Source organism: Pistacia vera, unplaced genomic scaffold (assembly GCF_008641045.1).
Source record: "Pistacia vera cultivar Batoury unplaced genomic scaffold, PisVer_v2 Contig700, whole genome shotgun sequence".
Lineage (NCBI taxonomy): Eukaryota > Viridiplantae > Streptophyta > Magnoliopsida > Sapindales > Anacardiaceae > Pistacia > Pistacia vera.
This window is the reverse complement of record NW_022196558.1, coordinates 120,194-192,006: the sequence shown is the minus strand read 5'-3', so window position 1 is coordinate 192,006 and position 71,813 is coordinate 120,194. Positions and strand designations below refer to the sequence as shown.

Here is a 71,813-nt window from a genome sequence, read left to right as displayed (position 1 = left end):
TTCAACACTAATTCTTCCATAACTTCACCAAATCACCACATACTCATACACTACTTCTCAAGGTTGGAAATTACACATCATCAACATCAAAAACAGCCAAAAATTCCCACATACAATCACTTAAAAACATTCAAGAATCATTCTACACAATTCTTGCTCAAATCAAGGCTAAAATTAGGTTTACCTACCTTGAATGTGTGATATCACCTCCTTTTGCTAAAAGTCTCTTCCTCTTGGACCTAGATCATATTAAAAACCATACGAATTTAAAACTTTAAAGTTTAATCACACTCCTTGTGCTAGAATCTTACCTTTGGATGCTTTAGGATTGAAAATCTATAAAAATCCAAGCCAAATCCTATGATTTCCCTTTGAAATTTAGTGAAGAAAATTGAGAGAAAATGGGGTGAGGGTGGCGTGTACAAGGGCTGAATATATGTTAGGGTTTCTTCAAATGAAACCTTATATCTAATATTATATGCATGTATTCCCATTTTGCCCTTGCACTTTCTATGAAATTCTATCTATATCCTTTAGTCAATTACCAAAATACCCTCATTTTCATTATCTTCTTCACATTATTTTGCTTCCTTTCACTTCCCACTTTTTCATCTAATTAGGAGTAAAAGACCATTTTATCCCTAATGAAGTTTTAAGGAATTTTCTTCACATTTGTCTAAGGTAACATCAAAGAAATCCTACTTAGAGCATAAATAAAATTATGTACCTTGATGTCGGTGTTACATACTTGACGACAAGGAGGAAGTGGTCAGGAAGCTAAAACTTGTTGCCGTGAAAAGTGATTTTGAGTTAATCACCAAAAAGTCTAATTCATTAATAGTGGATTGGATGTCATGACAAAAATTGCAAGTGGCGGATTTATTGTAGAAGGTATATGGGATCAAAGAAATTTATTATTAGCGCATATACCCGTGAGCACACATGTGGGTTGTGACATATTTCAGGCCATCATCGACAAGCCTTCACTAATGTTATTGGATAATTCATGAAAAGTCAGTTTGTTGATAGGAAAGGTCCATCTCCTAAGGACATTCAGAATTACGTGCACACAAAGTTGGGATGTGATGTCAGTTATTGGAAATGCTAGAAAGGGAGACAATATGCATAGAATTTTGTGAGGAGCGTGCCAGAGCATGGGTACGTAGTACTGGAAGTGGGACAAAAATATAAGGTTCAAATATTTTTTGTTGTTTATGGAGCTGCCATAAGGGGTTTTCAAAACATGGGAAAGGTCTTGGTTGTTGATGGTTGTTTTTTGACGAGAAAGTTTGGAGGTACATTGTTGGTTACCACTGCACAGGACTGCGAGAATCACACATCTCCTGTTGCATGGAGTGTGGTTGACTCTAAGAACGACAAGTCGTGGAATTGGTTTTTTAAGCAATTAGTTAAGATAGTGCCTAACAATGATAAGTTGTGCATAATATCTGATAAGCACAACTCTATAAAGAAGGGGATTGCCACTATTTACCCTCTAGCACATCATGGATTTTGTATGAGGCACCTTGGCTAGAATATAAAACAAAAGTTTAAGTGTGGTGGCCTCCTTCAAACATGTCATATGGCAGCAAAAGCTTATCGAGTTGATGTGTTTGAGGAGCACTTCCGTTAAATCCGAATTTGAGATGATAAGACTGCTAAGTATCTTGAGCATCAAGTTGGTTTCGAGTGATAGAGTAGAGCTTATTTTCCTGGAAGAATGTTCGATGTCATGACCACGAACATAGCGGAGTCCATAAATTCAAAGTTGTTAAGAAAAAAAGATTTTTCAATTATTGCAATACAAAGGATATTGTGACGCTAGTTCCATGAGTATCATATGGAGTCAAATAATTTTACCCCAATCCTAGTTTTGTCGGCTGAAAAATTATAGTGAGAACATATCGAACTTTCAAATGCACTATTTACCTATCCTCTCAATGCTTAAGAGTTCATCGTGCATGGCTATGGTGCAGATGCCCTAGTCAACCTTGTTAGTAAAACTTCTAATTGTAAAGTGCTTAACACTCAACATTTACCGTGTCCTTAAGAAGTAGCAGCACTCAAACAACAACATAAGCTAGATTATGGTTCAAAAATTTATGTGGAACTTTGCTCCTCTCTCTATACGACAAGCTGCTATAGGTTGGCTTATTCAGAAACGATATATCCAGTTCCTCCAGAAGAGAAATGGGTGGTGTCGTGAGTGTTGCTTGATATTATCATTCATCTACCATTTGCGAAGACAGAGAAAGGGAGACAAAGAGGTAAGCGTATTCCATCAGCCTGTGTGGTTCCTCAGAAGAAGAATAAGTGCTCAATTTGCAAGCAACCTGGCCACAAGAAACGCAATTGCAAGAATCGATCAGGTGCAGATCAAGAAAAATAACTTCGAAGAAAGATTTTGCAGATATGCTATATATCGCTTAAGCGACTGCGTAAATGTCTTTTTAAATTAATAAATACTCTGCATTTTCTAGGTTTATTTATTATAAGGCTATTAGAGTGCTTGTAACCTATAGGGAAACACTTGTGATTGTGTAACCTGTGTGACTTTTATCATAAAGCAATAGGTGTTTTTATTATACATTGGCCCTCTCATAGCTTTCTAGGTTGTATGTTTGTGTTTTAGAATCGCTTTATTTTTGCCAAGTATATGGCGATTGCTAAATGTCAAAAAGCATAGGTAATTTACAAAAAGATTTGTAGTAAACTTATTGAACTAAGTACAACACATATTTACAAGATCTCTTAAGCGATGTGAACTTATCACTCAATCGATGTAAGCTTATCTGTAAGCTTGTCTCTTAAATGAAATGTTTACATCGCTTAAGCAATTTTGTATTTGAGAATGATGATTTTGACACAAAGTACAACACAAATTTACCAGATCGGTTAAGCAACGTCGTTTGTCACTTAAGCTATGTAGGTTTATCTATATGCTTATCACTTAAGCGATATGTTTACATCGCTTAAGCAATCTTGTATTTGAGAAGGATGATTTTGACACAAATTTACCGAATTGCTTAAGCGACGTCGTTTATCGCTTAAGCGATGTAGACTTATCGATATGTTTATTGCTTAAGCTATGTAGACTTATCTATATGCTTATCGCTTAAGCAATATGTTTACATTGCTTAAGCGATCTTGTATTTGAGAATGATGATTTTGACACTAAGTACAACACATATTTACAAGATCGCTTAAGCGATGTGAACTTATCGCTTAAGCAATGTAAGCTTATCTCCTAAGCGATATGTTTACATCACTTAAGCGATCTTGTATTTGAGAAGGATTATTCAACAACCTAAGTACAACACATATTTACAAGATCGCTTAAGCAATGTGAAGCGCTTAAGCGATCTTGTATTTGAGAATGATTATTTTGACACAAAGTACAAAACAAATTTATCGGATCGCTAAACCGATGTAGGCTTATCTATATGCTTATTGGTTAAGCAATATGTTTACATCACTTAAGCGATCTTGTATTTGAGAAGGATGATTTTGACACAAAGTACAACCCAAATTTACTAGATCACTTAAGCGGCGTCGTTTATCACTTAAGCGATGTAGACTTATCTATATGCTTATCACTTAAGCGATATGTTTCATATCGCTTAAGCAATCTTGTATTTGAGAAGGATTATTTGACAACTTAAGTACAACACATATTTACAAGATCACTTAAGTGATGTAAGCTTATATGTAAGCTTATCTCTTAAGCGATATGTTTACATCGCGTAAGTGATCTTGTATTTGAAAAGGATTATTTGACAACCTAATTACATCAACACATATTAAGGCAATTTAAGAAGATTAGTAATGTTAATGTTAACATGGGACGTTCTGAACATCATAATAAAACAACTAGGATATGTGACACTAACAACCCTATGATACATGGAGGAATGTCGTAGCACACTAATGTGACACGTTTGTAGGATGTTTATGATTACACAGGTAGCTAACCAACATTACGGAATTCTAGTTTCTCACATAAATCCTTGGAAATTTACAAGATACAGGAGAAAAGAAGCAAATTTATTGGATCGCTTAAGCGACATCATTTATCGCTTAAGCGACATCATTTATCGCTTAAGCGATGTAGGCTTATCTATATTTTTAAGCGATATGTTTACATAGCTTAATCGATATTGTATTTGAGAAGAATTATTTGACAACCTAATTACATCAATACACTTAAGGCAATTTAAGAAGATTACTAACGTTAACGTTAACTTGGGACATTTGTAACATCACAAGATTTAGGAGAAAAGAAGCAAATTTACCATATTTCTTAAGCGACGTTGTTTGTCACTTAAGCGATGTAGGCTTATCTATATGCTTATCGGTTAAGCGATATTGTATTTGAGAAGGATTATTTGACAACCTAATTACATCAACACACATTAAGGCAATTTAAGAAGATTACTACGTTAACTTGGGACATTCATAACATCACAAGATTTAGGAGAAAAGAAGCAAATTTACCAGATCTCTTAAGCGACGTCGTTTGTTGCTTAAGCGATGTAGGCTTATCTATATGCTTATTGGTTAAGCGATATTGTATTTGAGAAGGATTATTTGACAACCTAATTACATCAACACATTTTAAGGCAATTTAAGAAGATTACTAACATTAACGTTAATTTGGAACGTTCAGAACATCACAAGATTTAGGATAAAAGAAGCAAATTTATTGAATCGCTTAAGCGATGTAGGCTTATCTATATGTTTATCGCTTAAGCAATATGTTCAAATCGCTTAAGCGATATTGCATTTGAGAAGGATTATTTGACAACCTAAGTACATTTGCCCTCTTACAATATATCAAGATCTCTTAAGCAATAAGTAAAGAGATGACCAAAATTAAATTCTTTTTTATCTCTTACTGTCAAGCTTGCTTAAGAGATACGAGCAATTTTTTTTTTTTTTTTTGGTGGTCGGGGGGCGTGCATTGTAGCGTCGTGCACACTGCTAGCTTCTCCAGTCCTCTCAAAGGCAAAAACACTCACTCCCTCAATGCCTTCCAAGTGCTCGAAAAAATGCACCAATCACCCAAACTTCTCTGATCAAACCAACACCAAGCCAAAAAGAAACCAAAATAAGAAACAGGCTGCCAATCTGGGGATATAGGCTTGGCGTTTGTTTGATCGAAGAAGTTCAGTTGATTGGTGCATTTTGTATAGCACTTGGAGGGCATTGGGGGAATGGGTGTTTCTGGTTTCAAAAGGACCAGCAAAGCCAAGGCAGGCCCTACAGTGTCTGTTCATGGTAGGTTGGTTGGCTGGAAGTTGGCAGAAGAATGGCATTGCGCACACGGTGTTAGTAAATCGATGAACAGAGGCAGCGAAAAAATAGAAAAATTTGCCTATCGATTACTCTAATTCACCAAGATCAGGGTCTGATGTATATATATTTTACATGCTTAAATTGAAACAATAAAGATCAATACAAGGACTAGAAATCTTACGCACGTTTGGAGCCTCTTTCAAGTGTCTCTGAATTTACTTCGCTATATATTCAATGTAGAATCGCACGAATTGTGATCCACACAAAGACAATCCGAAGAACCAACCCTTGTTTTGCTAGAACAATAGGATGGCTTCAAGAATCAAAGACCTTGAAGAATCAAGAAAAGAAAATTTCTCTTCAATCTTATGCCTTGGACATGAGGGAGAGAGTGGGCAAGGGTGGCTGATTTTCAATTGAAATAACAAAAATAATGAATGTTTTAACTCAAGTTGCACTTATATAGTGCAAGAGTTAAAACCCTATTCTTGTATGGAATAGACATGGGCTTCAACCCTAATCCACCCTTGTAACCAAACACCCTTTAATTGGTATTTTAAATTCTAATTAATTATTATTATAATTAAAATCAATTAATATATATAAAATATATTAACATTTAATTTAATTTAATAATAATAATACATTTAAATATATGCATACATATATTTAAATATAATCTCATTAATTTAATTTTAATATTAAATTAAATACAGGTAGTAACCTTGGCAAATTTAATTGCACTGTGAGATTACCAAAATACCCTTTCATTCTAAAAGACAAAAATACCCCTTGTACAAACTAATTCTTAAATTATCTTCTAAGTGTGTGACTCGTAGGTTCCTCGTATGCTCCTCATCATATCGGCAGTGAGTAGTATCGTGATTAACACCAATTAATCATCTCACTATACACAGACTAAGATTAACCCCTAGCAAGGCATCATGGCCACCGGATGGATTCGGATTCAGCGAAATAGCTACCTATCAACGATATGGTTACCATGCAATCAAATCCTTTCATCATCTGTTATCTCATCAAGACTGAGGTACAGAAATAGTGTCAACCTCAGTTATCCTCGATACCTCTGTATTCAGTTACTAGACCAATGATTGGAATAATAAATTGGATTGAGCAACAACTCAATCCCATTGTAGCCACAGCTTTAGTCTCATTGTCATACACTGAATTGCGCTATAAGATAACTTCTCACATAGCCGGGAGTGTTGAATCCTCTATCGATCCACCATAGTCTTGATACACTCCTTGATGTAGCCAATCACTACCGTATTGATAGCTCTAAATAGAATTACATTAGGCTAGTGTTAAACTTCACCAATTGGTGCACAAGGCTCTCTTGTGATCTCAAGTCTAAGGATCACATGCACCACCATTCGTTAGAGGATTTATTCCATAGACATTGGGGTTACCATCTATATGGAATCCTCTAGTGGGTCAATCTAGTGAACTTGCCTACAACAAGCACCCATGTGTTGCATCAGGTTGTTTGCAAACAACCTTGATAAGTGAGATCAGTCACTAGTCGTTCAACACTAGGATAGCCTTACCGTATTATTTGTGTCCTTGGTCAGAATAATACAGTGGCTACGGACATTTCTAGAATGGCCATCATATGTGATCATTGGATTCTCACTATCAAGATTTGAGACACTTGATATCCTTGTCACGATTCTACCATCCTAAGGACATATATCAATACATACAATTATGAGTTGCATGATATAGTAGAATGAATAAACATTATTACAGAGAGTCAATTCTACAATAATTGATTGGCTCTAGGGCACCTTCTGCAACCCACAGAGCTTGCCTACATTTTGCAAGGCTGCCCACACGCAAGCTTACGCGTGACATTGTGCACGCGAAGCAGTGCGCGTAGGTGCTTGTGCATAGTTACGCACACACATTGTGTCATGCACAGGCTTGCAATGTTGCATGCCTGCACAAACTGCTAGGCGCCTGCGCGCAGGCCTAAGCGTGGGCATGCCCACAAAATGCAAGCAAACCCCTATGCATGATGCCACCCTTTTACCAACTTCCAGCTAACCAACCTACCACGAACAGTATCCTTAGGGTCTGCCTTGGCTTCCTCGGTCCTTTGGAAGCCAAAAACACCCACTCCCCCAATGCCCTCAAAGTGCTTGACAAAATGCACCAATCACCCAAACTTCTTCGATCAGACCAACACCAAGAAAATATCCCTCATATTGGCACCCATAACCAATATCTTCATACAATGCATTATATCAATGAATATGTACCTGTTCTTCCTCTTCTTCCACCTCTTGGTCAGACATTTCATCGACATCGTCATCTTTGGCTACATTCGCAGGCAGGCTTGGTATGTTGTAGTGCCCTATGTCTCTTCCTCTGTCAGCGAGGAGTTTCTCCACTCTTTTTAGTCATCCGAAGTTGCTCCACCGCAACCTTTTCTTCTTCATTTTTGGAAGACCCATTGGCTGTTATTATTTCAAGAGTGGCTGGGTTTTTTGGTTAATCTCAGACATTGCACTAACAGGGGAGTTGCTTTTTAGAGAGAGGGAAGCTTGAGAAAGAGAGTGATGGCTGGAGAAAAAGAGAAAAAAAATTCAATAGATGGCAGAAGGGAAGCGAGAGAGAAAGGGTGTCAATAGGTGGGAGGAAATTGGCAAAAATGCAAGAGAGAAGAAATTTTAGTAATGGTGGAAAAGCAGGAAAAGCAAGAGAGAAGAAATTTTAGTAATGGTGGAAAAGCAGGAAAAGCAAGAGAGAAAGGGGTGTCAATCGGTGGGAGGAAATTGGCAAAAACACAAGAGAGAAGGAATTTCAATAATGGTGGAAAAGCAGGGAGAAAAGCGAGAGAGAAAGGGGGTGTCAATCTGGGTTTTGCAAAAAAGCAACTAGGGAGTTGTTCTTAACTTTTCAAATTTTAAAACCAAGTTTTGTTTATTATACTATAACACCTAAACTTCTAAATCTTAGCACCCTAAACCTTTTTGTTGTTTTAATTCAACTTAAGTATGCCACGTCAGTAATTCTAACTGAAAAAATTCAAAAACAATTTCTTGTCCATATTCTCAATTCCAAACTTGAAATGGCATGGTGGTTAAATTTCCTCATTGAGAAAAGAGATGAGGTCGGCAATGATGGCCAGACCCGCCGACTAGATATAAATGTTATAATTTTCAAAAATTTATTTAAATTTTTTTTTTCAAGTTTTAAAATATTTTAATAATATAGTTGTTCTAATAATCATAATTTTATGTAAATAATTACCGACTAGATATAAATGTTTTAATTTTCAAAAATTTATTTAAAATTTGTTTTTTTTCAAGTTTTAAAATATTTTAATAATATAGTTGTTCTAATAATCATAATTTTATGTAAATAATTAATACACTAAGGCCGAAGTTCACACCAAACATCTTACCAGTCACAATATTAAATTTTATCCAAAATAACTAAGGCAAAAATCCTTGTATAGTTCTTTTCTTTGGGCCTATTCAAGGTTTTTGTTTGGAGAGAAGTCCCTTAGAGCATCTCCAAAAGACTCTTTATATACCCCAAACTCTTTATTATAAAGAGTTTGTCTATAAAACCAAAAGTCCAATAAACTCTTTATTCTTTAAATATAAATTAAAGAGTGAGTTTGACTCTCTACATCTATAGAGTCAAATCTCACTTTCTATCCCAATTTTATTTAATAAATTACAAGTTTCTATGCATTTTATTATTAATTCTCTCTCCTATTAAGTCTCTTTCCTATTTAGAGCATCTTCAAAGGAGCCTTTATATGACCAAACTCTTTATTATAAAGAGTCTATCCATAAAAACAAGAGTCCGACATATTCTTTATCTTTAAAATATAAATTAGAGAGTGGGTTTGGCTATCCACATTTAAAGAGTCAAATTTCACTTTCTATCCTAATTTTAATTAATAAACTACAAGTTCCTATGCATTTTATTTATTAATTCTCTCTCCCATTAAGTCTTTTTCTTAAAAATAAAAAGCATCTTCATTAAATTTAAAGAGTCTATTGGATTTGAATAAAAATTGTGTTCTTTATATTTAAAAATTAATGAAGATGCTCTTTATTTATATGAAAGATGCTCTTTAAAATAAAGAGCACCATTGGAGATGCTCTTATTAAGTCTAATTTAAAGATGTCCATTGAATTTGAATACAAATTTTGTTCTTTATATTTAAAAATTAATAAAGATGCTCTTTATTTATGTGAAATATACTCTTTAAAATAAAAAGCATCACTAGAGATGCTCTTATGTAGGTTGTAGTCTTTTTCTTTTCAATACAATTATCAGGAATATTAAATTTTATACACTCCAATCTTATGCAATACTCTCCAATCCGGTATAAAATAATCAGTCCAGTCTAGTGCAGCATGTCAAACACACCGACAATATAAGGTTTGTCGAGTGGGTTTTTGATCTCTTAGAGTACTTTAAGAATTTGGATCATGACATAAAATGGTGCCAAGGACAAAAGGCAGCAGAGCAAATAAACTGGCCATGTTGGTGTCCAGCTGTATAGTTTAGTAAGCAATATGATGTGTGTTATTCGAATGAATAAAGATAGGTTGACAAACACTTCTCACAAACGCTGACATGGCAGTTCGCAATTGGTTAGTTCGCATTTGGTCAGGCGTGACCCATTGTGAGCTAACCAATTACGAGCTGACACGTCGCGTTTGTGAGAGAAAGTTAGTTATAAGGGTTTGTGAGTGTAATATTATTGTATTTGTATTCTAAGAATTAGTTAAAACTGTGCGTAGCTTTCAATTTAACAAATTAGGGATAAATTATGTTAGTTAATGACAAAAACGTGTTAAATTATATTAGTTAGATGATGAAAATCGTGTTTATTGTAACGTATTAAAGGGAAATATATTGTTTAGATGACAAAAACCATAATGGAGGTTACCACAACCAATGTTCTGAAACTCGAATTGGACCGGTTCAACCATGAATCGACACCCTTTCCGGTCTAAGGACACCTCAAGCTCAGTTTTAACCTTTGAATCGGATTAGATTGGATTTGGACCGGCTGAATAGTGACAAACCATTGATTCAACCGGACCAGTGGCAAAACTAGGTTATTAAAATCCCTAAAATTAAACTCTATTCCAATCCCTATCCATCGGCCGCAAACACACCCAGGCCCCATCCCACGCACCTCCAATACCACAACACCGCACAATAAAATATCAAATATAAAAATAAATTTATAACTGAAACGAATAAAAAAATGATGAAAAACAAAATAAAACCCTAAAATACGATAGAAAGTTAACGAAATTTGGAGATTGTGAGAGAGAATGGCGGCCATTGAAATTGAATACCATTTGAAATGAGAGCAAGATTTTCTTTCTTTAGGAGATTGTGAGAGAGAATGGCGGCCATTGAAACTGAATACCATTTGAAATGAGAGTAAGATATCTTTTTTTTCTTTTTTCTTACTTCCACCTGATTGGATTCACTGCGACAACTTGAAGAAATTGAGCGAGGGCTAAGAGGAGATGAGTTTTCAAAAAGATGAAGAAGGAAATTTTAATTTAATAAATTAAAGAAATTGACACATTAAATGATTAAATCTTGGTCTCTGAGTATAAATAAATAAATATATTATATAGGGGGCGTTTGGTTGGAGGTTATGAAAGATTACTAGGGTTATGTTATCTTACATTACTTGATTACCATGTTTGGTTGTCAAGTAATATAAGATTTCGGTAATCTTGCATTACCAATAGTTGCTACTGTCGGTAATATTAGAGATAATCTGATTACCTTCATTTTCTTAGGTATTGTAAGATTATCTTAGTAATCTTATTTTTGTTACAATTCTATCCCTTATTAATAAAAATTTTGGAAAATAATGCCCCTGTTTTAAAATAAATTTACATTGATATAGCATTTCAATTTTACCCTTGTTTAATCAAGTTTTTTGGACAATAATGCCCTTATATTTAAAACAAATTACAGACCAATATGGCCACCCAAATACCTCCACCGACAGCGGGCCAACCACCACAAACCATTGTCGAAAAGTTGTCGAAGTCCTTAAAAATGATCGAGATTTACTGGGAGGCTTCGGGAGGCTTCACTATGGTTGTTTCCGACCATATTTATGGCTGAAAACGGCCATATTAGGCCAGATCGATGGATCTGGCCATTAACAGCCAGATATGGGCGAGATATGGCCGTTAACAGCCAGGTCCATGGCCGTTAACGGCCATATCTGGCCTGATATGGCCAGAAACGGCCATATCGGAGCCTTGTGGTCACGGTGAGCTACTCGCGGTGACTTTCGGAGACTTCCGACGGTGGTGGCAGGGGGTGGGGGTGATTTTGTCATAAATTAAAGTTTTATATAAGGGAGGGTGTTTTAGTTAAATCTGAAATATTGGGGGTTAAAAAAATAATTCAAAAATTAATAACAAAAATTATATTATATTAATATTTTAAAAGAGGGCAATTTAGTAATTTAAATAACATACTCACCAATTTATTCCTCCTAACCAAACATATTAATATAACATACCTACCAACTAATCAAACACATTTTCCTAAAGATTTCAGTAATCTTCAAGGTAATATAAGATTCCAATAATACAACATTCCCAATAATCTAACATTCCCTGAATCAAACGCCCCCATTATGTTATTGGAATTGGAATTGGAGCGTAATAAATGAGAATATTGTTTAGATTTTACAAAATTGTATGGTTGTATTTTGAAAAATATTTAGAAAATCTCTCTACTTTAACTGTCAAGATTGTGGTTCAAGTATATATTTAAAATAAAGTGATGATGACATCATCAGTCTGACCCATTGATCGGATTGGTCCAACCGCTCGACCCAGAAACTAGGCCCTTAACTGGGTCAAGGCCCAGTCCGAGTTTCATAACATTAGCCACAATAAAAAGAAAAAATTATTATTCAACGATACATCACAATGAAAATTGCAATTAACTTTATTTAAAATATGGCATACAACAAGAGAAAAGAGAAATGTTAGGTGTTATATGTATAAAAATAAAATAAACTAAAATCCCATTTTCTTGTAAACTTTACAAAGAGTTAAAGTTTAGAATATTTACTAACTTACGCATCAATACTCCAGAAGTTGCTTTCTTCAGGTAAACATTAACATTTCTCTTATAAATTCTTATCCTCTCCAATTCTGCCTAGCTCAATGAAGCTTTGTTTTTGGTTACTCTTCTGTTCTTTATAACGTCAGGCCTTTGGTTCAATGGAAACTTATATAATTTATATGAATAACAGGTTAATATTCAGTTCATGTAAGCATTTTTGTAGTTATTATAAGGTGCTTAAGAGATCTTCAATAACTAAACACTTGGTGTTTTCAGAGAACTTGGTAAGCCTGATGATGATGTTGGATAACTTGATGAGCTTGATGCTGCTGTTGGATTGCGAGGTATCTTCTTTGGTTCTAATTTTGATAGAGATTAAGATTGTGATCATTAATCGTTAAGGGATTGTTTATACTTCAAAATTTCTCATACCATTTTGTGTTGCATTGGATAATCTGAGTTTAATTGGCAACTTATTTGCAAGTGTTAATAAAACTTAAAAGTTATTAAGCCAAGTCCAATATTCCTTGCTTAATTTGCTTTTTGAGGTTCCATTCCCACAGTTCAAGTAGAGAATAGTAACGCACTTGACTTGGCTTTTAAGTATTCTAAGTGTTCTTTTGATTTTATTAATTTAAATTATGCACGGATCCAAACCATTAACATAGAACAAATATTATCAAGGATTTGATAAAGATATTGTAATTAGAGAATTACTTTTCAAGTTTTTCATCTATTATTATTCCATGATACGAGAATTTGAATCTACAATTTTTTTAACATGATTTGAATTGGTTTGATTCGGTTTGGCTACTAATTAAACAGGTTGGTCTGGATACCCCTGTATCTATTAGATTGAACTCAAGTTATTAGAATTATTTCTTTTTATTTTTTGAACAATAGACGAAAGTAAACATAATACGTCATTTATTGCATGCATTTTATGAAGAATATTGATACCTTTTCTTTGTGGAAAGAAAAGAAAAGATTATTCTTATCTGTATAAATAAACCTGTACGGGAATACAATCATCTCCCTCTCCTGCCATTTCTCAAAACAAATCTCGGTTTCTCATATGGAAAAATGGTTGTTACTATTACTAAGAATGGTTGTTGGAGTGCTACTTCAGCTTTGGTTTGGTCTGGGTTTGTCTTGTTTTCAATCAACAATTTATTATTTATTTCTCGTATGGAAAATATGGTTGTTACCAAGAATGTTTTGAGGAAAGCTGCTTCAGGTTTGATTTGGTTTTGTTTTGTTTTCTATCAACTTGTTATTCAAATGGACATTCAAGTCAATTTGCTCCGTTACTTCAGGAATAGATCATGTTATGATTCCGCAGCAGCCATCTGGCCAGGAATTAAGCCCTCCATCTCCCGCGGGTGGTCCGCGTACTTTGCATTTTGATGTCCCAGTTCATCAAATTCCTGCACCACCAACACCACCACTGCCGTCATCGCCGCCTCCGCCACCATGGCCTCGACGACCACCCTCATCGCGACTACTACCATCACCACCATTGCCACGACCACCACTGCCACGGCCACCACCACCACCATTACCATCGCCGCCACCACCACCACCTTCGCCATCACCACCACAACATCCACCACCACCGTCGCTGCCACAACCTCCATCTCCACCACCGCCATCGCCACTGCCACCACGACCTCCACCACTACCACCACCATTGCTACCGCCATCGCCGCCACCACCACCACCATTGCCACGACGTCCACCATTGCCGCCACAACGACCACCGTCATTGCCGCCACCACGACCTCCACCACCATCGTCGCCACCACCACGACCTCCACAACTACCACCACCATCACCACCACCACCATCGCCACCACCATCGTCACCACCACCACCACCACCATTGCCACGACGTCCACCGTCGCCGCTACAACGACCACCATCATCGCCACTGCCACGACCTCCACCACCATCACCACCGCCACCACGACCTCCACTACCGCCACCACCATCCACACCACGACCATCGCCGCCACCACCACCACCGCCTCCACCACCTCTACCACTGCCGCCACCACCACCTCCGCCACCACCGTCACTGCCTCTATCACCGCCGCCACCACCTCCTGCTAAAGGTTGTTGGAAAAATTGGTATGCAATAGATTTTTTTTTTTTTTTAAGAATGTCATGCACTAGATTTATATTATTTTGTTTTCTACTTCTTTGATGAACTCACCAAACATTTGTTCCAAAACTGAAAGATGATCATGATCATGACATTCTAAACGAAATCTAGCTTGCAAAACTAAAGTAAGATCATGACTCAATAAACTAAAGTTACAAAATTAACCAAATGTTAAATCACTTTTCTGGAGATAAAAGACAACTTGTGGGACAAATTAACATGGAAAAAGATAGAGAATAAGGGGGAAAAAAGTTGTCCACCATTAGGTTTAAGTAATTTCACACAATTGAAGCTTATATCAGGGCATATTTTTTTTCTTAATTTTTTATCATTAAAATTAATTTTTGTAAATATGTATGTACACACAATTCAATTGCAGCGTTGGAGTTTTGACTTGCGGTGCCGGTATTGGATGTTTGAGGTGCTGTTCCGAAGGTTCCGAGTGTTTCAATAACTGCAATCAATGTTTTGGATGCAATTTGGACTGTTGCACTAACTGCGGTGACTGTTCGGGGGCTTTGGGTATTTTCACTGACTTACTTGATTTTTTCAGTAACCTGTTTAATTTAAATTGATAATTTATTACGTTTTTGCAGAATATCTCGCATGTTACTGATCATATAACCATTTTTTTTTGTAATAAATTGTTAATAGATAGAAATTCAATTTTGTATTTATTTTAATCAATTATTAATAGATAGAAATTCGATTTTGTTGTCTATTATCAGTATGTAGAATTATAAATTTATCAACAGGAAGCCCTTTTTTTTTTGGTAGCAAAGTTTGATTATATTAACTCATGTTACTTCATCATGCCAAACATATCTAGTTTATTGGAATTTTAATAGATTATGATCATTCTAAGGGAAGTGATTTTTCAACCGCACTTATTTTATTAATAGCCTTATGATAAAATTGTAATAAAATAATATAATAAACTTATTTTACTAATAAAAACAAGGAAGTTACCATCAAATGGAACAGATGAGAAAGAGCCAGTTTTATAGTCTTAATCAAACTAACCCATTTAGTCTTGTATTTTCTATAAGTTTTTTATTCTTCTATTTAGAAATCAAATACTTTTAACCCTAGTTAGTAAATACGAGTACGATAAAAAAAAGTACAGGTATGATATAGCAAATGGTGAAAAATACGTTTGTAAAAATTTAGTCATAAAATTCAAATACGGGAAAAATACGATATGAATATATATGGGTTTAATATAACACATTGTCAATAATACATTTTGAAAAATATGACAGTATTAATCCTGGTTTTAGCACTTTTCATGGACTACCTAGTTAAAATCAATATAGTATTACAAATACAAAGTATTTAATTCGCAAATAATACATATGTGCTGATAAAATACAACAATAATATGAATAATTCACGAATAAAACATCTAAAGCATATATTTCACAAATAATGCGGATGTGTTGATAAAATACGAAAACTCACGAATGATACGCGAATTATATGGTTAGGCGTATAATTCACGTTTTATTCCCGAATTTACTAACTACTTTTTCTTTTTTTAACTGCTTTTCGAAAGAAAGAAAAAAATTGTCCTTTCTTTACTTTCAATATTCTTGTTTTAGTTTTAAAACTATAAAAGACTGATATTTTTGTTCCTCTTTTAGTTTTTAAACTCTTAACACTATAAAAGATTACTAGCTTCTTGAACAGGGGCGGGTCCAGCACCTTTGAGTGGGTCTATCCTCAATTTTTTATTTTTTGTTATTATTAATATATAGAACTACAAAAATTGTTGTTAATATATATACCAGGCCCACTCTCGGATTTTTTAAAAATATGAATTATTATACATATATTTAGGCCCACAAAAAAACTTGTTATTAATATATATATTTCAAGCCCACATCATATAAAAAGTTTAAAACTCTTTCCACTCTTCTTCTCGACTCCACCTATTTTTTATTATTTTATTCCTAAAATTCTTTACTCTCTCATTCTCTTCCTCATGCTATTCGATGTTGAAATTTTTGAAAACTGAATTTGCTGAAGCTTTCACTACTTAATATGTCACAATTAGCTCTATTTTCTGTTTTATCAGTTTTAGGTTTGTATATTGCTCATTTTAATTTAGTTTATTTTAGGGTTAAATCATGCTCTTTTTTTTTTTTTTTTTTTTTGAAGGTTTTTTATTCTAATTTGAGGGGAAAAAACATGGATTTGTGAGTTTATTTTATGTTTTGTGTCTAAGAATGAACTTGTTTTCCCAAATAAAAACATTGACTATATTTTAAAGAACGTTATTCTTCACCCACCACTTTCCTATATTTCAAACGTCAACGTTCTGTTACTAAAAATAATTAAAAAAATTTGAGTTACTTTCTATATTTATATCAAAAAAAAATTTTTTTTTTTTTATTAATTCATATTAAAAGTCAACGCAATGTTGACTTGATTTAAGTTTTAGTTGACTTTAACTTAGATCAGATTTGGTTAAAGTAATGAAAATTTATATTATAATCTTTGGAAGCCAAAAATTAAAAGAAGGTTTTACTCAAGGTTTATTTAACACATTTACTCAAAATTTTGTTTCTCATGGATTTATTAAAGTAGGAAAGTATTGCGTTATTGCATTCTTTTCTCTTAGGTTCTTAATATTGTATTATTTTTTTTACTTAAGGTTTGGTGACTTTTTAAAGTTTTTACTAATTGTTTAGCAAACGATAACGGAGCCACGGAGGCCTCAACAAAAATCCTGGATCTACCGCTATTCGTTCATGAACCTTAATATTATTGATGTTACTGGGAATTAGCAACGAATTTTGGATCAGACACTCAAAATATTTATTACAATTCAAGCAACTATTTAACAATCATACAACAACTTCTTTAGCAACTAACTTTTTAAGAATTCTGTCGAACTTTAATTTAGAGGTTTCCGTTTCCAATTTCTTTTTTCAATTTTTTTCAAACTAGGTTGAAAAGGAACATAATTGTTAGGAAGTACCAAACAGAAATTCAGTTTGTACTTTGTACATAGTTTATGTCTCATTTAACACCTTTTCGTCCCCCGGTTCTTCATGATTTCGCAATGGGTTATGTTGAAAGTTGAAACCGTTTCGTGTCGTACCACATTCATGTCGTGTCAAATATTCTCAAACCAGAGTCATCAGTTTATTGGGTTTAATCTGTACTTCATCGTACTAAAAAAATTACATAATTATAATTTTAAACTCTCAATAAAATTAATACAATTGGTTTAATTTTCAATATAATTTAAATAAAAAAGGATTTTCTCCAGAATATCCAAATCATAGGATTGGTAGCTTTATTGACAAATTAGTTTGAATCGAAGTGTAAGCTTATAATTTGACTAAACACAATAGCTTTTAATCTGCAATTGAAGAGAATTTTCCTAAATTAATCTTTTTAGGGTGATTCAAATTGCATGGTAGGAATGAACTTTCATACGTTCTTTAGACAATATTCAATATGAACCTTCTTCAAATACTTGATAGATATAGCTGAGGGTGCGTTTGGATCAGTATTTAAATCTGAGAGTGCATTTGGATAGGGAGCATATAAGATAACATGGATAATCTTCGTTTATTTTTTAAGATTTTGGTGTTTGGTTTGCAAGTAATAAAATATTATAGGAATCTTTTATTACAAATAGTGTTTATTGTTAGTAATGTAGGGGGTAATCTGATACCCTCCCCCACCCTTGGGATTAAAATATTATCGGGTAATCTGATTTTTATACTTATTTTGCCCTTAACTAAAAATCATTTTAGACACAAATGCCTTCAAATGTCTACCAAATAACAATTACCCAGCCCCCCTACATTTGAGAAATTAGCTAAAACACCCCAACCACAAAAAAAGTTTAAAAGTTAACAAAATACCCTTAGTCACCCAAAACCATCGCCGGTCGTTACTCACCACCGTTAGTCGTCAACGTTAGTTGTCACAATGGTGCATGACCAGCAGGATCTAGTCAATCGTGCGTCGGTAAGGGCTTTTCTGGCCAAAGATCTGACCTTTTCATGACCAGATCTGTGACCGTTTCACGGCCACATCTTTGGCCGTGAAATGACCATAGATCTGGCCATGAAATGGCCATAGATCTGGCTGTGAAACGGCCATGGATTTGATATACATGGCTGGAAATGGCTTTTCTGGCTCACGGTCAGCCATATACAGCCAGTCATGCATCATTCCTTCGACTGTCGACGGCGGCCTATGGTGGTGGCTGGCTGGCTGGCTACCGGCAATTGCTTTGGGTGGGTGGGGATGATTTTGTTACAAATTAAAGTTTTATATAGCTGGGGTGTTTCAGCAAAATTTCAAATGGAAGGGATTAAAAGAAATTATTCAAAAAATAATATTATGTTAATATTTAAAAAGAAGGGCAATTTAGTAATCTATATAACATACCCTCCCATTTATCCTCCCAACCAAACATATTATTTGTAATGCCCATATCGAGATACGTAGCTTTACTTATGCCTTAATACCCTTAGTTGAATTTTGTTAAAGTTATCTTGAACAAGTGTGAAAAAATTCCCTAAAATTTCATTAGGGGCAAATGGTCTTTTCACTCATAATTAGTTGAAAAAGTGGGGAATGAAAAGAAGTAGAATAACATGGAGAAGTTAATAAAAATAAGGGCATTATGGTAATTGACTAAGGGACATATATGGAGTTTCATAGAAAGTACAAGGGTAAAATGAGAAACTATAAGTAATATTTTGTTATATTAACAGTTAAAAAATAAAACCCTAGCCATTCTTCCCCTTCCATTCACGCCACCTTCCACCCAAGTTCTCTCAAATTTCTTCAATCATTTTTCAAGGAAATTCATAGATCTTGGTTTATTTGTAGTGGAATTTCAATCACAAGCATCCTTAGGTAAGATCCTTGCACTAAGATATAAGATTAAATTTCTAAAGTGTTGAATTCTTATAGTACCAACATCGTGGTAGCCCTCACTCTGGTCATCTCCTCCTCTCACGTCGTCGGGATTGGGCGTCAAATCGTCCTCCTCCTCTCTCTCGTCGCAAGACTCGCGACTCTTCTCCACCATTGCAGCAGATCCGTGAGTTGGGTTTCAAGATCGTTTTATTGTATCTTCCAGAAAAGATGCAAATTGTTTGATGTTTGGGTTTCAAGATCCGTGAGTTGGGTTTCAAGATCTGCTTTTATTGTATCTTCCAGAAAAGCTGCAGCTTGTTTGATGTTTGGGTTTCAAGATCTGTTTAAATTCGTGAGTTAGGTTTCAAGATTTGTATAGTTTAGCTGATTCGTGAAATCTCTGTCTGTATGAAGTATGAACAGTAAATGATGAGGATTTTTGTGCTTAGAGTTAGTGAATTGCAGATTTGCAAGCACTGTTTTTAGAGTAATAGCTGTCCGACGTCCCTGTAAATGTGGGTTTGAAATGAAGCTGTTTGCCTATTTCACAAAAAGAATTCTAAATGTGTATGCATATGCTACAAAATTGGAGCCATGGTTCAAATTTAGAATTCTGTTTATTCCATGTCCTGTACAATTTTAAAATATAGGAATTTTGGGGGTGTGAACTATTATATTGAAAACTGTTAGGGGTGAAACTATAAAAACTGAAACCTGGAGAGAGAAAAAAGGGCACCCGCAGGTCCACCCCGTACCGTATAGGGTAGGGCACGGGTCCAATATTTTATCATCCACCCATATAGACCCGTACCCGTAATGACCGACCCGTACCAGCCCAGCCGCTCGTTTTGCCAGGTCTAACTGCAATCAATGTTTTGGATGCAATTTGGACTGATGCACAACTGCGATGACTGTTCGGGGGCTTTGAGTATTTTCACTGACTACTTGATTTTTTCAGTAACCTATTTAATTCAAATTGATAATTTATTAGGTTTTGCAGAATACTTGCATGTTTAGATCATATAACCATTTTTTTTATAATAAATGTTAAGATAGAAAATTCAATTTTGTATTTAATCGATTATTAATAGATAGAAATTCGATTTTGTTGTCTATTATCAATTAGAATTATAAATTATTCAACAGGAATAGTTTTTTTTTTTTTTTTTTTTTTTTTTTTAGGAAAGTTTGATTATATTAACTCATGTCACTTCATTATGCCAAACATATCTAGTTATTGGAATTTTAATAGAGTTATGATCATTCTAAGGGAAGTGATTTTTCAACCGCACTTATTTTAATAATAGCCTTATGATAAAATTGTAATAAAATAAATAAAATAGAAGTATGTTTTAAACCTATAATTGTGATCTTGTTTAGTATTGATCTTTCTGTCATAAATAAAACTGCTTGTAATTTAAAATAAATAAATAAGATTGTGAATTACTAATAAAACAAGGAAGTTACCATCAAATGGAACATATGAGAAAGAGCCAGTTTTAGTATTAATCAAACTAACCCATTAGTCTCTATTTTCTATAGTTTTATTTCTTCTGTGTAGAAATCAAATATTTTAACCCTAGGTAGTAGATATTAGTACGGTAAAAAAAGGTATGGTATGATAAGTAAATGGTGAAAAATACGTTTGTAAAAATTTGCATAAAATTCATATACGGAAAAAAATCGGTATGAATATATATAGGTTTAATATGACACATTGTCAATAATACATTTGAAAAATACGATAGTATAATCCTGGTTTTAGCACTTTTATGGTCCACCATCAATATGTGTACAAATACCAAATATTCAATTTGCAAATAAACATATGTGCTGATAAAATACAACAATAATACGAATAATTCTTGAATAAAATGTTTAAAGCATATATTTCGCAAAATGCGGATGTGCTGATAAAATACGAAAACTCGCGAATATACGGAATTATACAGTTGGGCGTATAATTCTGTTTATTCCTGAATTACTAGCTACGCTTTTAACTACTTTTTTTTTTTTTTTTACGGTTTTTGAAAGAAAAAAATTGTTCTTTCTTTACTTTAAATATTCTTTTTAGTTTTAAAACTATAAAAGACTGAATTTTTGTTCTTCTTTAGTTTTAACTCTTAACACTATAAAAGATTAAGCTTCGTGAACAGGGGTGGATCCAGCACCTTTGAGGACACCCTTAAGTTTTTTTTTTTTTTTTTAAATTATTAATATATAAACCCACAAAAATTGCTATTAATATATTTCAAGCCCACATCATATGAAAAGTTTAAAACTCTCTCCACTCTTCTTCTCCAAGGCTCACCAGTTTTTTATGATTTTATCCTCAAAATTCTTTACTTTCTCATTCTCTTCTCATGTATTCGACTTAAACTTTTGAAGACTGAAATTGTTGAAGCTTTCACTACTCAAGGTGTACAATTAGCTCTGTTTTTGTGTTTATCAGTTTTAGGTATGTGTATTGCTCATTTCAATTTAGTTTATTTTAGGGTTCAATCATGCTCTTCTTTTTTTCTTTTTTCTTTTTTTTTTTTTTTTTTTTGAGGTTTTTATTCTAATTTGAAGGGAAAAAACATGGATTTGTGAGTTTATTTTGGTTTTGTGTATAAGAATGAACTTGCTTTCCCAAATTAAAACATTAACTATATTTAAAGTACGTTATTCTCACCCACCACTTTCTACTTTCAAACGTTATATTCTGCTACTCAAAATAATTAAAAAATGTGTACTTTCTATATTTATATAAAGAAAATCCTTTTTTTTTTTTATTAATTATATTAAAGTCAACGCAATGTTGACTTAATTAAGTTTTAGTTTATTTAGCTTAGGTAGCTAGGCTTGGTCAAAGTCATGAAAATTTATATTATAATTTTGGAAGCCAAAATTAAAAGATGTTTTAGTCAAGGTTTATTTAACCATTACTCAAAATTTGTTTCTCGTGGATTTATAATGTAAGAAAGTATTGCGTTATTTCATTCTTTTATTTAAGTTCTTATATTGTATTATTTCTTTATTAAGGTTTGGTGATATTTAAGTTTTTACTAGTGTTTAGCAAACGATAACGGAGCCGCGGAGAGTCCCCCTCGACAAAAATTCTGGATCGCCACTAACTTGAACCTTAAGTATTGATGTTACTAGAAATTAGCAACGAATTTTGGAACAGACACTCAAAATTTATTACAATTCAAGCAACTATTGAACAATTATATAACAACTTCTTAGCAACTAACTTTTTAAGAATTTTGTTGAACTTTAATTTAGAGGTTTCGTTTCCAGTTTCTTTTTTCAAAATTTTAAACTAGGTTGAAAAAGGCATAATTGTTAGGAAGTACCAAACAGAAATTCAGTTTGTACTTTGTACATAGTTTATGTTCATTTAACAATTCTTGTCCCGGTTCTTCATGATTTCACAATGGATTAGGCGAACACCTTACGCATACCCAAGGTTTGGTGAAACGACAAGTTGGTACTCAAAAGGTTTTGAAATGACAAATAGGTACCTTCCGTCATGTTCGTAGTGATTTTGTTTGTAATAGTGAAAAGACTAAAATGCCCTTGCAAGTTTGATATTTAGTTTTTTATAAATTTAAAAATTTCTAAAAAACCCCCTAGGTTTGCTAATTGACTAAAACCCCAATATATAAAAATTTTGTAAAATAACAAAACACCCCCGCACCGCCAGTGCCAAATTCCAGCTACCACGTCGGGATCTGGCCGGGAAAAGGCCGATCGAGCATTACGACACAGATCCGACGGGTCTGTGTCGTAACGCAATTTTTCGGTCAGATTCCGGCTTTGGTGGCCGGAATCTGGCACTACGGGTGGCAGTCAAATTAGCAAACCTATGGGGTTTTTTAGAAATTTTTAAATTATAAAAAACTAAAATATCAAACTTTCAAGGGCATTCTAGTCTTTACTATTATCAAACGAAAATCACTAACAGATATGACGGAATATACCTATTTGTCGTTTCAAAACCTTTTAGGTATAACTTGTTATTCGGCAAACCTTGGTAGTGTAAGTTGTTCTGCCAAAAAAGGATTTTCTCCAGAATATCCAAATCATAGGATTGGTAGCTTTATTGACAAATTAGTTTGAATCGAAGTGTAAGCTTATAATTTGACTTAACACAATAGCTTTTAATCTGCAATTGGAGAGAATTTTCCTAAATTAATCTGTTTAGGGTGATTCAAATTGCATGATAGGAATGAACTTTCATACGTTATTTAGACAATATTCAATATGAACCTTCTTCAAATACTTAATAGATATAGCTAAGGGTGCGTTTGGATCGGGAGCATATAAGATAACGGGGATAATCTTCGTTTATTTTGTAAGATTTCAGTGTTTGGTTTGCAAATAATAAAATATTACAGGAATCTTTTATTACAAATAGTGTTTATTGTTAGTAATGTGGGGGGTAATCTAATACCCTCCACCACCCCTCAGATTAAAACATTATAGGGTAATCTGATTTTTATAACTATTTTGCCCTTAACTAAAAATCATTTCAAACACAATTGCCTTCAAATGTCTACCAAATAACAATTATCCAGCCCCTTACATTTGAGAAATTTGCTAAAACACTCCAGCCACAAAAAAGTTTAAAAGTTCACAAAATACCCTTAGATCATGTTAAGATTCCTTAGCAGCCATCTAGCCAGGAATCAAGCCCTCCATCTCCCGCGGGTGTTCTGCGTACTTTGCAATTTGACGTCCCAGTTCATCAAATTCTTGCACCACCAACACCACCACTGCCGTCATCGCCACCACTGCCACCATGGCCTCCACGACCACCCTCATCGCGACTACTACCACCACTACCATTGCCACAGCCACCACCACCACGGCCTCCTCGACCACCAGTGCCATTGCCACTGCCACCACCATTACCATCGCTGCCACCACCACCTTCGCCATCACCACCACGACATCTGCCACCACCGTCGCCACCACAACCTCCACCACTACCACCATCTCCACCACAACCATCGCCACTGCCACCACCACCATGACTTCCACCACTACCACCACCATCACCACCACCACCACTATTGTCACCGCCATTGCCGCCACCACCACCACCACCATTGCCACAAAGTCCACCACCACCACATCCACTGCCGCCGCCACAACGACCACCATCATCGCCACTACCTCCACCACCATCATCACTGCCACCACGACCTCCACCACTACCACCACCATCACCACCACCACCATCGCCATCGCCATTGCCGCCGCTGCCACCACCACCATTGCCACAACGACGATCGTCATCGCCACCGCCACGACCTCCACCACCATCACCACTGCCACCACCACCATCGCTGCCGCCACCACCACCACCACTGCCACCACCACCACCTCCACCACCACCATCACCACTGCCACCACCACCTCTACCACTGTCGCCACCACCAGCTCTGCCACCACCGTCACCACCTCCTGCTAAAGGCTGTTGGAAAAATTGGTATGCACTAGTTCTTTTTTTTTTTTTTTTTTTTTTTTTTAAAAAGAATGTCATGCACTAGATTTATATTATTTTGTTTTCTACTTCTTTGATGAACTCACCAAACATTTGTTCCAAAACTGAAAGATGATCATTATCATGACATTTTAAACTAAATCTAGCTTGCAAAACTACAGTAAGATCATGACTCAATAAACTAAAGATACAAAATTAACCAAATGTTAAATCACTTTTCTGGAGATAAAAGACAACTTGTGGGACAAATTAACATGGAAAAAGATAGAGAATAAGGGGAAAAAAAGTTGTCAACCATTAGGTTTAAGTAATTTCACACAATTGAAGCTTATATCATGGGATATTTTTTTTCTTAATTTTTTATCATTAAAATTAATTTTTGTAAATATTTATGTACACACAATTCAATTGCAGCGTTGGAGTTTTGACTTGCGGTGCCGGTATTGGATGTTTGAGGTGCTGTTCCGAAGGTTCCGAGTGTTTCAATAACTGCAATTAGACTTGGCAAAACGGGTCCAGACCTGCAGATCGGTCTGTACCCGGGTAGAAAATATAGGGTATGGGTCAAATTTATCAGACCTGTTTTGTTTTTACCCGTACCTGGCCCAACCCGTATAGTTGAGGGGTTATATGGGTAAACCTGCGGGCACCCGCGGGTACCCGGTTTTGCAAATCCCTAAAGTGGCTAAGTCCCTAACTCAGACTTTAAAACAAATCTTCATCTTCAACATAACAATTCTCTCCCGCAGTCCCGCCTCTCGATCTCTCATCACTGCATCACTCATCACTCATTCATCATCAGTATACCTCACGGTCCTCACCTAAACCTTATTTATTCATTCTGTAAACTCTTAATCTCTCATCCAGTCTATGATTCCCATTCCTACCACCATCGCTGTGTAGCCCTCTCACTCTGGTCTCTCCTCTCTCTCCCTCTCACGTCGTCGGGACTTGGGCGTCATAACTCGTCATCTCCTCTCTCTCTCCTCTCTCTCGTCGCAAGACTCGCGACTCTTCTCCCCCACCATTGCAGCAGATCCGTGAGTTGGGTTCAAGATCTTTTTATTGTATCTTCCAGAAAAGATGCAACTTGTTTGATGTTTGGGTTTCAAGATCCGTGAGTTGGGTTTCAAGATCTGTTGTTATTGTATCTCCAGAAAAGCTGCAGCTTGTTTGATGTTGGGTTTCAAGATCTGTTTTAACTTCCTGAGTTAGGTTTACAAGTTGTTATAGTTTAGCTGATTCGTGAAATCTCTGTCTGTATGAAGTATGAACAGTAAATGATGAGGATTTTTGTGCTTAGAGTTAGTGAATTGCAGATTTGCAAGCACTGTTTTTAGAGTATAGCTGTCCGACTGTCCCTGTAAATGTGGTTTGAAATGAAGCTGTTTGCCTATTTTCACAAAATAGAATTCTATAAATGTGTTATGCATATGCTACAAAATTGGAGCCATGGTTCAAATTTAGAATTCTGTAATTATTCCAATGTCCTGTACAATTTTCATAACTATAGGAATTTTGGGGTGTAACTATTATATGTGAAAATGTTAGGGGTGAAACTATAAAAACTGAAACCTGGAGAGAGAAAAAAGGGCACCCGCAGGTCCACCCGTACCCGTATAGGGTAGGGCACGGGTCCAATTTATATTTATACAGACCCTATCCACCCGCCGGCTCGTTTTGCCAGGTCTAACGCAATCAATGTTTTGGATGCAATTGGACTGATGCACTAACTGGCGATGACTGTTCGGGGGCTTTGGTATTTTCACTGACTACTTGATTTTTTCAGTAACCTATTTAATTCAAATTGATAATTTATTAGGTTTTTGCAGAATATCTTGCATGTTACTGATCATATACCATTTTTTTTTTATAATTGTTAATAGATAGAAATTCAATTTTGTATTTATTTTAATCGATATTAATAGATAGAAATTCGATTTTGTTGTCTATTACTCAATATGTAGTTTAAATTTATCAACAGGAAGTAGTTTTTTTTTTTTTTTTTTTTTTTTTTTTTAGGAAAGTTTGATTATATTAACTCTGTCACTTCATATGCCAAACATATCTAGTTTATTGGAATTTTAATAGATTATGATCATTCTAAGGGAAGTGATTTTTCAACCGCACTTATTTTATATAGCCTTATGATAAAATTGTAATAAATAAATAAAATAAGAAGTATGTTTTAAACCTATAATTGTGATCTTGTTTAGTATTGATCTTTCTTGCTCATAAATAAACTGCTTGTAATTTAAAATAAATAAAATAAGATTGTGAATTACTATAAAAACAAGGAAGTTACCTCAAATGGAACATATGAGAAAGAGCCAGTTTTTATAGTCTTAATCAAACTAACCCATTTAGTCTCCTATTTTCTATAAGTTTTATTTCTTCTGTGTAGAAATCAAATACTTTTACCACTAGGAGTAGATATTAGTACGGTAAAAAAAGGTATGGGTATGATAAAGTAAAAGGTGAAAAATACGTTTGTAAAAATTTAGCCTAAAATTCATATACGGAAAAAATACGGTATGAATATATATAGGTTTAATATGACACATTGTCAATAATACATTTTGAAAAATACGTAGTATTAATCCTGGTTTTAGCACTTTTTATGGTCCACCACATCAATATAGTTTACAATACACAAATATTCAATTTGCAAATAATACATATGTGCTGATAAAATACAACAATAATACGAATAATTCTTGAATAAATGTTTAAAGCATATATTTCGCAAATAATGCGGATGTGCTGAAAATACGAAAACTCGCGAATATACGCGAATTATACAGTTGGGCGTATAATCATGTTTATTCCTGAATTTACTATAGCTAGCTTTTAACTACTTTTTTTTTTTTTTTTACTGTTTTGAAAGAAAAAAAATTGTTCTTTCTTTACTTTAAATATTCTTATTTTAGTTTTAAAACTATAAGACTGATATTTTTGTTCTTCTTTAGTTTTTAAACTCTTAACACTATAAAAGATTAATAGCTTCGTGAACAGGGGTGGATCCAGCACCTTTGAGGACCTACCCTTAAGTTTTTTTTTTTTTTTTTAAATTATAATATATAAACCCACAAAAATTGCTATTAATATTTTCAAAGCCCACATCATATGAAAAGTTTAAAACTCTCTCCACTCTTCTCTCCACGGCGCACCAGTTTTTTATGATTTTATCCTCAAAATTCTTTACTTTCTCATTCTCTTTCTCATGTTTTCGACCTTAAACCTTTTGAAGACTGAAATTGTTGAAGCTTTCACTACTCAAGGTGTCAATTAGCTCTGTTTTGTTGGTTTTATCATTTTAGGTATGTATTGCTCATTTCAATAATTTAGTTTATTTTAGGGTTGAATCATTTTTTTTTTTTTGAGGTTTTTTATTCTAATTTGAAGGGAAAAGACATGGATCTTGTGAGTTTATTTTGTGTTTTGTGTATAAGAATGAACTTGCTTTCCCAAATTAAAACATTAACTATATTTTAAAGTACGTTATTCTTCACCCACCACTTTCCTACATTTCAAACGTTACTATTCTGCTACTCAAAATAATTAAAAAAATGTGTACTTTCTATATTTATATAAAGAAAAATCCCTTTTTTTTTTTTTATTAATTCATATTAAAAGTCAACGCAATGTTGACTTAATTTAAGTTTTAGTTTACTTTAGCTTAGGTCAGGCTTGGTCAAAGTCATGAAAATTTATATTATAATTTTTGGAAGCCAAAAATTAAAAGATTGTTTTAGTCAAGGTTTATTTAACATATTTACTCAAAATTTTGCTTCTCGTGGATTTATTAATGTAAGAAAGTATTGCGTTATTGCATTCTTTTATTTTAAGTTCTTAATATTGTATTATTTTCTTTATTTAAGGTTTGGTGAGTATTTTAAGTTTTTACTAGTTGTTTAGCAAACGATAACGGAGCCGCGGAAGTCCCCCCTCGACAAAAATTCTGGATCCGCCACTATTCTTGAACCTTAATGTTATTGATGTTACTAGAAATTAGCAACGAATTTTGGAACAGACACTCAAAATATTTATTACAATTCAAGCAACTATTGAACAATTATATAACAACTTCTTTAGCAACTAACTTTTTAAGAATTTTGTTGAACTTTAATTTAGAGGTTTCGTTTCCAGTTTCTTTTTTCAAAAATTTTCAAACTAGGTTGAAAAAGAGCATAATTGTTAGGAAGTACCAAACAGAAATTCAGTTTGTACTTTGTACATAGTTTATGTCTCATTTAACAACTTCTTGTCCCCGGTTCTTCATGATTTCACAATGGATTAGGCCGAACACCTTACGCATACCCAAGGTTTGGTGAAACGACAAGTTGGTACTCAAAAGGTTTTGAAATGACAAATAGGTACCTTCCGTCATGTTCTGTTAGTGATTTTTGTTTGATAATAGTGAAAAGACTAAAATGCCCTTGCAAGTTTGATATTTTAGTTTTTTATAAATTTAAAAATTTCTAAAAAACCCCCTAGGTTTGCTAATTTGACTAAATACCCCAATATATAAAAATTTTGTAAAATAACAAAACACCCCCGCCACCCGCAGTGCCAAATTCCAGCTACCACCGTCGGGATCTGGCCGGAAAAGGCCAGATCGACGCATTACGACACAGATCCGACGGGTCTGTGTCGTAACGCAATTTTTCGGTCAGATTCCGGCTTTGGTGGCCGGAATCTGGCACTACGGGTGGCAGTCAAATTAGCAAACCTATGGGGTTTTTTAGAAATTTTTAAATTTATAAAAAACTAAAATATCAAACTTTCAAGGGCATTCTAGTCTTTTCACTATTATCAAACGAAAATCACTAACAGAATATGACGGAATATACCTATTTGTCGTTTCAAAACCTTTTAGGTACTAACTTGTTATTTCGGCAAACCTTAGGTATGTGTAAGTTGTTCTGCCCAATGGGTTATGTTGAAAGTTGAAACCGTTTCGTGTCGTACCACATTCATGTCGTGTCAAATATTCTTAAACCAGAGTCATGAGTTTATTGGGTTTAATCTGTACTTCATCATACTAAAAAGGTTACGTAATTATAATTTAAAACTCTTAATAAAATTAAAAAAATTGGTTTAATTTTCAATATAATTTAAATAAAAAAGGATTTTCTCCAGAATATCCAAATCATAGGATTGGTAGCTTTATTGACAAATTAGTTTGAATCGAAGTGTAAGCTTATAATTTGACTAAACACAATAGCTTTTAATCTGCAATTGAAGAGAATTTTCCTAAATTAATCTTTTTAGGGTGATTCAAATTGCATGGTAGGAATGAACTTTCATACGTTCTTTAGACAATATTCAATATGAACCTTCTTCAAATACTTGATAGATATAGCTGAGGGTGCGTTTGGATCAGTATTTAAATCTGAGAGTGCATTTGGATAGGGAGCATATAAGATAACATGGATAATCTTCGTTTATTTTACAAGATTTTGGTGTTTGGTTTGCAAGTAATAAAATATTATAGGAATCTTTTATTACAAATAGTGTTTATTGTTAGTAATGTAGGGGGTAATCTGATACCCTCCCCCACCCTTGGGATTAAAATATTATCGGGTAATCTGATTTTTATACTTATTTTGCCCTTAACTAAAAATCATTTTAGACACAAATGCCTTCAAATGTCTACCAAATAACAATTACCCAGCCCCCCTACATTTGAGAAATTAGCTAAAACACCCCAACCACAAAAAAAGTTTAAAAGTTAACAAAATACCCTTAGTCACCCAAAACCATCGCCGGTCGTTACTCACCACCGTTAGTCGTCAACGTTAGTTGTCACAATGGTGCATGACCAGCAGGATCTAGTCAATCGTGCGTCGGTAAGGGCTTTTCTGGCCAAAGATCTGACCTTTTCATGACCAGATCTGTGACCGTTTCACGGCCACATCTTTGGCCGTGAAATGACCATAGATCTGGCCATGAAATGGCCATAGATCTGGCTGTGAAACGGCCATGGATTTGATATACATGGCTGGAAATGGCTTTTCTGGCTCACGGTCAGCCATATACAGCCAGTCATGCATCATTCCTTCGACTGTCGACGGCGGCCTATGGTGGTGGCTGGCTGGCTGGCTACCGGCAATTGCTTTGGGTGGGTGGGGATGATTTTGTTACAAATTAAAGTTTTATATAGCTGGGGTGTTTCAGCAAAATTTCAAATGGAAGGGATTAAAAGAAATTATTCAAAAAATAATATTATGTTAATATTTAAAAAGAAGGGCAATTTAGTAATCTATATAACATACCCTCCCATTTATCCTCCCAACCAAACATATTATTTGTAATGCCCATATCGAGATACGTAGCTTTACTTATGCCTTAATACCCTTAGTTGAATTTTGTTAAAGTTATCTTGAACAAGTGTGAAAAAATTCCCTAAAATTTCATTAGGGGCAAATGGTCTTTTCACTCATAATTAGTTGAAAAAGTGGGGAATGAAAAGAAGTAGAATAACATGGAGAAGTTAATAAAAATAAGGGCATTATGGTAATTGACTAAGGGACATATATGGAGTTTCATAGAAAGTACAAGGGTAAAATGAGAAACTATAAGTAATATTTTGTTATATTAACAGTTAAAAAATAAAACCCTAGCCATTCTTCCCCTTCCATTCACGCCACCTTCCACCCAAGTTCTCTCAAATTTCTTCAATCATTTTTCAAGGAAATTCATAGATCTTGGTTTATTTGTAGTGGAATTTCAATCACAAGCATCCTTAGGTAAGATCCTTGCACTAAGATATAAGATTAAATTTCTAAAGTGTTGAATTCTTATGATTTGCGTTCATAGGATTTAAGAGAAAAAGAGTTGGATTAAGGAAGACTACTAAAGTGTTGGATTGCTCACATCTAAGGTAAGTAAATTCAACCCTAGTTATGATTGGAGTAAACTTGTGAAGAGAACTTCCTTTATGCATGTATGTGCTTATATATGAAGAATTGTTGATGGAATGGATGTTGAATGATGGTTAGAATTTATCAATGAGAAATAGTGTTTATGTACTTGATGTTTGATGAGAGTTTGGATGAATTATGGAAGAATTGGAGTAGAATTTATGGAGTGTGAATCCTGGACATGTTTGACGTTAATCTTGGTGTATTTTATTCCAAATTTTGGTGGCTTAGAAGAGAGGTAGAAATGTAGCCAAATTAGAGTTGATGTGTGCATATAAATTGTTTGATAAAATGTCAAAGAGAAGTGCATACATGATTATGATTATTTGTTATATTGAGATGAGTTTGTAGATGGTAGAGAATGACATGTTTACATTCCATATTGCATTATTGCATCCAAACATGTGAATTTAGAAAGAATAATAAGCATGAGTCCATCTACATGCATACATACTCATAAGAGCATTAAAGAGCAATAATAAACATTAAAGTTAAAGAACAAATAGAAAGAAATGAGAAATATTAAAGAAGTTCAAATCTGAATTTTTTTTTAAAGAAGTGTAAAAAGATAAAAGAAGAGAAGGTTGTTGCGATGGGGAACCCGTGAGTGACATAGCCCCACATGCACGCCACCTTTAGTTAGCGGCCTCAGAATCAGAAAGGAGAATTGTACAGTCCGTTAGAAATGCATGTGGATGAGGACTGTATCCAGAATTAGAGAATACACTCACACGGTCAGTGTTCCAAATCCATGCCTCAACCAAGTCCGATCGGAATAGAAAGAAAAAACGACTAGAAAAGAAAAGAAAAGAAAGAAATGAAGCATAGAAAGAAATACAGAGAAATGAAACAGAAAACAGAATAAGAAAAATAGAAAAAACAGAAAAGAAAATGCATATCCTATGCATTTGTGCATTTGCATCATACATATGCATGATACCATGCCTACTATCATGAGTAGTGAGAAATTAGAAACAGAGAAAGAACAGTGAAGATTAGAGAAGTGTGATGTAAGGAAAGAAATTCAGAATATAAGCAACGATGAGAGAAGGGTAGTATTGCGGGTTTACTTACTGAGCAATTAGTGTCCATCCCATTGTTTTCAATGTTTTTGCAGGTAGTAGGTGAGATGCGGTCGCTTGGAACGTCAAGAAGCAAAAGGGTTTGGCAACACTGTCGAGTTGTTGTTTTGGAACGTCAAGAAACGGAAGGGTTTGGCAACACTATCGAGTTGTTATTTTGTGACTTTATTATATTATGAAAAGATTTGTATATAAAGAAAAACTAAATATGGGCCCATTATTTTATACTCATCTACATGTATATTTTCTTATACATATTTAGTAAGTTTTACTGTTATTTTACGAGTATACTACTAGAGAGAGAGAAAGCATTATATTATTCATCAATTTATTCGAACAAACCAAACACATTTTCTAAACATTTTCAATAATCTTCAAAGTGATATATCTTTCCGTTAATATAACATCTCTTATAATAAAATATTATATAATTCAAACGCCCCCTGGTAACTAAAGAGTATATTTGTTGAGTTATTAATAATGCATTAACAATAACTTATTCTTTTTTCGTACTATACTTGAGACTGTTGAATGAATGTTTAGGCATCATATTTCGAAGCTTGAAGAAGAAATTTATCAGGTTAATAACTCTTTTTAATCCATACTTGATTGTGTGTAACACCGATTTGACTCAAGAAAATAACCGTTGATATAACAGATTCCTTATCTTCAAATAATGTCAACTTTATGGTCTATCAACGGACAATGATATTGGTGATAAGATGCTCTTTTATGATAAGCTTATGATTACGAGTAAGAGAGTACATTCCGAAAATTTTCATAATTATAATTCTTTATAATTTTTATAAAAATATATAAAAGTTAAATAAAAAATAAAAAATCTTGAACCTAACACCTCTTTTTCATCCCCACCCTACCCTACACGGCCCCAACCTCAAACAAAACCCCCACCCCCACACACCCATCGTTGGCAAGCCTTGCACACCCATCGTTGGCAAGCCTTGCACACCCACCATTGGTGAGTAAAGATAGTAAGGCTTATCCTTGTGCATGTGTGGGCCGAGAGAGTCTCCGACTGACCTGAGTCGAGACGTAGAGCTGAAGGCTGTCGTAATTAGGAATTGCCCACTCTCGTTAGGTGGATGAGTTTGCTACAACGGTTGTGGCCGAAACCGAAATGGGTTTGGATCAGAATATTCAAGGATGAGGGCCTTCCTTCTAACGTCAAAATGTTGATGTGAAAATCTGCATCGACCTAGATGTCAATACAAGAATCCACAACAACTAGAGATACTCAGTTGATCGTATTGAAATCGAGCAAGATGGGTGCGTGACTCTAGGGGGTCAGCAAAGAAGAATGTATTAATGCATAAATATGGATGAGACTGGGACGAATGTCCTCGATGACGATGCAAGAACATGACCCTTTTAAAGTGGTTTGGCTAGAGAAAAACCCAAAGTCTACATACACTGATATTATATCTGGATAGAAACTAAGTCACCATCCTCTCTTTTCTTCTTTCCTTTTTCTTTTTATATGGAGTACCGAGGGTGTCATGATGACAGGCATGTCAACCGGGTCGTCATGGTTTAAACGACGATCGGAGGCCACATGCTTCTCAATGGAAAGGAATCAGGGCCATCTCAAGAACATTTGTGACCCTAGGCAAGAGTTACTTTGGGAGCCTTATAATAATATAAGCATATATTAAAAAAAAAATATTTCAAATTTATTTTCTTGCCTTTTAAGATGCAAAATCACTTAGGAGGGGTGAATGGCGATCGACAGGCTAACTAGGTCAGGTTGGTGGGGGGTTTTGGAGAGCAGATGTTGGAGAAGCAATGGGTGGTGAAATAGGTAATTTCCAATGCCCGGATTGGCCAGAAAAGGCTTGAGAAGTCGCAACCCAAAAGGTAACGGTGGCCTACAATTGGCGGAGTAAACGGATGAGGTATGATACCGATTTTAGTGAGAGGGTTGAGGGGAGGAAGATGGTGGTGTCGAGGAAGGCCAACAACGCCAGGTACATGCTGAAAAGGCCGAAAATGGCTGTCGTGCGCGGTGGGGTTGGGTTATGAGATTCATAAAAAATCGGTCAAATCAAGGGCTATCAAAGTTGGAAAAACGCTTGGGAAATGATAAAGTGATGATTCCCATCAATTTTGGTGAGAAAATTGATCGGAATCAACTCCAAACGGCTAGCAACGGAAGAGGGGGTGGAGATGATTTATGTGAATGTCGAATTTTAGGATGGAATTGGGGTTGAGTAATTTGAGACATATAAATGACTATTTTAGCTTTTTATTGTTAAAAGAAATTCAATGTGATAATTTAGGGGTGAAAATTAGAATATATAAAACTAGAGGTACAAACTTACTATTTCGTCAAACTTTGGGTAGAAATATATGTAAAATGTTTATAATAAAACTAGAGGTACAAACTTATTTTTGTAATATATGAAAAAAAATTATAAAAAATTTGGCCCCTATTTTTTTGGGGCCCTAGGCAGGTGCCTCACCTGCCTACCCCTTGAGCCAGGCCTGTTCCCATCTCTATACTTGTCGATGCTTGATTTTGATACTAATAACCTCGTACATGCAAAGTGTTAAGAGGATCTTAGAAATTACACATGATATGATTATGAGAGTTAAGTATGGTGCAATAATGATATAAGTTTCAATAAACATAAATAAAAGATTGACAAGAGAGATTTTTGTAGTGGTTCGAATGCTTAAAACGAATTCTACATCCATAATTATTTTATTATTCTCTGACTATTTTTCTAATATTGCCTTTAAGGCATACAAAAATAGAGTAATGCGTTGTTTAAAGAGAAAATAATGGTTGAAGCTCGAATGTGTGTCCAACTTTCATATGCCAAGCCTCTCTTTTTCATAAAAAGAGGTGCCCATTTATACCTTTAAGGTCAATGTAATGAGTGTTTTTGCAAGTTCTCTTGACACGTGGAGATCACTCCTTAATTCTTATCTTAAAACGAGATATGATTGATATAAATGCTCTAAAGTCGGTTTGGTCTTGACAGCTAAATTTATTTTATCCTTTAACTCTTGCTAAACTTTGATTGATGGGACTGACAGCTCATTATGATTGGTGGTACTGATGTCAGTGTAATTTTACCCATAAAAGAAGCCCCACAGTTTTTGGAGTGTATAATTGTGCTTCAAAAACTCATGTCTTTGATATGAATGACTGTCGCATTATATGTTGTAGTCTCAAACTAAAGAGCCCAAATTATGCCTGGTGTGACCGGGTGTTGACTAGGACTGCGATTTGAAAGCTTGGAGCGATCTGAAGCTGATCACGATCTGATAACTGACATAAAATATCTAGTAGATGAATTCCTGGAGAGAGCTAAGCGTCAAAAGCCAAAACGCTGGTTCAGATGTCCTAAATGAACATGCCAACTTAAAACAGCCATAACTTTTGATCTAAGAGGAGTTTTAAAGCCCGTAAGATATCAACGGAAAACTCGTTCCAGTTGATGTCATTTTCGAGGCCAAAATCCACCGTTTCGGCATGTTTCAGAGCTGTTTTAAGTTTTCTACACGTTTTTTCTTATGCTAACAATTGATCACGATCTGAGAACGGAGAGCTGAGAATTGAGAACACAATCTGAGGCTTTTTGCAATGTAAAAGCTGAAAGTTGATCGCGATTTGAGAGCTAGGAGTTGATCGTGATCTGATAAGGGCTCTATCTGAGAGCTTAAGGCACGCGATCACAACGATATGAAGCGTGCGATCTCAAGATGAGGAGCTTGATCTAGATCGCGCGATCTGAACGATTTGGGGCATGCGATCTGAACGATCGCGAACTGAACGATCGCGAACTGAACGATTTGAGATACGCGATTTGAATGATCTAAGGCGCGTGATCTGAACGATCCGAGGCATACGATTTGAACGATCTAAGGCGTGCGATCTGAATGATCTGAGGCGCGCGAATTGAACAATCTGAAGTGCGCGATCTCAAGCGAACGAGCGAGCTTATGAGGTCAATCAGAGAGCATAAGAAGCTTGATATGAGATCATAAGGAGCTAGATCTGAGAGCATAGAGCACAAGGACTTCATCAGAAAGCATGAAGCTTGATATGAGAACACAACGAGTTCGATCAGAAAGCTCGAAGCTTGATCTAAGAACACAAACAGTTTGATCAGAAAGCTTGAAGCTTGATATGAGATCACAAGCAATTCGATCAGAAAGCTTTAAGCTTGATCTGAGAATANCAAGAGTAAAAGCGATTCATCACTTTTACTCTTGGTCGCTTAAGCGATTACAGATCGCTTAAGAGATCCTGTACGAGGCAGAATCAACATCTGCCAGATCTAAGATCGCTTAAGCGATCGTTTATATCGCTTAAGCGATTCATCGCTTTTACTCTTAAGCAATCCTAAATAGCTTAAGCGACCAAGAGTAAAAGCCATCAATCGATGATCGCTTAAGCGATCTTAGGTCTCGGCAAGTACAAATACCTTTTCTTTGGTGGCCTCCTCCTCCTCGTCTAAACTCTCGCCGGACTCCTCTTCCTGACCTGAATTCTACATGGCCTCCTCTTCCTCTTTAGAACCGTTTTGCTCCTATTCTCTCTCTTGTTGTGATGTCATCGTCTCCACTGCTGGAACCCCTTCACTGATCGGAGGATCCACCAGAGCAGCCATTGAACTACTTGCGCCGTCGGACTCTACGATTCGAAGAGGCGTTGGGTTTTCCTCCTCATTATGAATGTTAGCCATGGTTTTAAGAAAGGAAGAAGCTTTAGGATTGAATTTGGGTGTGAAAATTTGCCAGAATATGGACTGTTATCGCCGAAAATTGCACAGAATGCATTTAGGGATTAAAGATATTGATTTTTGCCTTAATTGGTTTTGATTAAGCGATTTGAATGGGTGGGGCTCTTTTTCAATTTTCAAATTTTAAAACTTTCATTAATTATGATTTTGTCCTTATATGTTTTAATCTTTTCATTTTAACCCATTTTACATGTTTAATGGATCCTAACTGTGCCACGTCAGCTTCTCTAAATTTAAAAAAAATGAAAAACAGTTTCAAGGCCATTTTCTTAAATCGAAACTTGGGATGACCGGTCAGCTAAATTTTCTCATGTTTATGTGAGAGGGTGCAAAATCTTGGCTTATCTTTTCACTTTATCAATCCTCTAAAATTCGGATCAAATTTGGATTAGGTTTTATCCTGATCCGAATATTTAGATTGGATCAAAAAAGTCTCCAACCGGATCGGATATCTGGTTTTGTACACCCTTAGGCTTCAGTTTTCTAAACTTATGCTGAGAAAGAGAATTAATTGTGAAATATTACAAAAAATAAAACGTGAAATAATTAAGAATCCTATTAGCTGCGGACTAAATTTGCAACGGTTGAATCCTTTTTTGGTTATTCATTAACAAGACCAAGGAACCTATCTTCCATATTTTTCTTAACCAAAGGAATGCTATTAACAACTTCGAAATCTTACAATATCTCATCCTATTCCCATAATCACCGACTGAGGTAATAACAACGAAATAAAACTCGAAATTATTCTTCAATCTTAACCATTTGTTTATGATCTTGAACACCTTAACAAACACTATTTCTATTAAATATGAACTCTTATATTCACCGATTGATCAATGGCTATTGGTTTTGGATAGTCGCATTGTGTTCTTTATTGGAGAAAATTTGGTGGTTTGATCCATATTGGTAGTTTTATTTAGGTTTTGTACAAATGATTTAAGATTGAGGAGGCGGTTGTGGGTAGACCTGGCAAAACGAGTCTAGACCCGCGGGTCGATCCGTACCTGGGTAGAAAATATAGGGTATGGGTCTAATTTATTAGACCCGTTTTGTTTTTACCCGTACCCGACCCAACCCGTATAGTTGAGGGGTTATATGGGTAAACCCGCGGGTACCCATTTTTGCAAATCCCTAAAGTGGCTAAGTCCCTAACTTAGACTTTAAAACAAATCTTCATCTTCAACATAACAATTCTCTCCTGCAGTCCCGCCTCTCGATCTCTCATCACTGCATCACTCATCACTCATTCATCATCAGTATACCTCACGGTCCTCACCTGAACCTTATTTATTCATTCTGTAAACTCTTAATCTCTCATCCAGTCTATGATTCCCATTCCCAATACCACCGTCGCTGGTAGCCCTCACTCTAGTCATCTCCTCTCTCTCATGTCGTCGGGACTTGGGCGTCGGCTCATCATCTCCTCTCTCTCTTCGTCGCAAGACTCGCGACTCTTCTCCCCACCATTGCAGCAGATCCGTGAGTTGGGTTTCAAGATCTGTTTTTATTGTATCTTCCAGAAAAGATGCAGCTTGTTTGATGTTTGGGTTTCAAGATCCGTGAGTTGGGTTTCAAGATCTGCTTTTATTGTATCTTCCAGAAAAGCTGCAGCTTGTTTGATGTTTGGGTTTCAAGATCTGTTTTTAACTTCCGTGAGTTAGGTTTCAAGATTTGTATAGTTTAGCTGATTCGTGAAATCTCTGTCTGTATGAAGTATGAATAGTAAATGATGAGGATTTTTGTGCTTAGAGTTAGTGAATTGCATATTTGCAGGCACTGTTTTTAGAGTAATAGCTGTCCGGCTGTCCCTGTAAATATGGTTTTGAAATGAAGCTGTTTGCCTATTTTCACAAGTATAATTCTATAAATGTGTTATGCATATGCTACAAAATTGGAGCCATGGTTCAAATTTAGAATTCTGTAATGAATTATTTCCAATGTCCTATACAATTTTCATAACTGCAGGAATTTTGGGGGTATAACTGTTATAATTGAAAACTACTAGGGGTGAAACTGTAAAAACTGAAACCTGGAGAGAGAAACAACGGGCACCCGCTGGTCCACCCGTACCCGTATAGGGTAGGGCACGGGTCCAATATTTTAGACCCGTATACATCGACCCGTATTAGACCTGTACCCGTGTGGCCCGTACCCGTAAGGACTCGACCTATAGCCGGCCCACCCGCCCGTTTTGCCAGGTCTAGTTGTGGGTAGTTGAAGTTAGGGGTGTTCGGTTCTGGGTACCCTGCACTTTTTGAAGGAACCGGAGCCGGAACCGGAACCGATGTTTCCTTGAAATTTGGAACCAAAACCGAAACCGACGGTTCCGATTCCTAGGTACCCAGAACCAGAACTTGTAACAACGATTTCGGTTTAGGTTCTGGGTACCCTGTAAAATTATGAACCCCCCAAAAGTTTTTAAAATGGCAAAAAAACCCTTAAAAACTTACAAATACGCCCCTACCTGGCACTTGTTAACAAAAATAAAATTACAAATTATAAATTCAAAATTACAAACTCCATTACTTTATAAAGTTAGATTCTCAGAAGTCAAACCAACTTACTTTAAAAGTTATGAAATATAAATATAAATGTATTTACATTACTTTTTCTACAAAAGTTTTTATTAACCCCCCTAATATTTAATTTTATTTTATATTAGTCTTGGTTCCTGGTTCCTGGTTCTGGTTCCGGTTTCTAACTATAGGAACCGGAACCGGAACCGCACATTAACGATTCCAAAAATTTGGAACCGGAACCGGAACTGCACAGTAACGATTCCAAAAATTTGGAACCGGAACCTACCCATTGACGATTGGTTCTGGGTAGGAACCGGAACCAAACCCAGGGTACCCATCAGTTCCGGTTCCAACCGGTTCTTTTGAACACCCCTAGTTGAAGTATTCTTTGGGTATTTTTAATTAATTATTTTAGTCAATTATGACACACATTAATTTACCAAAACCATAAGGACTAAAATTATTTAACTCTATCTTGTTCAAATTAAGTTTGGGAGAAAGAGATGGTAAATCTTTTTCACCTTACACCATTAATAATCACAATTTAACTGAATAGGGCCATAAAGCTCAAATGGAATTATGCATATAGCAGACAAGTAAGGAAGTTTCATTCTTTTCATAAACCCTACCAAATCTGTTTTCTTTTTAATTTTAGTTATCAATAAACCCACAACCCTTTTGAATAAAGGCTGATCAATCTGAAATTTACATTCTTCAACAGAAACATATCCATATATAAATTTAATTTTCAGGTGAAGTAGCATAGCTTTATCCGTTAAATTTGATAATAATTTAAATTAGAATAGGGTCCATCTGACTAAGATTCTGAGTCATCCTCGTCACTGCCACCGCATAATACTCCCTTCTGTCCCACTTTCGCCCATTCTATATACTACAATATTATTATTATTATTATTATTTTATAAGGTGATTGATCAATTGTTATGTGAATAAAACACAGAAGGCGTCTGATTGGAGGTTATTGGAGATTATTGAGATTAAGTCATCTTATATCTTGATTACCACATTTAGTTATCAAATAATATAAGATACCGATAATCTTCAAATACCACAATAGTGATTACTATTAATAATATTAGAGATAATCTGATTACCTCTATTTTCTTAGATATTCTAAGATTACTAAGATTATCTTTTTTTATTACAATTCTATCTCTTATTAATAAAATTTTAGGACAATAATACTCTGATTTTTGAATTCTTTACATGAATATGGCTTTTACTATTTCACCCAAATTAATTAATTTTTTGGACAAAATTACTCTTGAATTCAAAACAAATTGCAGTCCTCCCAAGCCACCACCCCCACCCACCTGCCGCCAACAACCACCACCGCAGCCAGCCACCGCCGCCTCCGGAACGACGCACGGAAGGCTGAAAATGGTCGTCATACGCCCATATGGCCATTTCCAACCAAATCTAATTTGGTTGTCAAATGCTAGATCTGTCGATCCAGCCGTCAGTGGCCATCGATTTGGCCGTTGACGACCAGATCTGTCATGTTTGGCCATTTCTGGCCAGATCTTTGGCTAGAAATGGTCATACGACACACAGAGGCCATTTTCTGTCTTTCGTGCACCATTAGGTTGTCGGCTACCGACGGCCTGCGATGGTTGCCAGCGGCCGATAATGGCTAGGTTGGTGAGGGTGCTTTGTTAATTTTTTAAACTTTTATTATAAGATTGTTTTTGCTAAGTTTTTAAATGCAGGGGGTTATTATAATTCAAATAACAATTAATATTAAAAAATAATAAATAATAATATTTAATTAGACGATAATTCATAAATTTAAATAACATACCTACCAATTTACTCTTTCTAACCAAACATATTAATATAACATACCTACCAATTTACTCTTTCTAACCAAACATATTAATATAACATACCCACCAATTAACCAAATACATTTTTCTAAAGATTTTCAATAATTTTCAAACTAATCTAACATTCCGCTATAAGGAGGGGCCGAGGAATCATTTTATCAACCCTAAATTATTGCGATAATTAAACAGGACCCAGCTAAAAATCAGTCTTTGCACCATTCTCAATTACCTCAACGTTTGTTGGCTTCATTCACTTTGATTCCAAAATATCCCAACTTTCAATCTCTTCAACTCATCCAAATCCCGGCATAAGCTGGCTGTATTAACCGACAAATTTCGAACCCATATGATAATCACTGTGACACAGAGCAATCCAAGAATGGACTTTGTGGTAAAAGACAAAGAAAATATGCTATTTAACTGCAATTTGCAAGCTACTGTTCAAAGATAACATACTCTTTATCTTGTGAATTCTTGAATAAGATTACAATATCCAATCCAAAAATCAATCAATGAAATTTGGCACGGCTCAATGAATAACAAAAAAAAATATACTTTTGAGCCCTGGTTAGGGAAAATACAATCATAGACATATTATCAATTGCAAACCCAAAAAAAAAAAAAAAAATACCATAATATCACCACGCTTTAAATGCTAGACTAAAGCACCTTTTGCTTCAAGTTCCATTTCCATCTTATTATCTGCTTTGCTCAAAACCCCACATAAATCCATACTTCCTGCAACCAAATCATCCACTCTTTCTTCCTCGGTGGATGGTAATGGTAAGTTTATGGATAACTCCCCAATTGATGCTAGTTTTAGTATCTCTGACTCGTTTAATCCCTTTGCCGCTCCAATACTACATGTCTCAGCCCCAACATGCTTGGCCATTGCATCTTTGAATTTTTTTATCTGCAATAGGAGAAATTTTTGTTTAGAACTATTGATTCATTGTTGTCAAGATGATTAAGGAACAAAATTGATTAATGAAATACTCACAGTTGCATTTGTGCAGCTAAAGCTACACAGATGTCCATCAGCTCCTCTATAGAATCTAAAGAATGGAAGGACATGAATGTGGAGACTTTGACACATAGTTCTGAGTTCTTCATAGTTCACTTTTAGAAAAACTGCATCTGGATGCAGTTCAGCCAGCTGACAGATCTGGTTAAAAACATAGAAACTATTAACATTAAAGGAAAAAAAAAAAAATATATATATATATAATGGATTGATTCAATATCCCAGAAATTGAAGAATTTATACCTTGGGATGTAGAGCCTTGCAACCACCACAGCCAGGAGAATAGAAGTCAACTACAACCAGTCTATCACCAGCATTGAGCAAAGAATCAACAAGTTCTTGAGCTGAATGGATCTCTATCATGTTTGGTTTAAGGGTCTTCTCCCACCATCTAAGAGATCTACTAACACAGACTGATGCTCGTGCCTGAAACCAGATTGGACATAAGATTCAATACAAAATTTTATTAAAAAAAAAAAAAAAAAAAAGTTCTTTCAGAAGCAAAAATGTAGCAAAGAATTTACATACATGAACAGCGAATTTGTTTGTTGCTTTGATGTTCCAAGCTCTTAAACGTTTCTGATCCGAGACAACTAACGGTTGGCCATTGAAATCAATACTTAAACCTGAAAAATTTCTGGTTTGAAAAAAGCCAACAATCCCTTTGGTTTTAGAGCCTGGAATAATAAGAGTCTCATTGGACCCAGAAACGTAGAAACCACTCTTCAATGAACAGGACATTTTTATAAGTAAAATAAAGGCTTTTTTTTCTTTCAAGCTTACAGCATTAAACAAGCAGAACCCACAAAAACCCAGTTCACTTTTTGGATCTAAAGCCAATATCTTGAATACAAACTGTCGGCATTTGAAGATTGGGACAAGGAAAAGAAACTCAAAAAACCCTTTGGAAACAAGAAAATAAAAAACCCAGACCCACTTTCTTTTTTTTCCAATCAGTGCAAGATTTTCACAAAAAGATGTGATCTTTTTTACTAGAACACAGTAGTTTCAATAGAGGAAATGTGAGAGTTTGTTTTATTTGCTCTGGCAAAAGCATGAAAGAAGAAGAAGAACAGGAAGAATTAAACAGGTTGGTTGCGAGGGTATAATATAGGAAGGAGGTAAGTGGGGTCAAATTGATTTGGATTTAAACATTATCCAAAATTTATATTTCATTTATAGTAAATTTTCTTTATTTATCACGATTTGGATAATGGAATCGGTGTCTGATGTGTAAGTTGACTGGTATTGAGGATAATTAGGGCTTGTTTATAGGAAGTGAGTTGGGCATATTTAAAAAGATTCCCTTTATTTCCGGTACAAATAGTTTTGTCATATTACCATGTTGTCCCCTAAAACGCCTAAATTTAGGGTAATTAGATGTGTTTTTATGGCTTTTCAGAAAAACGTGGATAAGGTTGAATTATACTATAGAGAGAAAACAGTATTACCAATACAACAATTCCTCTTGTTTTCTGTTTACTTAGTGGTTCAGGCCTCACTTCCCAAGTACATGGCCATGCTTTTCGTTTCACAGATACACGTTTATAACCTTCATTTCATGACACGACATGAACCCGTTTTACTATTTTTAGTGCAAAAAAAACAAAGTCTATTTTAATTACTTATCCACAACTTTTCTTTTTGTTTCGCAATCGGATTAACTGAAATGTTAACTGTTTTGGTGGTAATTTACAGTCAGATATTTGTCGAGAGGATGATGCCAGTTCATGCTAGATAAAGTTCACTCAGTCTCAGTCTCAATCTCAATTTTTCGTTTCCTTTTATTTTAATGGGATGAGATTGGATATTAAGTTATTGCCCACAGGATTTGGAGGTTTCGGTGACCCACAGAGAGGGAGGGAATCCATTGTATTGGAACTTGGTTTGATAAAACCAAGGGCAGAGGTATCTTCCAGAACAAGTCCATGGATTTTGGATATTTCATTTCCAGAGTGATTTACAATTCAGGATTCAGCCATGCCCACATTTGTCTCAATCTGGACACACTAGTCGATGGAATTTTAATATTTAGAAATCACAACAAATCTTTGTTATAATCCAAATGATGAAAAAGTTTGTATTTCTCTAATCAAATTTGACTCCTAAAATGTGAGCTCATAACATATACAGGTGAAGGGCACTTTGAATTGTCACAATATAACTTGATGAGTTTAATATTCAATATTGCAAGTTGAACATGTAATAAATGAGTGCCCCAATTGCTGGTCTGGGGCACCAACCAGAATCACATAGAAGCCTGTGAATTGTGAATCATTTGGAGAAGGGCACATCTCTAAGTAAATATTTATGAGAGAAAGATGCGGAGCAGTATGGGCAATGGCCTCGGCCTTATATAAAATACTGAAAAGAATCAAAAGATTGGATTGGATTGGATTGGATATTTGAGTGGAGGATTAAAAGTGGTGCAGAAATAGTCCACAAGGCTGCAGCTCCGAAGGTTTTGTGTACTTAAAATTGCTAAATAAAAAAGCAAAGGAAATGAAGGATGGATAACATGTAGAAAGAATCCAAGAATTTGAGATAGAGTTTAATGTATACTTTAAAAGCACATTTGGATAGCTTAAATAATAAACTCTTTCTTGTCCATTACATCTTATCCATAATAGATCAGAAATGGATCAAACATTGTAGTTTATCCATAATATCAACTTTCGTTTTCATGAGATTGACCATGCAATTAATCCATGGGTTTCAAATTGAGCAGTGAGGCTTTTGGAGGCTTTAAATTAGAGTCCAAAAGCTTGTGCTTGTTGCAACCGAAAAAAAATCACACTCCATCTTATAGGCTATAGATGCAACTAATTACAAGAATAATCTTTTTTGGATGACATTAATCACTGCTAGAAGTTCCCCAATCCCCCTAGAAGGCAAATGCAAATTGCAAAATAAAAGGACCAACCATAATTTTAACATTTAAAATTGAAAATGCTTAATTGTCAGAAGTGGGATTTGAACCCACGCCCTCTTTCGAAGACCAGAACTTGAGTCTGGCGCCTTAGACCACTCGGCCATCCTGACATTATCTGGAGATCTTTGATTGTTTTATTAATTAACAATAACTCATCATAGTAATAATACGTCCGCAATCACCCACATAATTTCCGCAAAGTAATAAAAAACAGCTGGTCAGTTTTCATTTTTTTTTTATTTATAATTTCTGGGGCTACATATGATGGATGAGTATTGATGTGTTTTATGGGGATGTTTTCTTGTTGATGGAAGACAGTCTGCTAAAATGAGTTGAGTATTTCATAGAGAGTTAACGACATGTTCCCACCCAAAAAAAGTTTCATTGACATTTTTCCACCCTCAAACTTTTAAAACACCCTCTTACTACCCAAATAATATGTTTCCCTCTGATTTGGGTGGAAAATATAGTGATTTACGAAAAAGCCCTCTTTTTAGCGGATGATGGGTTTAGTAAAGAAATTGAGCAACAGTTAAAAGATAGAAAAGAATCAGAATTCAAATGGGTGAATGGAATCCTGAAATTTAGAGATAGAGTGTATGTTCCTCAGGATATTGAATTGAGAAAGAAGATTTTAGAGGAAGCACATAGTACTCTCTACACTGCTCATCCAAGGAGTGTAAAGATGTAGCAGGATTTGAGAAAGAGCTATTGGTGGCCAGGGTTAAAAAAAGATGTAACTAAGTATGTTACCAGATGCTTGGTGTGCCAGCAGATTAAAGCAGAACATCAGCGCCCTTCATGATTGTTGCAGCCCCTTAGTATTCCTTTGTGGAAATGGGAAGATATTTCTGTGGATTTCATTTTAGGTCTTCCTAGAGTGCAAAGGGGTTATAATACCATTTGGGTGATTGTAGATATATTGACTAAATCTGTTCATTTCATTCCAGTTATAGACAAGATCTCCTCTGATCAGTTGGGCTGATTATATGTCAAAGAAATAGTAAGATTACATGGAGCACCTAGTAGTATTGTCTCAGACAGGGATGTAAAATTTATGTTAGTATTCTGGAGTAGAATGAAGAAGGCATTGGGTACTAGGCTTAATTTCAACACAGCCTATCATCCTCAGACGGATGGACAGACAGAAAGAACGAATCAAATATTGGAGGATATGTTACGGGCTTGATGTATGGATCACAAGTTGAATTGGTGTGACATTCTCCTTCTAGTTGAATTTGCTTATAACAATAGTTATCAAGCAACCATTAAAATGGCACCATATGAAGCCTTGTATTGAAGGAAATGTAGGTCTCTGTTACATTGGGACGAAATAGGAAAAAGGAATGCATTAGCTCAAGCTCTTGGTCCAGAAATGACACAAAAAATGATAAAAAATGTAAAGTTAATCCGACAGAGAATGAAGCAGGCCCAAGACAGACAGAAGAGCTATGCAGACCTGAAAAGACAGGATATAGAGTTCCAAGTAGGAGACAAAGTGTTTGTGAAAATCTCTCCTAATAAGTGGGTGATGAGGTTTGGAAGAAAAGGGAAGCTTGCCCCTAGATATATCGGTCCATATGAGGTATTAGAGAAAGTGGGCAAAGTAGCTTACAGACTTGCCTTACCAGCCAGTATGGACCGGGTCCATAATGTTTTCCATGTTTCCCTGTCGCGAAAGTATGTTAATGATCCTTCACATATACTACAAGCAAATAAAGTGGAGTTAAAGGATGAACTAATTTATGAAGAACGTCCAGTTCAGATTCTGGATAGAAGAATAAAAGAGCTCTGAAATAAGAAAGTACCGCTTGTTAAAATACTGTGGAGGAATCATAATGTAGAAGAAGCGACATGGGAGGTTGAGCAAGATATGAAGGAAAGATATCCAGACCTCTTCAACTAAATTTCGAGGACGAAATTCTTATAAGGGGGGGGGATGATTGTAAACCCTACGTTATTATTCCGATGCCCTAAGGTATGAAATTTACCTTTTCAAGTAATTTTCTTTTTTTGAATAGAAGGGTAAAATGGTCAATTTGCATGCATTTCAAGATGTGGCCATTATAAAGTGTAAGGGGTGATGTCATTGAAGAGAAATGAGGGTAGAATGGTCATAAAGTTGATTGATATGGTTAAATGGCGTAAACGGTAACCAAGGGTATAATGGTCTTTTCATACAAATCCATATGAATTAAGTATCCATAAAAGTGCACCAAGGGTAAATTAGTCATTTACCTAATAGGATTGCTTAATTATTAAGTGTTTAAAAGAAGTCAAATGGCATTAAATGATTGCTAATCATTATGTTGTAGTAGAAATGACCAAAATGCCCTTATATGCAAAATTTATACCAAATGACCCATATCTCTAACTTTTGATGGCCAATCCCATTTGGGAATTAAAAAAAATGAAATATTTATAACATATTTCCTTGGTTAAGTCGGCCAAAACTCTTAGAACATCAAACTCTCTTCTTCAAGTCTCATCTCCCTCCATTAAAGGCTTAAATTCAAGCTCTCTCTCTCAAAATTTTCATAGGATTTCAAGTTTAATTTCAAAGGAGATCACCATCCACACTTAAAGAAATTCAATTTCAAGGTTTAAGGTGAGTTTCAAAACCCTAGTTGTTCTGATTTTTAGTTAAAAGAGAAATTCATAAGTGGTTATGTGTGTAAGGTAGAAATGGTTAACCTTTGGAGCTAATGAGGAGTGTTTTTTTTTTTTTATTTTTATGTTATGTAAAAATCTTTCTTTTTTTTTTTATTGATAACACCTAGGGTTTATGAAACTTACATCTATTTATGTTAATTTGAGTGTGATGCTATGTTTTGGTTATGGATTGTGTAAATGGGTGTGTTGATTGGTGTATGTGTGCATATGGAGGATGATTATGCCAATTAAGAAATTTGTAATTGGATGATGTTTTGGCACTTTTTGGTTCTGTAAAAAGGGAGGTTTTTATGGCCTTTTATACTTAGAATGACATGGAAAATACTATGAATGTGTCGGTGTCTAGCAATCATTTGCTTGTGTAATACACTAGCCATTGAATTCTATCCTCTTCCCGAATGAGAGTTGCGCTGACCGCAAACTAAGAGATGGATAGGCAGAGAAATAGGATTTCCTTGGGAAGGGGCATAGACAGAAGAGGTGGCTTTCCGATGTGCTCTTTTATGCTTAGGAAGGCTCTCTCACACTCTGGAGTCCATTCAAATCTCTTGTTGGCCCTGAATATATTGAAGAACGGCAAACAACGATTTGTTGCTCTCGATATGAAGTGATTGAGAATCGTTATTCTCCAATTCAAGCTCTGAGCTTGCTTTTGATTGGCGGGACTTTTCATATCTTGGAGAGCTTTGATCTTCTCAGGGTTGACTTCAATTTCCCGATGGTTAACCATATACCCTAGGAATTTCCTTAAGGATACTCCGAATGAACACTTAAGAGGATTAAGTTTCATTTTATACCTTCAAAGTATGTCGAACATTTCTGCGAGGTTAGCTATGTTATCTGCAGCGACATGCGACTTAACCAGCATGTTATCAACATAGACCTCCATTGACTTCCTAATCTGCTCGAAAAACATATGGTTAACTAGACACTAGTAGGTCACCCCAACGTTTTTTAGACCAAAGGGCATGACTTTATAACAGTACAATCCTTGATTCATAATAAACGAGGTATGTTCCTCATCGGGCGTGTATATCGAGATCTGATTATACCCTAAGTAGGCATCCATGAAGTTTAATAGCTCATGCCTGGAAGTGGCATCGACGATCTAATCAATTCTAGACAAAGGAAAACTGTCCTTTAGACAAGTTTTGTTGAGATTCGTGAAATCAACACAGGTTCGCCATTTGTCGTTGAGTTTCTTCACCAAAACAGGATTGACGACCCAACTCGGGTAATGAGCCTCCCGAATGAATCCGATTGAGAAAAAGTTTATCCTCCTCAACCTTAAGAGTAGCATAACACTCTGGGTCTATGGCTCTTCTTTTCTGGCGAACCAGCTTGACCTCACTGTTGATGTTGAGTGCATGACATATTACATTCGGGCTGATCCCAATCATGTCAACATAAGTCTATGCAAAAACATCAATATTACTGTCTAAGGAAGCTTGTTAGATCGGTAGCAAGCTGAGGGCTGAGATTGCTTCCGATTCTCAACACACGAGTTAGCTCATTCTGGTCGACTAATATCTCAAATAGAGTCTCAACAGGCCCACCATGGGAATACTCCTTCCTGAACATGAGGATTTATATTGTCTTCCACTGGACCTGGTTATGGTTTGATCCTACTGATCGTCATAGCCTGCTCGAGAACACCCATTGGCTTCTCTTTCCCTTTGCATGTCATCTGCACTGCTCTTACATAGCAGTCGCGAGATTCACACTGATACCCTTTGACCTCCCTACACCCCATCGCGATTGGAAATTTCATCTTCAGATGATAGATGGAGGTGACAACTTTGAAGTTTTGAAGTAGAGGTCATCCTAATATGCCATTGAAAACGGACGGACAATCTACCATTAATAATTATGTCATCTTGGTCACTTCGTGGGTCTCACCCAAAGTGACAGGAAGTGCAATTGTTCCCTTGGGAATTAAATGATCCCCTGTAAAGCCATAAAATGGGATAGAGGCAGGCTTCAGATCTGCCTCTTCCAATTGTATTTCCTCGAATTCTCGCTGAAATATGATATTCATGGCGCTCCCATTATCCACCAACATTCTGTGGACTTTGCACTGACCTATTTCAGCTGCGATGACGAGTGCATCCTCATGAAGGTGATGCAATCGTATCGCGTCTTTCTCTAAGAAGGTAATCTCCTCCTCTTTGCGCACCTTAGCAAGTCGCTGCACCGTGTTTAACAAACTCACGAGGTCATGGCAAGCTTCCCGAGCATACTTCTCCTAAACACCTCGAGAATACCCCGCGAGGTACGGCCCTTAAAATATAATTCCAAAGAAATGGAGGCCTTTGTGACCATGGCGCTTCTTCCCATCGTCCTCTTAATCTTTCTCCTGAATGAGAGTCAGACCATCAACATACTCCTTGAAGTGTCCCCGTTTAATAAGGTCTTCAATAGCCTATTTAAGAGCTCAGCATTTATCGATATGGTGCCTATTATCCCGATGATAACCATAATATTTCTTGCTGTTTCTTATTGAAGAGGGATTTTTCATGGGCTCTGGCTCTCCAAGCAGATTAGCTTCCTTTGATTTATCCAGAATAACTGATACTGATGCATTCAATGAAGTGTATTGATTCTTGTCACCATCGCGATGAGGAACTTGGGCATAAGATTTTTTGAGCTCAAACCATTGCTTCTTTCCTTTCTCTAATCGTCATTAGCCCATTTGCTATCAGACATTCTACTACTCTCTTCCTGGTTTTCCTCCCTCCAATTGGGAGCACTGGTCGAAGGACCGGGGTCGTGGCAATTCAAAGCAGCCATTGAATTTTCGATTCTGAGATATTTCTCAATAAGGTTGTAGAAGCGGGTGAGGGAAATATCGTCCTCGAATTGCAATTTTTTCCATAGGTCGGTTTGCGGGCGAACTCCCGCAATAATAAGAGTTCAAACTGAATCTTCGAGTGTATTAGCCACCTTGTTCAGCTCTCTGTGGAACCTATCAATATAGGACTAGAGGGATTTATTCTTCTCCTGCCGTATGTTGCTCAGATAGATCAACGGCATTAAGAACTTCATATTAGCCTGGAAATGTCTAAAAAATAACTAACTAATCTGTTGCCATAAGTTGATAGATCCTAGCGGAAGCGATCTAAACTAGCGCTTAGCATAAGCAGTCAGAGTCACTACTAAGCAGCGATATTTCGCCAAGTTGGAAACTTGGTGAAGCTCCATGAGGTCGTTAAACTCATAGAGATGATCCTGTGGATCAAAATTCCTATTGAATGCTCGCATATCGGGCATTCTAAATCTTAATGGGAGAGGAGCAGTCAAAACTACTGGAGAAAAGGGAGACGCCTCAGCAACCTGCCCTCGCTCATTCTACTGAGCTTTAAGTTGATCCAGAGCTCGTTGTAACTCCTCAATCGAAGGAAGTAGAGCCACCTGCAGATCACTTTCTACAATGTGGGTTCACTCCCCACAATTACGATTGAGGAAAGACCGCAGATTGGACTTTTCATTGCCTCGGTCGGAGCCTTCGACATACCTTGACACAGCTGGCTAGAGCCATGTGAAGGCACTAAATGGCTTAGGGAGTTATCCTGACCTCCACGATGGTCAAAACTGACCCGCGTGCGGTGGGTATTTCCCTCACGATGATGGTCGAAACCATCATTCTAACGATGGTGGGAATCTCTATGTCGTACACTCCTGTGGGGGTACCCATGCGATATGGTGTAAGACAGCTCATGATGTGACATACCGCCAAGTCGCAAGCCACAAGTATTCTACCTGCCTCACGACCGATATTCACTGGCCCCTTCAAGACTTTTGGCCCATTGTCAGCCACCTGTTTTCCCTTATTTTTACATGCTTTAGTGTGCGTGGTATGAGCTTTCGTCCATTTCCACGCTTTAGCGTGACCCACAGGCGTTTTTGGAGGTGGTATCGCCTTATCAGAATTAGGTGGTACGACCTAATCCAAATTATTTAACCTTCGGTTAACCATTTAGAGAGTATTATTGAACCTCTCTAGGTAATTCATCACAGGTGGATCAAGCTGAGAGGTCAAGGGAATGTCTATCGCGATACCTTGAGGAATTGGAGGCACTTCGGGAGAAGTAACATCCTATACTTGAGGGATTTTCTCATTGTTGGTGCTAGTTCGCTCGATTTCAAAACCACAAGCCATTTGTTCACAAGTAGAACTGATTGATTAGAGATTCTGAATGAAGAGCGGATATAAAATCAAGCCCTCCTTTTAGCGCCAAACTATTGATGCGTGATTTTGACACCAAAGACTCACATGTGCAAAGTGCTAAGGCGTTCTTATAAATTACACGTGAATGATTATAATCAGATACAAAGACTAAAAAATAAATGAGAGATATGATTTTTAAAGTGGTTCATATGCTTAAAGCAAATCCTACGTCCATTATTTCTTTTATATATGTGAGATTACAAGAGGTTCCGTATAGCGAACAGCAAACAGAGATACAACAACTGAGTATTCAGAGAGAATATCAAGTCAATCTCTTTCTCGTAGGTTATCTTTGCTCTGAAAATAAAGATTACAATCAGAATGAGGGTTCGGTATCAGAATTCCGAAAATGAGAGGGGGAGTCCTCTATTTATAGTAAAGGAATTCAAGGTAATTATCACAAATCTGCAAGTGGGTAGGTGTCGTGCAAGTCTTTCCTTGTCTCCCATTGGCTGATAACTTGGGAAATATCCTCAAATTATCTAGGGCTTGGACAGGTTTGCAGTCCTCAGTCACTCATAGACAAATCCTAAATCTGCTAAGTCGGTGACAGCCATATTTTTTCTGTCGTGGGGCAATGTGGCAGCTCCTGGACAGCGCAAAGCCTTCCTGAACTCTAATTAGTGTCCACTGACGTTGGCTAACATTAGCCCTGATTTTTTAGGCATTTCAAAAATTAATTTTAAAGAAAATGAAGAGTATGTTTTTATTGGATTTGAGAATTAAATTCCGTTATGTGTTTGTGTTGGAGATTATTAGTTGAGGAGTGAGGAAAGTAATGCAAAAAATAATTTTCTCAAGTAAATAAATATTTTAATAGCCAACAACATAAGACTTAAGAAGAATAGTATATACAAATTATATGTATGAATGGTTTAGCTAATTAAAACATAGAAAAATAATTACTTCCTCCCAGCTTCTTCCAATTCTTGAAGTCCTCCAACCTTTTGCTCAATCTCCTCAATTAGCTCCTCCCTCCATAACTCTGCTCTTGCTTCTTCTTCTACTTCTTCTTGCTGCTCATCACCATTTAATTATTACAAGTGAGAACATCTTTTTACTTACTTATGCTTTTACAAATTACCAACAATTTTATGTTTTCTTTTTTGGTAACAAATCGAGAATAAATTATATAATCTCTTTAATGAAACAAAAATTTGAGTACCTTCTCATAGAACCAGTGTCCAGTACCATCTCCTCCATCTCCTCTGTACACTTCTGAGTCATAGTATGGATCCTAAACAATATTATGCTCTTCTAAATCAGATACCCAGTTATTCCAAACTAATGAAATTAAGTTTATGTTGTGAATATTAGTGCTTACTTTTGTGGCACTAAAGAACATGCATCCCCAGCAAGTGAACATGATGTAGAAAAGATCTTCACCATAATAACGAAACAAAAAAACAAGTAAATATTACTTAAAATTGAAAGCATAGAAGATAGGTGTATGAAGGGAGTAACCAAATACTTACAGACGTTCTTAATGGCTTGATCACTGAGATGCCAAACGGATTTGTTAGTTATAAGATCTCTTTGCCCTTCTGCATGCTCAACTAGAATGGCCATTAGAGGCCAATCTGGCAATGCATTTGCTTTACTTAAAGAAGCCCTTTTCTTTTTGCTTCCGTCAACCTTATTAATAACCCAAAATTATTACATTTTCTTTATATTCCTGGCAACCATATACAAAGAAATACTATACATATATACCTGCTGCCACCCATTAAAAAGTCTAGTTCTTGGACACTGCCTACGCTGCAAGAAATTAAGATACTAATTCATTTTCAGTGAGTGAAATCTTCAAACAGAGTATATAGATGGGGGAGAATTTACCAATTTTGATGCTTGGAAAGAGGAGTGAACATTTGGGTTGGCAATGGTGAAAGTGAAAATAGCGTCAGCCATGGTTTAGAAAAAAGAGAGGTGTGGTAGTGTGATGAAATGTGGAAGGTTTATGAGGGCAGGAGGGAAAGTGGATAAGGAAATCATTTGTATCCACCCTTTCTTTTGCTACACATTCAACTTGTTAGATGTGAACCACCACTGTATGGCCTCATGATAAAAGAACAAAAGGAAATTCTCCAGTTTTTGAGTTCGAGTCACCCCAGACGCTAATAGGGGTAGTTATTGCAAGATTATCAGTCGGACTTTAAGACTCCAAGGGATTAGTTGAAATACGTGCAAATTGGTCCGAACATTCCTAGTGACAAAAAAAAAAAAAAAAAAAAAAAAAACTTAGTTGCATGTGGGTGACTTATGTTCCATTTAATGACCACCGTGTTCCTTTATGTATTGGTTAATCAGTTTGTCCAGATTTTGGGAATAAAAACAATTGAATTAAAGTATATAGTCTCCTTTGTCACAAATGGTTGCACCAAAATAGACCTGATCGAATTAAAATATATAGTCTCAGACTTCTTTTTTCTTTTATTAAATGTAAGATCTAAAAAAATATACAATGAGAGACTTTATGGTCATGTGGATTGATACCCATTATGATTTTTTTTTTTTTTTTTTTCAAAGCTAGCATTATTGTGTCCCCTTAATTCTTTTTGGAATGTATGTGTTGATGGTAATTTTTGGCAAAGAGGCCCAATATCCTATTACACGGCCCGCATAAGATCTTAGGCCTAAACGAAGCTACAAAAAAGCCTCACGCATGGCCAGATCACGGGCTCCTTAAAAAAACCCAGAAAGTCAATTCCGAGGATCATGATACTATTCAAAGGCCCAAAACCCTGTTTGTTGATTCTCAGGATTGTTTTGTTCCTCAAAAAGCCCAAACAGTTGATTCCCAGGTTTTACCAAATAAAAGTCCCAGACTGTCATTCTTATTATTGATATAAGACCACGTTGACATTTTTGTCAGTGTAAGACCACTCTTTATCAAGGCTGTGGGCATTCCTACCAAATATAAAAGTCTTACCATTTCTCAAGGCTCTGGCACATTCCATACAAAACCACCCTTTATAAAAGCTCTGACATCAGATACACAATAACAAGCAACATGCAACTACAACATTAAGTAATTCTTTTTCGAGAAGGATTAGCCATTCTTCCCATTCCGCAAGAAATAGAATAATCTCAAGTAGTTAGCAACTGAGAATACAATAGAACTCAATCTAGTAGTTCACCTGGAAAGGAGAAAGAATAGACATATCAGTTTAGGAAAGTGAGATAGATCACTTTTTACTATCTACTCAGTGAAGCAAGGGAAAGAGAATATCATATCTTTCATAAATGCGGATGGACTCGAGCCACTTCCATGGGGCATTATCAGATAAGAAAATCTAATATGACTTATCAGAAATTAAAACGTTTTTATTTTCTTGATCATAACTGGACATTTCAATTTTAATAAGCGTGAAAAACTCTTTTACAAAAAAAACCCTAAAAATGTATTTCAAAAATTTATTCTAAATTTTTTTGAAACTATTATAATATTCGAGGCAGTAAGAGAACAAGTATTTATTATCAAATTCATTTTCAATGGGCGTCTAGGTTCTTTTATTTGCAGGACTTTTTTTTTTTATTTCTTTTGAGATTATTACTTATTTTTTCTGCAGTAATTTTTTAATAGAATTTATATTCCAAAACACCATCAACAGGTTTAGCCAGGATATTTATGTTAAAAAAACAAATATGTTTACGGTGACCGGAACACCAGTTGGCCTATTAGCTCAGCTGGTTAGAGCGTCGTGCTAATAACGCGAAGGTCGCAGGTTCGAGACCTGCATGGGCCAAATTTTATTTTACCTTTCTATTCCTTGATTGGGTTGGGCTGATTGGTCCAAACTTAAGAGATTTGATTGGGCTAATTGGTTCGAACTTAAAATGGTTAACAGTCCAGTTGGCCTGATTCATCCCCCCGCCCAAGATTTCTGACTTTGGATTTTGAAAATTTTGACCCGAAACGAACAGTTCATCCACGTCAAGTGTGAACCAGTTGAAGACTTGAATTAAACATAATTTAAAGAGTTAACTATTTTTTCCCACCCAAATAATGGTTTAGCGATACTTTTTTACGTATAGACTTTTAAAATACTATTTTACTACTTAAATTTATATTCTTGCGACGAACAAAGAGTAAACTCAATCTAGACAATTAGGGCTTTTGAAGAGGGGAGGTTGATCTATCTTTTGGTGATGGAATGTTAGATTTTGATAGTTATGATTGATCGGAATTTGACTTAGGAGGGGCGACTAAGCAAACTTTAATCGCTCGATTGCCGGTGATTAGCAAAGTCGGCAGAAATAGGATTTGAGAGGTTTTTGTGAGTGATGATCGAGGAAGAGAATGGTGATGGTGTGGGGTTGCAACGATGCCGAAATAAAAAATGAAATATAAATTTGGGTAGTAAAATGATATTTTGAAAGGTATGGGTAGAAAAATATCATTAAATTATTATTTAGGTGGGAAAAAGTCATTTACTCTAATATTAATTATATGATTGACTCACTGAAGAGGTCTTCATAAAACAACTATAGTTGTCAATAAGTTATTATTAAGATAAGACTAATCATATTCTAATGCCTTAAATTAGTTATTAAGATATTAATAATTATATCATGTAATGCCTTCACACTATATTAAGATAATTTTGATCAACATTTAATATACATAAGCCCCTGTGTTCCAACTTGTTTTTGTATTTTAAAATCTAAATATTATAGAAGAGAAATCCCTTATGCTCCACGAAAGTCTTGATTAATAAATTAAAGAAAGGTCGAACGACATCCTTCCACCAAACTTTGTCTTATAGACAATTTCGTACGCAAAAAGTTTTAAAATGACAATTATCCATTTTTCGTTAGTATTTTCTGTTAAGTTTAATTGAAGAAGGATAGGATAGTAAATTTAGAAACATTCAAAGGATAATTATGTCAATTTTATCCCATATATATATAATTGAAGAANAGTTTTCTATTCCTTGATTGGGTTGGGCTGATTGGTCCAAACTTAAGAGATTTGATTGGGCTAATTCGTTCGAACTTAAAATGGTTAACAGTCCAGTTGGCCTGATTCATCCCCCCGCCCAAGATTTCTAACTTTGGATTTTGAAAATTTTGACCCGAAAGTCCGAAACGAACAGTTTATCTACGTCATGTGTGAACCAGTTGAAGACTTAAAGTTAAACATAATTTAAAGAGTTAACTATTTTTTCCCACCCAAAAAATGGCTTAGTGACACTTTTTTAATCGTATAGACTTTTAAAATACTATTTTACTACTTAAATTTATATTCTTGCGACGAACAAAGAGCAAACTCAATCTAGGTTGTTAGGGCTTTTAAAGAGGGGAGGTTGATCTATCTTTTGGTGATAGAATGTTAGATTTTGATGGTTATGATTGATCAGAATTTGACTTAAGAGGGAACTTTAATCGTTCGATTGCCGGTGATTAGCAAAGTTGGTAGAAATAGGATTTGAGAGGTTTTTGTGAGTGATGATCGGGGAAGAGAATGGTAGTAGTATGGGGTTGCAACGATGCCGAATAAAAAATAAAATATAAATTTGGGTAGTAAAATGATATTTTGAAAGTGTATGGGTAGAAAAATATCATTAAATCATTATTTGGGTGGGAAAAAGTCATTTACTCTAATATTAATTATATGATTGACTCACTGAAGAGGTCTTCATAAAACAACTATAGTTGTTAATAAGTTATTATTAAGATAAGACTAATCATATTCTAATGCCTTAAATTAGTTATTAAGATATTAATAATTATATCATGTAATGCCTTCACACTATATTAAGATAATTTTGATCAACATTTAATATACATAAGCCCCTATGTTCCAACTTGTTTTTGTATTTTAAAATCTAAATATTATAGAAGAGAAATCCCTTATGCTCCACGAAAGTCTTGATTAATAAATTAAAGAAAGGTCGAACGACATCCTTCCACCAAACTTTGTCTTATAGACAATTTCGTACGCAAAAAGTTTTAAAATGACAATTATCCATTTTTCGTTAGTATTTTCTGTTAAGTTTAATTGAAGAAGGATAGGATAGTAAATTTAGAAACATTCAAAGGATAATTATGTCAATTTTATCCCATATATATATAATTGAAGAAGGATAGGATAGTAAATTCAAAAACATTCAAAGGTAATTACATCATTTTATCCCACATATATATATATATATATACACACTCGAAAATCCCAATTACACACTTACCCAGCCTTATTGATCGTTTTTTGGCTAATTTTCACCTATATATATATACACACACGAAAATCCACTCTAACCCCGATTACACATTTACCCAGCCTTATTGATCTTTGTTGGCCTAATTTTCACCTCCCCGCAACCAATTGCCCCCACCATGCGCCCGCTATATTCAGGCCAAATTGGCCTGAATATGGCATCATTGAGCATCCCCACCGCCATCAACATACTCCCCACACCTCCCTTAACAAAACCCCTCTCTTTCCCAAGCTGTTTAACCCCCCTACTACCGGCAGCCGCAGACAGTTGACAACCCCAACCATCACCACCCTTTGGTTCACCGGCTTCTCCCTACAAAACCCTTAACCTTTTTGACCCCGACAACCAACTGTTCGCCGTCCGTCACTCAACCTTGGGTTTGTTGCTTTAAAAAAAAAAAAAAAATTGGTTGTTGAAGATTTTTGTCTGATGAAATTGAAGTTTAGGGTTTGTTTGAAGGATTAATTGAAGTATTTTTGTGATTGAATTTGGCCGAAAAACCTAACCATTCATCCTCCCTGCCTAGCTTGTCCACCAATCGTTCATGAAAAGTCCCTAGCCATCTCCCTACATGTAATTCTAGTCACCATTTGCGTGCGAATTTACTATCACATTCTTCTTTAGTTAAACTTAACGAAAAATATTAACGGAAAGTAAATAATTATCATTTTGAAATTTTTGAGTTACGAACTTGATTCTGAGACAAAGTTTGGGCAGGAGGATGTCGTTTGGCCTTAAAGAAAGATTAATACTAGCTTTACAAAGAGGCATACAAAGACCCATACAAAGAGTCAAATCCAGCCCTTAAAATTCATGATTGTCTCTTTCTCTCTCTCTTTTTCACCTCTTTCAAGGGCTAGATTTGACTCTTTGTATGGGTCTTTGTATGCCTCTTTATAAGACTAGTATTACTCTAAAGAAATAATGTTACTACTGTATTTCAATAGTCCACATTCTAGAATTTTCCCTCCTTACAAATCCTATCTTTTACTAAGCAAAATTAATTAAAGACCATAAAAGAAAGAAAAAGCAAAAGATGCATATCACACTTCTAACATTGATAATGTGACTCTGACCAAAAACCTAACGAAATTTCCAACCAAAGTCATCCCCTAACCTCGAGATTATCTTACTTTTCTGGTTTTGTTTATAACCAACCCTCTCTTTTCGCAATTTTTTTCTGACAAAACGATGGGGAAACCCGGACTCCTTGATCTTGAGAAGCACTTTGCCTTCTACGGCGCATATCACAGCAACCCAGTTAACGTTTTCATACACATAATTTTTGTGTGGCCGATTTTCTTCACTGGTCTTATTTTGTTCTACTTTGTACCTCCCGTTTATGATGTTCAGTTTTTGCCATCTGGGTTGTTCGGTTCCGCCCTCGTTTTGAATTTCTCATTCTTGTTTGCCCTGATCTACGCTTTGTTCTATTTTTGTATGGATAAGAAAGCTGGTTCTTTGGCTGCTTTGCTTTGTTTTACTTGTTGGGTTGGCGCCAGTTTAGTTGCTAATAGACTTGGATACTCTCTGGCTTGGAAGGTATTTTATTTAGTTTAAGAAAAGAAAAAGAGTAAATTACATATGATTATCTGTTTGGTTGGCGAGAAATTGTGGGAAAATAAGAGGAAAAAAATCCAGCTTCTGGGTATACCTTTTATTCTTATTTTTATAAATTATACGTACTCTATGATGTGATTGACGTTGGATATATTATCTTATTACAAAGTTTTGATTTTTACGTGTTGCAAACTAGTTTTAGGGTTCGATTGTTGTTTTCTCAGACTTGATGGGTCTAAGGATGTCTTTAGAATTGAGAAGATGATTGGGCGACCAGTGGCGTTTTTTGAGAAATTATTTGGGTGGTTTCACCAATCTGTCTTCACAGTTTCCAGTACTTGCTCAGAATTGTTGCATTCATTAATTGTTTGAAGCATGTTCAGGAAATTATTTGTTTATTATTTTTTATAATGTTCGGTTGCTATTTAATGTGGGGATGAAAGTTTCTGGAATTTTAGGTAGGAAATTTAATATGTGTTTGTGTCTTATTGTTTATGGATTATGTGGATATAAATCATATGGATTATGTCTTAACAACATCGTTTGAAAAATTGAATGGTTCATTTTGTTTTAAGCATTTTACCATTAGATAGAAATTAATTTTTAGAGTCAGACTACTGAAAGATGATAGGTTTTTGTCAGCAATTGGAGAATTAATTCTGAGCTATCAACACAAGTACAGTGATATCTTTAAGATTTGGTGAAGGGATTTTTAATATGCCCTCTCTCTTCTACTGCCTAAATGGATATTTAACTAAGTATCTCACCGATTCTCTGACTGTAATTTCTCCTCTATATTTCACCATTTATTTTGTTTACTGCTTGATATTTCATTAAGGACTAATTACTTGATATTAGATTGAAGGATAATTATTTTAATAAAGAACATAAAAAATGAAAATTTTGGATATCAATTTTGATTGGATTTCAGCATCTTTCAGTACTCACCAGTTATTCATGTTATCATTTTTCATTGAGTTATAATTATCCTATAAACTCTATCTTAAATTCTTATTGTAAGAATTGTGTTAGCAAATTGTTTTCTCCCTTTATTGATGTGTATAACTTGAGTGACCGAAGTCTATGACTACTGTTGTTATCTGCTGAATATTTGTAGTTTCTTAACGTAATTCTTTTCGTCTTTTGTATGGTTTAGCTCTGTAGTGTACTAATTACAGTTAAGGAATTTTTAACTAACATATCGGCATACAATGAGCTATTTTATGGCAGTTTATGTTTTATTAGATTAGTGCTAATTCTCAGTTGTGTTTACTGTTTACCTCTTTTTTTTTAGTTCCCTTTTCTCTGTTTCTTTTCACCCAGAAAGATACTTTTCTTGATCCTATGCCATTCATTATTTTGGTGCCACTATCTTGAATGCTTAGTTAATGCTGTTTGGTGGAGAGGCCTTCTAAACTTTGTTCCATCAATGGGCCAAGTTCGTCAGAATATCATACAGTCTTGGTTAATAAGTCAAATTTATCCCACGTTTGTTTGAATAATTTAGTCTGACTTTCTCTCAAAAGTTTCGTTAGAAAGTATATGGAGTCGTGTTATCTGTTAGATGTGGTAGTTGGTATTTACAACCGAGGGACAAATCTGCAGGTTGGCTGCTGACTCAACTACGGAGTTTTTTATTTGAGGTTCCACTATTAGAAGTTATGGGGGTCTCTGAAATATCTCATAATGTTTTTTTCATATAATTTAAAAATATTTATAGAAGTTCCTCAGCTCACCTGGAAAATATGGTATATTCTTACTTGCTTTAGATCATTTCTACAGTTGTGATTTGACCAGGTAGGAGTGCCATTGTCACATCATAAGGCCCCTGTGGATGATTTCTTCTGTTTATGAGATGACCATATTCCTTAGTCTGGGTACACATTGCACAAGATCAAACATGTTTCATAACAACAATCTAACTCCATTAATTACTTGGACCCCTAGAACAGGAATCAAACATATAGGTGGTTTGGGGTTCTTTGACTAATTGCTTGTGGAGGAATAGCCACTATAAGTTGCTTAAGCACATGGAAAAACACCAATTATTGTGTTTTCAGTTTGTTCAATTTCGTGTACTTCATCTTTCACGGTCCAAAGTATTCCATCATTTTGTTATCTGATTCTGTAACCTAAGTTGGAGTCCCTACTTATTTTGCTACTTATATAAATGCTCCCTGATTTGTTTATAACATCAACGCAATCCAGGTTGTGCTAGCAGCTCAGGTGATCTGTTGGACTGGACAGTTTTTGGGTCATGGTATCTTTGAGGTGAGTTAATTCTGTAGTTTGAAATTGGTATACTGCATCTATTTCCCTCTGATTTTACATTAAGATTCTGTTTTGTAGAAACGGGCGCCAGCTCTATTGGACAATCTTGTTCAAGCCTTTCTGATGGCTCCTTTCTTTGTATTGCTCGAGGTAATTTCCTTTTCACTTTTCTCTTGAACTTAATTATGGTCATGGTTTTTAAGTATAAAATAGTTATGCAATTATTCATTCGGTGCAGATTCTCCAAACAGTCTTTGGATATGAACCGTATCCAGGGTTTCGTGCAAGAGTTGAAGCAAAGATAGATGCTGAAATCAAGGAGTGGAAGGAGAAGAAACAAAAGAAAGTTTCTTAATTTGGTCAAGTCAACATAAGTTCTGATGATCTGTGTATAAAGTGTAAACATAATGAACGCCATATGTTGTCCAACTAGTATATACATTCAATAAATTTAAACATTTGAATGGAGGCTCATGAATCTGTTCCTCCTTTAAAAATGTATGACATACGTGCAGGCTTGTTTTTCATTTAATATGATTTAAAATAATCTGAAAATAATCAATCTAGTTGTAAGGCAAAAACTCATGCTAAACTCAACCTGTATTGGTAGCATTTATTGCTTTACTACAAGTTTGAACAGACTGAATTCTTAAACTTATACTAGGAGCAACACCAATGAAGCTAATACCAGGCTCTGACTTCTGAACTCTTCTCTCCTGCATTGATTTCCTCACGCCCATTGCTTCGTCCCACTGTCCCACGCTCGCATACATGTTAGCAGAAGTACATAGTCGCTGCTATGATCTGGTTCCAACTCCAAAAGATGTTTCCTTGCCTTCTTCCCAAGTTCGACATTTCCATGTATCCTACAAGCAGCCAACAATGTCCTCCACACAATGGCATTGCACTTCACTGGCATGCTCCTTATCAGTCTATAAGCCTCCTCCACAAAACCTGCTCGCCCTAAAATATCCACCATGCATCCATAGTGCTTAATGGTTGGTTTGATATGGTAAGTGTTGCACATCATATCAAAGTATCTTCTCCCTTCATCAACCATCCCTCCATGGCTACAAGCGCATAAAACCCCCAGAAAAGTAACATCATTTGGGGTCTGAAGATTTTCTTGTAACATCCTTAAAAACAGTGCTAATGCCTCCTCAGTATGTCCATGTGTTGCCAGTCCTAGAATCATTGTGTTCCAGGATACTATGTTCTTCCCCTTCATCTTCTCAAATGTCTCGTATGCTTCTTCCACAGCTCCACACTTGGCATACATATCGATTAGCGAATTCGAAACTGAAGTAATGTTGCCAAGACTAGTATTCTTAATGCAAGAATGAACCCACCTTCCAAAATCTAACGCACCAGATGCAGAACATGCTGAGACGGTCACAACCAATGTGGCATCATCAGGTTCTATGCCACTTCTCAACATTCTCAAGAAAAAGTCTAGTGCTTCTTCGCATTTTCCACAACAAACATGACAATGAATGATGGTATTCCAAGCAACTAACTGTGGTTGGGGCATTTCCTCAAATAGTTTGCAACAAGTTCTAATCTCCTTAACTCTTCCATACATGTGTATGAGTGTGTTACTTACAAAAGCATGCGATTCCAGGCCATGTTTCAGAGTAGTACAATGCATTTGTTGGCCTAAAACAACTGATGCCAACTGCCCACAAATCTTAAGCAAGAAAGAGAAAGTGAAATTATCAGACAAAAAGCCTTTCTCTTGCATTCTCTTATAGTACTCAAAAGCTTTTACAAACTGATAACTTTTGCTAAACCCTCTAATCATGGTATTATAAAGAAACCCGTCTGGGTTTTGAATATTTTCAAAGACTGAGATTGCATAATCCATATCTCCACGCTCTGAAACAGCACAAAACACAATGATTTTGCCGATTACAAAGAGGGTTTGGTGAAGTCCAGATTGGATTATATGAGCATGGATTTGGTTTAAATGTTTAATGGTTGAACACTTTTTGAAAAGAGACATAAGGGTTTGCTCTTTTGAAGTGAGGTTAACATTTGTGTTTACAGCTGTGGTTGTTAGATGGGAAGACAAAGAAGGGAGATTGAATTTTGTACAAGACAAGTGAAGAAGTAAGAGTACTGTTGTTTTGGGCAAGGAATAAAGAGTAACTGTTATGTGTGATTTTAGGCGGGTAAGATAGTTGATAGTCATATTAACTAACTTTACCATATCCTAGTTCAATGAGATGCAGTAAGCAGTTTATATTCGTATACAAATTTATCAAAGTTCATTTTGGTCCCTGAGGTTTGACTTGAATAAATAACTTTAGGTTCAGTAGAACATGAAAGTAACACTCAGGTCCTCACGACATTATTATGAGCACTTTGAACAATGAATACTTTTTGCAAAAGTCTAAAATACCTCTGATATGTTTAATTTTTTTTTTTTTAATTTAACTGGAATTATTTCAATTTTCAATATAGCGTTCAGTTAAGAGCTGTTTAATTTTTTTTTTTTAATAATTCTGTTGATTTTTATGTCAGTACTACGACAATATTAGGGGTATTTGGACATCTAAAAAAAACTACATAAATAACAAGACCTAATGGTTACTTCATATTTTTACTAACCTTAGGATCAAAATGATTTAACCCAAATTTCAAAGTGTGGTGGAAAAATGACCTGTCCGGCCCGACCCGCACGGGTTCCCGGCCCGTCTTGCCAAAAGGCTGGCCCAGCCCGGCCTACCAACCCTAACCGACGGGTTATGATGCGGGTGTTAGCCCACAATTTTTTTTTTTAATTTTTTTATGTATTTTATATTAATATATATATCGTAATTCAATTATCAATTTAATACAATAAATTGTAATATAAGAAAAATTAGCTTTATTCATTTATCAAAAATAAAATTTGTGATGAAAGAAGTCATGAACAATACCTAGTTTCTGTCTTTAAGGATGTTGTCAATAATATTGTATCCCACACCATTGTGAAATTCAATGTAAATTTCCAACAATAGTATTTCTACTTATAATGAAAATTTTTTACATTATCCTTTTTCAGTCAAATTTTGTAACTGGTAGTAAAACAAAGGAAATTTAAATATTTTTCTTAACCTTTTGATTTAGCATTCTATTTATTATCATTAATAAAGATAACTTGCAGATTTAAGACTTCAATCTGCCCCGACTACTCATAAATAGGAGTTTGAGATACAATGTATTGTGCATGTGTCGAAATCAAGTCTCTCTTCTAGATTGGATTATTGATTTGGTAATAATTCTATAATGTTGACTATTCATTTGGTATAACCATATTAAATCATGATATTTCGGAAATTGAGATGAACAGCATTTTATTACTCACACTTGTATAATTTACCATTAATTTTAAATTATATAATCACGCAACATGATTTCCTTCCATAATTGAAAATAGAATAGTCAATGTACACCATGATCTCTTTCACATACCTTTTCGAATTCATATTTATATCAAAAGTTAATAAATTGAATCTAAATTTTCCCATTAAAGGCAATATCAGGTATAACTTAAGTAACAAAAATCTCTGAGAAATATAGAAATCTCCCTACCTTTAAATTTGTTGGTGTTAAAATAAACGATAAAGGGTTAATTATGTATCTATTCACTAACCCATCACATCATAAATTTTAACGCTACTAACCATAAGAGATTTTTATTATTTGTAAAATCTCAAAATGGCCAGACTTGTTATTTGAATAGACTTGATAGGGTCGAGAAATGTCTTTATATTTTACTTTCCAATTGAGATAATATCAATCTTCTAATCATTTAATACTCAAGTACAATCCCTGTGATGATGTCTTAACATTAATCTAATTTTTTTCGGCCAACCCACGGTTGGCGGTTTTTTTGTTTAAAAAAAAAAACCCGGTCGCTATATAAAACCGTCCTCCATGGATGCATGCAGATGGCCGGGTTAGGGTTACCCATCTAACCCCCCATTTGTTCCAACTCTATTCATAGATGCAACACCATAAAAACTCAGATGTTGTAAAACATGAAAATATGAATTACATATTTTTGCAGCAGCATTGCAGAATTGGGTTAATAATTTAAGTCCCGTGGTCCTAGTAGGGTCCAGAATTAGTGTGGACTTGCAACTAGATCCAATGGGCCGAATCCAACCATATCAAGGATCCAAATATTACGAATATTAAAATAATTTGTCCTTTTTATTGTTAAAATTATTTTTATTAAATGCTTTAAGTTGGAAAAGATTAGATTCCTTACATTTATTGACTGCTAAATCTTAATCAGTTACTAATCCATTATATCAACTTATCTTCTATTTATGTATCTACCAATTATTGGCGTCAAATCCTTGGTATTTTAAGTTATAGAATAATATTACTATACTTGGGACATGATGACTCTATTAGCTAAATTGAATGATAAACGATCAATATAATATAAATTACCCTGAATAATTTTGATGTAACACTGCCCATTAAATTATTGCAACTTTCATATAAAGACGAGTAAACGACATTTTCCCACCCAAGGTTTAGCGAATCTGCAAGTTTCCACCCCTAGTTTCATAAATTGCAGATTCCCACCCTTAAACTAATGCCGTTATTTTTTTCTCAAAATAATCCATGTATGTCAAATTTCTCTCAAATAACCCCCAGAGGATCCCGACCAAGCCAAGAATCTGGCCTGATTCCAGTACCATTGGACCTCCCCGACACCACCATCAACATCCCCTTATCCTCCTCGCCAAAACTCCTAACTTTTTCACTCAATTGCACATCGGCGAGGTGCCAAAATTTGGTTGGAAAGGGGCGAAAAAATGCAAAAACCTAAGGGAGAGACGACGACAATCGGCGAGCAATTGTAGCCGACAATGTTAGGGGTTTTGGTGGGGGGAAGCCAACGATGCTATTGGTGGTCTTGGGGGTAGTTTTCGGTGTTGAGACTTGCCGGAATTTGGATGAAACGTCGATTGACACTAAAAGCGACGGCAGACGATTAGGGGATTCAATCAACCTGGGAGGTTAGGGGTTTTGATGTGGGGGTTGAGGAGATTGTAATAGTGGTGTCAAGAGGCGTCGATTGTGCTAGAAACAAGTTGGAATAGCCTGAAATTGCCGGTAGGGTGAATTAGAGAAGTGAAGGGTTATTTTGAAATTTTGAAACTTGCAGGTTGGCCAAACCTTAGGTGGAAAAATGTCGTTTACTCTAAAGACAAATATATACCACAGTATTCTCAATTTAACATATCAATTACCAACTACTTAGTACTCACTCTTTTTAAATTCAACTAGTTATGAGGGAAGGATTACTAAATTGGTCATTTTAAATAGTTGAGTGTTTCATAAATTAAGATGGGTTTTTTAAAATTATTAAAAATCCTCCTTTATAATTATTGAAGATCCCCTTGAAATAAGGAATTTTTAATTGGGATTAAAATAATTTGTTTAGAGTTGTAGATGTGGTTGAAGCAAGTTGCAAAAGATTATAAAGAATAATGTTATCCATAAAGAAGTTTGTTACAACTTCCTAAACTAGTTTATAATAATTTATAGGAGTTGTTCAACTCAATACTAATCAAATATTAAATTCATTTCACTTAAGTGTTTTTTACTTGTTAATTATGAATTAATTAACTCAACCAACACTAAAGTAATATATTTCAATTCTGTTCCAAGGAAAATCTATAAGGAAATAAGGATCACTCCAACATGTTCTCTTTATAGGAGACGATGATCTTTCAGAACAAGCACTTAATGATCAACGAAATTCCTTGGAGTTTTCATTTGAACCCCATCAATAGGGTAACACATTATTTTACTCTAGTTTCAATTGGGAAAATGAATTCCATAGTTTTTAATGTCTGGCAACATAAAATAGATCATAGTCCATGCAAGGAAAACTCTAATTGGACAATAAAACCAAATGGTCTATAGTATACTCCAATGGTTAGGAACCCGGCCCATGTGACAACTCGGCTAGGGGACCGGGTCATTGTTTGACTGATCTAACCGATTTGATCGGTAGTTTAACCGTCCATCCCGTAAGTTTAAAATCTAGCAAACACACCCCTGATAAATACACATCAGTCTCTTTAGGTTTGAAATCCAACAAAAATACCCTTACAGACAGGTTACGATCGACGGCCAACCGGACTTTGGGATGATGGAGTTTTTGGTGGGGAGATGTCGTTGAGGCCAATAGAGGGTTCGGGGGTGATTTTAGGCACCAGAATCTGCCGAAATGAGGGAGAAAGTGCTAGAATGTGAGGGGGGTGAGTGGAAGGAGCAAGGGGTGTTTGTAATTTTGAGGGCCGATTTTCTGCCTTTGTCGGTTAAACTAGTGAAGGCTTTGGGTCCTAGTCTAACCAATTAAACCAATCGAGCTGGGTCGGGTTCCTAATCAGTAGTATACTCTATAGATCCATTATAAGAAACATGTCTTCCTTGGAAATAATCCTTACAAGAAAAATTTGTTTCTTGACAGACAGGTTTTTATAGAAAATAATGAAATAATTCACATTGTATTATTCAAAATCTTCTTCATTATTATAGAAGAGTACATGAATCATGTTATCTTAATAAATACCAATATGTTAAAAACGTTATTTGATCATGTATTTTGATGATACTTAATATGTATATGTAAGAATTAGAATTCAAATAAGTAATTGTTTTTTTGCAATTCAACGACGGTTATTGATGCAGTAACACATTCAAATCGAAACTTAAAATTTCTTAGATAGGCATTTATGCCGACCTAAGTTTGAATTTCTTGAAGCTACCTCTGACATAAATTAAAAACTTTGGTTTGTCAAAATAAAAGCAAGTCAAACTCTAAATGGAAATATTATATGAATCAATGTGGCTCATTTGAAACCATAGATTAATTTGACCTAAGCCATGTGAATACTATTGAGCCAGCCACATACTTATAAGCCTAGATAAAATTATTATATTATCAATTTAATCGCTCTATAAGCCCAGTTAGGCACCCAATGAAATGGTCAATCATTAGCAGCAAATTATAAAATTATTAAAATGTTTAATTAAAATTTGGAAAGTACTTAAGCAAAATCTTTTCAAATTCAAACTAGTTGACTTTCTCCTACTTCTTCCCCCAGGGATTTCGGCATTCTAGACCAACCATATTGTGCCACGTGTGTGATAATTGTTGCTTTCATACCCACATGTCGGAACAGGAGAAACAGGGCCCAAACGGGCAGCTCATCCTCACCCGGGGTTAATAGTCAACCTTAGGGTTAATTAAACTAATCATAGTTTAATTGGCGTTATTGTGTGATTCAACTAGGATCCGCCAAGTGGCGGAATCGTTTTTGCTGTTATTGGGAAATGCTGGTACTGTCCATTTTTAAATTTTTTTTTTTTATGATGCTTACGCAGCAGATATGGACGTTGACTATAATGAGGTTGCCAAGACAATTAAAATTCCTCCCACAATTAAAACGCGACACGCGTGTCTTCATCATTGAGGTTTTTTTTTTTCCTCAAAAGGAAAGTTTTACCCTTTCTTGCTTAATTATTACATGGAATAATTATCATTCGCGTTTATTCTTAAATTAACTCTTTATTTTACATATTTCCATTTCCCTTTTTTTTTTTTTTATGAAAATGGATGGAAAAATCATTTCTAAAATGTTAGTAATGTATATTTAACCATATAATCAAAAATAGAGATTGTATATTAATACTCATTTATTTCTCTCAAAAATTATTAAAAATATTTGTGTAATTATCAAAACCCTCTAAAAGTTTATATCTTACCCGTTACAAAATAAAAAATAAAAACTGAAATGGGTGTTTTTAATATTTTCTAAACGAATAAGTGATCTCATAGGAAAAATAAAATAAAATAAATAAACCTGCCAATATACCCAATTACAACGATAAAATGGAGATTTGCTTTGGAGACTCAATTGGGAAATATTATAAAAATAAAATATTTATGATTTACTTTAGAGAGGAGACATTTTTGATATAGTTTGAAAGTGGAGGTTAATTGAGCTAGGTTTAGGTTGAGAAATTGGAAACCAACCAGACTTTTGGTTTGATATTAGGCTTAGAAGTACACAAATCACGTGTTGACATACTTTAATATTTCTTTATTTCATCACCCACAAGTTTGGACAAATAATACATTATCAAAGTTTAGATTAATTAATTAGCTTTCACATTTTAATATTACGAAATGAAATTTGTGTGTTTAATAATTTAGTTTTTAATAACCTATTTCTCAAATTATCTAAATTTAAACCAACTCCTAGATAGTCAAGCAGTCAATTAAGACTATTGAATGCATTATTTAAGAGGTCTTGAGTTTGATTTCTTTCGTTTGTTAATAATGATGGTCACTAAAGAATTATCTGATCATTAACTTCAAAGCCTCGAAAAACTAGTTGTAGTGTGCCCACACTCACACAGTCGCTTGATTATCAAAAACAAGAAAAACAATTATTCTTTTAATAATCATTAATGGAGAACTTTCCGTCGTAAATGACTCTTAATTACAAAGTACAAACCACTTTATTCTTTATACATTCTCTTATTGCAAGAGGGCCAAACCCTAATTAATTAGTGAGCCCCTCAAAGGATTCGAGTGAAACGTTAATAAAAAGTGTATTTATTTAATTAATTAATTTAACCTTAATTTGGCTTCATCTATCTTTCACTCTACTCTTTACTGAACTTTTTTTATTTCATCAATGATTTTAATTAATTATTGCCAAGCTTAAATTTCCCAAAGCCTATTGACTTAAATATGGACCACCCTTGTTTGATTTAAACTTG

The 71,813-nt window shown here is 35.2% G+C and overlaps 6 protein-coding genes and 2 non-coding genes across 8 annotated transcripts; 2 read left to right on the top strand and 6 right to left on the bottom strand.

Moving 5' to 3' along the window:
• Nucleotides 1-13,824: 13,824 nt before the first annotated feature.
• On the bottom strand, nucleotides 13,825-19,631 carry LOC116114128 (glycine-rich cell wall structural protein 1.0-like). The gene is made up of 3 exons (XM_031400283.1): nucleotides 19,517-19,631; nucleotides 14,621-14,689; nucleotides 13,825-14,510 (listed from the first exon to the last, which is right to left on the bottom strand). Exons 1-3 carry the CDS (start codon nucleotides 19,629-19,631, stop codon nucleotides 13,825-13,827), a joined length of 870 nt encoding a protein of 289 aa, XP_031256143.1.
• Nucleotides 19,632-24,191: 4,560 nt separating this feature from the next.
• On the bottom strand, nucleotides 24,192-35,473 carry LOC116114127 (acanthoscurrin-2-like). The gene is made up of 2 exons (XM_031400282.1): nucleotides 35,442-35,473; nucleotides 24,192-24,777 (listed from the first exon to the last, which is right to left on the bottom strand). The coding sequence occupies exons 1-2, from the start codon at nucleotides 35,471-35,473 to the stop codon at nucleotides 24,192-24,194; spliced, it is 618 nt and encodes a 205-aa protein (XP_031256142.1).
• A 7,228-nt stretch (nucleotides 35,474-42,701) lies between these two features.
• Nucleotides 42,702-44,253, bottom strand: LOC116114147 (thioredoxin-like 1-2, chloroplastic). The gene is made up of 4 exons (XM_031400300.1): nucleotides 43,655-44,253; nucleotides 43,370-43,552; nucleotides 43,103-43,267; nucleotides 42,702-43,015 (listed from the first exon to the last, which is right to left on the bottom strand). Exons 1-4 carry the CDS (start codon nucleotides 43,865-43,867, stop codon nucleotides 42,758-42,760), a joined length of 819 nt encoding a protein of 272 aa, XP_031256160.1. The 5' UTR covers nucleotides 43,868-44,253; the 3' UTR covers nucleotides 42,702-42,757.
• Nucleotides 44,254-46,084: 1,831 nt separating this feature from the next.
• TRNAL-CAA lies at nucleotides 46,085-46,168 on the bottom strand. The gene has a single exon. It is a non-coding gene; the product is annotated as a tRNA-Leu (tRNA).
• A 7,567-nt stretch (nucleotides 46,169-53,735) lies between these two features.
• LOC116114148 (photosynthetic NDH subunit of subcomplex B 4, chloroplastic-like) lies at nucleotides 53,736-54,953 on the bottom strand. Its single transcript, XM_031400301.1, has 6 exons — nucleotides 54,796-54,953; nucleotides 54,673-54,717; nucleotides 54,435-54,594; nucleotides 54,284-54,339; nucleotides 54,125-54,196; nucleotides 53,736-53,975 (listed from the first exon to the last, which is right to left on the bottom strand). Exons 1-6 carry the CDS (start codon nucleotides 54,865-54,867, stop codon nucleotides 53,862-53,864), a joined length of 519 nt encoding a protein of 172 aa, XP_031256161.1. The 5' UTR covers nucleotides 54,868-54,953; the 3' UTR covers nucleotides 53,736-53,861.
• Nucleotides 54,954-56,631: 1,678 nt separating this feature from the next.
• Nucleotides 56,632-56,705, top strand: TRNAI-AAU. The gene has a single exon. It is a non-coding gene; the product is annotated as a tRNA-Ile (tRNA).
• A 3,497-nt stretch (nucleotides 56,706-60,202) lies between these two features.
• Nucleotides 60,203-63,566, top strand: LOC116114138 (uncharacterized endoplasmic reticulum membrane protein YGL010W-like). The gene is made up of 5 exons (XM_031400290.1): nucleotides 60,203-60,719; nucleotides 62,946-63,008; nucleotides 63,087-63,158; nucleotides 63,247-63,399; nucleotides 63,436-63,566. The coding sequence occupies exons 1-4, from the start codon at nucleotides 60,369-60,371 to the stop codon at nucleotides 63,361-63,363; spliced, it is 603 nt and encodes a 200-aa protein (XP_031256150.1). The 5' UTR covers nucleotides 60,203-60,368; the 3' UTR covers nucleotides 63,364-63,399; nucleotides 63,436-63,566.
• On the bottom strand, nucleotides 63,485-65,199 carry LOC116114126 (pentatricopeptide repeat-containing protein At2g36730-like). Its single transcript, XM_031400280.1, is given in 2 exon segments — nucleotides 63,485-63,789; nucleotides 63,792-65,199. Coding segments are annotated over 2 exon segments (1,596 nt in total). The 3' UTR covers nucleotides 63,485-63,601.
• Nucleotides 65,200-71,813: the final 6,614 nt, after the last annotated feature.

What these genes read in the sequence shown, in the direction of transcription:
- LOC116114128 (XM_031400283.1), bottom strand. Translation starts at nt 19,631, where the DNA reads ATGGTGGAGAAGAGTCGCGAGTCTTGCGACGAGAGAGAGGAGGAGGAC. An exon ending in TGAGGGCTACCACGATGTTG is followed by an intron (nt 14,690 to 19,516) that starts GTACTATAAGAA and finishes ATCTTACTTTAG; the next exon opens with TTTTGCAAGCTAGATTTCGT. An exon ending in AGTTTTGGAACAAATGTTTG is followed by an intron (nt 14,511 to 14,620) that starts GTGAGTTCATCA and finishes AACCTTTAGCAG; the next exon opens with GAGGTGGTGGCGGCGGTGAT.
- LOC116114148 (XM_031400301.1), bottom strand. Translation starts at nt 54,867, where the DNA reads ATGGCTGACGCTATTTTCACTTTCACCATTGCCAACCCAAATGTTCAC. An exon ending in CTTTCCAAGCATCAAAATTG is followed by an intron (nt 54,718 to 54,795) that starts GTAAATTCTCCC and finishes AATTTCTTGCAG; the next exon opens with CGTAGGCAGTGTCCAAGAAC. An exon ending in TTTTTAATGGGTGGCAGCAG is followed by an intron (nt 54,595 to 54,672) that starts GTATATATGTAT and finishes GTTATTAATAAG; the next exon opens with GTTGACGGAAGCAAAAAGAA.
- LOC116114138 (XM_031400290.1), top strand. Translation starts at nt 60,369, where the DNA reads ATGGGGAAACCCGGACTCCTTGATCTTGAGAAGCACTTTGCCTTCTAC. An exon ending in GATACTCTCTGGCTTGGAAG is followed by an intron (nt 60,720 to 62,945) that starts GTATTTTATTTA and finishes AACGCAATCCAG; the next exon opens with GTTGTGCTAGCAGCTCAGGT. An exon ending in TGGGTCATGGTATCTTTGAG is followed by an intron (nt 63,009 to 63,086) that starts GTGAGTTAATTC and finishes TCTGTTTTGTAG; the next exon opens with AAACGGGCGCCAGCTCTATT.
- LOC116114147 (XM_031400300.1), bottom strand. Translation starts at nt 43,867, where the DNA reads ATGTCCTGTTCATTGAAGAGTGGTTTCTACGTTTCTGGGTCCAATGAG. An exon ending in CAAACAAATTCGCTGTTCAT is followed by an intron (nt 43,553 to 43,654) that starts GTATGTAAATTC and finishes ATCTGGTTTCAG; the next exon opens with GCACGAGCATCAGTCTGTGT. An exon ending in TTAGCTGCACAAATGCAACT is followed by an intron (nt 43,016 to 43,102) that starts GTGAGTATTTCA and finishes CTCCTATTGCAG; the next exon opens with ATAAAAAAATTCAAAGATGC.
- LOC116114127 (XM_031400282.1), bottom strand. Translation starts at nt 35,473, where the DNA reads ATGGGAACAGGCCTGGCTCAAGGGGTAGGCAG. An exon ending in CTGGCTCAAGGGGTAGGCAG is followed by an intron (nt 24,778 to 35,441) that starts GTGAGGCACCTG and finishes TGGTGGTGGCAG; the next exon opens with TGGTGATGGTGGTGGAGGTC.